Raw genomic sequence first — 58,599 nt, 5'->3', positions numbered from 1 at the left:
CCACCATCAACCTGCCTCCGACCTCAAATACCTCGCCAGCCCGTGGCCCTTTGCACAATGGGGCATCGACCTCCTTGGGCCATTCCCACCAGCAACAGGCGGGAGAAAATTCTTAGTTGTTGCGGTAGATTATTTTACGAAGTGGATAGAAGCCGAACCTCTGGCAACTGTTACGGCCCGAAACATACAGAACTTCTTTTGGAAGAACATAGTATGTCGGTTCGGATTACCTCGGGTTCTAATTTCCGACAACGGCAAACAGTTTGAGGATATCAAGTTCCAAGAGTGGTGCCAGGACATGGGGATTCGGCAAAATTTCACGTCAGTCGCGCACCCACAGGCAAACGGTCAGACAGAAGTAATGAACAGAGCCATCCTGCGCGGACTGAAAGCACATCTGGATTGAGCTAAGGGATTGTGGGCCGAAGAGCTACCAAGTGTCTTATGGGCTCACCGAACGACTGAAAAAGCAGCCACGGGAGAAACCCCCTTCAACCTCACTTACGGCACTGAAGCGGTGATCCCGGCGGAAATCGAAATACCAACGTTGCGATTAGAAACATACGACGATCGGACGAACGGAGACGAGTTACGGACCAACCTCGACCTACTAGACAAGGTAAGGGACCTCGCGCACATCCGAACAGCGGCATACCAGCAGCAGGTAGCTCGCCACTACAATAGCAGAGTAAAGCGACGAAGCTTCCGAGTCGGCGACCTGGTCCTTTGGAAAATTATGGTGCCCGAACCCGGCGTCGGCAAGTTTGGACCTAATTGGGAAGGGCCCTATAAAGTAAAAACAGCTCTCGGGGGCGCATATGAACTCAAAACCTTGGAAGGCAAACGAGTACCCCGAACGTGGAACATCGTGAACTTGAGGCGATACTACCTATAAACCACCTAGCGAAGTGGACGAAATCAGGCCATGTGCCACAAGGCAAGCCGAGGAACTTCAGCACATTATCAGCTCGACAAAAAATCAGTTCACGGCATAAAAGACCCCGAAAATCTAAAAACCCGGCAAAGAAACAGCTCGGGGAAGATGAGCAAGGGGAAAAAGACACTCCATTGCAAGAAAAAGTACACTGGCAAAAAAAAAGAAAATTACATGCCCGGAGCCACTTCTTCGCCATCGGAAGGCACTTCAACAACACCCGAAGGCCCTGCCTATCCTTCAGAGTCCGGCTCGCCATCGGCAGCATTGGCCATCTCCTGAGTTATGCGCGAAGTGGTTATGGCACTTACATCGAGGTCGGGGTATGTATTCCGGATCATCCACCGGCTCAATTTGAACCCCCTCCTGTAAGAGTCCACCATCAGATCGTCAAAACGCGGGGAGGCAATGTAGTCTTCAACTGCCTTCTTTTTGGCGTCTTCAATGCCTTGGGAGAAAATCTGTGTTCTCTCCCTAATGTCCTCCTGAAGATACTCGACTTGATGCTGCAAATCCAACTTCAAGTCCACCATGTGCTTGACAACTACCCCCTTGGCCTCGGCGTCACGCTGAGACCTCGCCTGTCTGGCCATCGCGACGCGAGCAGCCTTTTCAGCAGCGTAAGCAGCCGCCTCAGTAGCCCGGGTATTTGCCTCTGCAGCACGGAAGGCTTCTTCAGCAGTATGAGCAACAACCTCAGGAGATCACGCCTGTCCTCTCCACTTGGGCCGCCAAGGCAAGAATCGAAGAATTCACCTACCAAAAGAAACAAGTGAGCAAAAAGACAACAGAAGCAACAGAATTAAAAAAAAAAAAAAAGACAATCTCACTTACCACCATGGCATGTGTTACGGCGCGGCAAGCGACCTGATTCAAGGGAAGATCGGTCCACACCGCGACCTCCTCGGGGAAAGTAGCATCCCTACTCTTTTGAAGAGCGTAGTTCGGCATCAACACACTCCTAAACTCCCCTTGAGCTCCCGAGCCTGAGGGCCCAGCCTGCGTATGAGCAGACCCGGAGTGAGGAGCACTTGAGTACGCAGGAGCGCCCGTATGAGTGGTTTCAGCGAAAGGCGCCCCGGCAGTCTCGTGCACCGGTGGAGTCACTTTGGGCTCCCTGGGCAGATCCTCTGTCGTATGGTCTGGGGCTTGGGGCTCCTCATCCAGGGGCAGCTCGTTACGAGTTCGCTTGGCGACCCGCTTCCTCCTCTTCATACCTTGGAACAAACGCCCGCCGCGAGTTCTCTCCGCATCCATCACACCTGCAGAACGAGTTCGACATCAGAAAAAATGAAGGAACAGAGCATGCAAGAAACCGCATAGCCAGAAACCTACCCGAACTCAGGCCGGCTGCAAAAAGCTTAGCCTCCGTTAAGTAGTGGTGGCACTTTAAGCCTTGCCGTGCCCACTGCCAGAGACCCTTCACCGTCTCTTTATCAAGAGTTACGCCCGAGTCGGGAGCGGCCTCACCCCACCCAGTCTGAAAGGGCCATCCATGTGCACTTCGCACGCCGAAGTAGTCCCGCTTCCACGACGGGACCTTGTTAGGGAGATCGTGCAGAAGCTTAAAACCCTGGCGAGGAGTAAGGTAATACGCCCGTCTCCCCCCAGGAAGAGGACCCGCCTGTCTCTTGAGCATCAAGATAGAGGAGAATATCTCTAAGTCCAATGGAAAGTTCTGCTCGCAAAAAAGGGATATCGTCCCCACCAGGTTCCGAATAGAGTTCGGATGAAACTGGCCAATGGTGACACCGAAGTGGTTTATGACTTCGACGAGAAGGGGATGGAAAGGAAGTCGCAACCCTGCGGCGAGCTGCTCTCGAAAAGTCACGATCTCGTCGGGACCGTGTTCCCAAGGAAAGCTACCCGAAGGAATGAAATATTTGTACCCCCCAGGAAGATTGTAGGAAAGAAGTATGGATTGAAACCCCTCAGGCGTCATGGTCGAAGGACCAAACCTGTCTAGCATCCGACCTTGGCGAGAGGTAGGCGCCAAACTGCCCGAAGCAACTCGGCCCACTAGTTCATAGTCTTCAAGCTCCACCTCAGGATCACTGAGGCAGTCTGGGGACACGGCTCGGTTGGTGGAACCTACGTCGGCCCTACTCAAAGAATCGTTTGAGTTATCAAAGCTAGACATTGGGGAAAAGATAGATTCAAGAAAGTACTCACCGGAAAGTTTTGAAGAACAAGCTAAAGAACCGCGAAGACTGTATAACCAGCCTTGACGCGAGCTGGAAGAGACTCAGACGCGAGTTGGAAGGTTGGACGCGAACTCGATAGACAACCGCAGAAGTGACAAACCAACCGGGGTCCCCCACTATTTATAGCTATAGTAACCAAGAATCGACCGTGCAGACTGAAGACGATCCGACGGCCCACGTTCTTACCAACCGCGCAACCCTTAAAGTCGAGACTTGATTGGCGCACGTCTTTATGAAAAAAGCAAAATGTCAGCACGTCTTTTTGAAACCGACGTCGCCTCGACACGCGTTTTTTCGAATCTGACGCGCCGCACGTCTCCCTGACAGTCGACGGCGTACGTACAGCAGTGGCGTGCCTTTTTGAAATGACCCGCTGTCACGTCCCAGCAGCGCGAGTTGGTTTGAAATTTAAAACGCACGTTCACAACCACCAGCGTTCTCGAGTAAGGCACGTTTCTAGCCTTCTCAAAAACCGAAAAAACCCTAGCAAAAGCGTCTCATACAGTGAAGGTTTGAAGGACGGGACAAATCTACAACCACCTCGCGAAAACTCCCCGCACCATGGCAAGGCCCTCGGCGCAAGGAGTGGGGGGCAATTGATGAAGGAAGATTTGGCCCGACCTCTTTATTATGAGACACGTGCCAGAAACGACAGCTCGGCAAAAGGGGTCAAGCCTAGGCGGGAACAAGGGGACACACTTCGCCGAACTAACCCACCTTGTAACAGCTCGGGATGGACTTTGCCGAACTGACCACCTTGTAACAGCTCGGGGTAGACTTCGCTGAATTGCTGCTTGTAATAGCTCGGGATAGACTTCGCCGAACTGACCACCTTGTAACAGCTTGGGGTAGACTTCGCCGAATTGCCGCCTTGTAACAGCTCGGGATAGACTTCGCCGAACTGACCACCTTGTAACAGCTCGGGATACATTTCGCCGAACTGGCCCACCTTGTAACAGCTCGGGGTAGACTTCGCCGAACTGCCACCTTGTAACAGCTCGGGACACACATCACCGAACTGACCCACCTTGTTACAGTTCGGGATACCTCCGAGCTCAAGACCGCCTCGCTCAGCACTTCGCATCATCTTCTAGGCACCAAAGCCAAACAAGTCGTACCATGCCTGGCACCAGGGAAGTCCGTGCCCGAGGGCGCCACGCCTGACTGACTTGGGATCTGACGTTTTGGCAGTAACACTCTAAACGGCCACCTGCCACCGCCACTGACGCCGCCATCTCCAGTTAGACGGTTAGGTAGTGACGGTTCTGTCTCAGCAGAAGGGACGACGGCCGAGTTGACAAGCGCAAGGGTAATCATACCCGATCTGACAAGGGCCTCGGGACGAGTACGCGAAGCGACTTTAAGAGCCCCCTGCCCCCTGACAACGGAGGTATGCAAACTTTGTACTATCTGGTATTACCTTGCTTTTGAAAGATTCTAACTTGAGCTTCGGAGCCTCTACACCAGGTTTCCCCCGGAGTTTTCCCATCTCTCCCGTTTCAAGATCTCTGCCACCCCGTTCGAAAGCACGGCAGCGGACAGCTAAGACCAACCGAATCGCGCTCCATCAAAACCCAAGAATTAAAATCTCAACCGTTTCACAACTGTAGCAGTAAATCCGCCCTTACCTATATCCTACCCAAATTCTTTACTGAGATCAATCCAATACACCCGTTTTCTAAATAGCTAGATTTTTCAAAGTGAAACAAACAAGCCTGAAAATTTTCAATTCAATCTTATCACTTTAGAATCCTAATAATTACAGACAGTTTAAGGAACCCAGATCGTTTTTCAATATTATTTTTCTCTACAGCATTTACTGATCCGCCGCGTAGCTTAAGGAGGTGAGCTACCCCTAGTCCAAGCAACCTTATCTCCAACATGAATTTTAGCTAAAAGAGATACACAGATACGGTCTGAACTGTAAATGGGTTGTCCTCACCTGTCGGCGCGATCGAGAAACGTGACTCCTCCATGGATTTCTCTTCTGTGACAAAACAACATGCACAGATAAGTCAGTTACCCAAGTTTAATTTGTCAGATTGGGTGTAGGTAATTCCTTTTGTCTGCGTGACGAATTTCGATTCGTATTGGGTTGCAAACTGAACTGGGAACCAATGGGCGTCAACATTTGTCGCCATCAGGCGACTGGACCCGAATGCTTTCGTGTTTCGGCCAAACTTTATCTCCTTGGTCGCTCGAACTTGAAGAATTTTGGTTGACTGGACAGCACTCACCAAGAAGCGGAAACACAGTTGGCTTCGGAATTCGAGTCAGTCCTTCCACAAGAGAGATGGGACCGATCGACCCTGAGCCTGAGGTCATATACTCATGTGTGGGATTGGAAAATTCGGCTCAGCTAACGATAACATACAGTTATGCGATAAATGGCAAAATCAATAGTTAAGCACAAAAGCAAATTTAAAGCGTTTTTATCCAGGGGTGAAATCAGCGGACCGAACTCTCTATCAAGGGCCTGAATTCACCCTTGGCCCCAAATCGGAAAATAATCCACTAGCCTACCTTGCAAATAGTTTGGGACATACCTCGCCGAACTGACCTGTCTTAACAGTTCGAGATACACCTCGTCGAACTGACCTACCTGGTAACAGCTCGGGGTACACCTCACCGAACTGGCCTGTCTTGAAACAGCCCGAGATACCCCTCACCGAACTGACCTACCTGGTAATAGCTCGGGATACACCGTGCCGAACTGACCTGCCCTATACATACCTCCGAACTCAAGACTTCGCCTCGCTCACCACTCCACACCTTTAGGGCACCAAAACCAAACAAACCATACTATGCTTAACACTGAGGAAGTCTGTTCCCAAGGGCGCCGCACCTGACTGGCTTGGGATCTGACGCTTGACGGCCGCACTCTAAACGGCCACCTGCCACCGCCACCTGACACCGCCATCTCCAGTTAGAGAGATGGTTAGGCAGTGACAGTTCTGTCCCAGCAGAAAGGATGACGGCCGAATTGACAGACATAAGGGTAATCATACCCGACCTGACAAGGGCCTCGGAGCGAGTGCGCGAAGTGATTATAAGAGCCCCCTGCCCCCAACGAACAAGGTATGTGAACTTTGCGCCGTCTGGTCTACACTTTGCCTTTGAGAGATTACTGACTTGAGCTTCGGAGTTATCTCACCGGTTTCCCCCCAGAGTTCTCTCATTTTTCTCGTTTCAGGCTCCCCGACGCTCCAGCTCAGAGGCGAGTTCGTTGACAGCTAAGACCGACCGGATTGCGCTCCATCAATTGGCGCCGTCAATGGGAACCGCTTCTAAAAGCCTCCCTCTAAATCTCTTCTACCTACCCTTCTTTCAAAAACTCCAACACCCACTCCAACACCGAAATGGCCTCCTCCAGCAGTGCCGGATGTGGAACCGAAACATCCACTACCGGAGAGCAACTTCATGCTCCGACGGTGTGCATTGGGCAGTTCACCATCCCCCTTTCAGTGGATGGGATCCCAAGTTTGAATGTACCACATGCGGTGGCACCTCTGAACACTCCCTCGCTGAACATCCCTCTCCCACTCCCCATCGAAATGAACTTCGTGGAACCAACTGCTATCCCACTGTCAGCCCGCCAAAACCAGATAGATGATCTGATGCAATGTATGCGAGCAATGCAGTCCCAAATGCAACAATTCCAGTAGCACCAACTCTAGCAACACCAGGTGTTGCACCACCTCTCCCAACACCATTATCAACAACAATTCCCTCAACTACCCTTGAACCAGCCACTCCCCTTAACAGTCAGGCCTCATCCCCGGGCCGAAAGCAAAGGAAGATCACTTCCGCCTCGCAACCCGCGGGTGGGTCAAGAACCTCGCCAACAAAGTCACCTCAGCGCTCCAAGCCCGAGTTCCCAGTCATGGAGAACCGCTTCAGCGCCTTAGCAACAGGCCAGCAATCCGAGCCCATCGAGCTCGGCAACACAGAGGCAAGCAGCGCCAGCACCAGGCACAATTAAAGAAGGCACCGGCGAAGTTGCCGAACTGCTACCCGCATGCTACCCGAGCTCAGAGGCAAGGAAGAAACGAGCTCGGGTGAGGTAAAAACTGTCCCCATTCTCTCAGTTCCTTCCCCCCTTTCAGCAGAACTTTTGGCAGTCCCCTTGCCTAGAGATTTCAAACTCCCTTCTCTGGACAAGTATGATGGGTCATTTGACCCCAACGACCACGTCGACGCGTTTCAGTCGCAAATGCACCTCGCTAGGGCAAGCGAGTCGTGCATGTGCGTGGCCTTCACCACCACCTTCAGAGGGGTGGTCCGCACCTGGTACTGGAACCTAGCTTCCGGGTCAATAAAAAGTTGGCCCCAGTTCGTGCAGATCTTCACCGTGCACTTTGTTACCAGCAAAAGGTGTCCAAAAACCGAGGAAAGTATCTTCGGGGTGATCTAAAGGGAGGGAGAACCCATCCGGAGCTACATCAAACGGTTCAATGAAGCATGTTTGCTGATCCCTCGGTTAGACCCCGTGGTACAGCTCGCCGCGGCCAAAAGAGGAGTGACTCACAAAGAGTTCAAATGGCACATGGTAGCCAGCCAGCCAACAACCATGGCTGACTTCCTCAAGCTCGCAGACAAGTTTATGAGAACAGAGGAAGAGATCAACCAGAGAAACGAAGGCGAGGTTGAAAAAAGAAAAAGAGAAGGCGAGCCCTCCAACCTCGGCGACAGAAGAGGCCATAACCGAGAGGCGAAACCAAGCCAGCCGTCCCAAGCTCCCTTAACAGTTCAGATGGATTACACGCCATTGAACACAAGGCGGACCGAGATCCTGATGATGATCAAGGACGCCCCTTACGTAAAGTGGCCACCTCGCCTGAAGAGCAACCCAACGAGAGGAACAAAAATTTATATTGTAGTTTTCATAAAGATCACTGTCATAGCACCGAGCAGTGTAATAATCTCCGCGACGAGATAGAAGGACTCATCCGTCGCGGGTACTTAAGAAATTTTGTACATTATGACAATAGTAATAAAGTAGGTCGGCAAGGGGAACACGAGAAGAATGTCCCCGAGCCGAGCAACAGACTGGCCGAAACCTTGCAGCGACCTCCCCCAGAAGAAAGGCCAGTCCGGGGAACCATCCATGTGATAGTGGGCGGTTCGGTGGTGGCAGGATGCACTTCGGCGGCAGCAAGGACGTCAGTTTGCGAAGCAGTCCGAGAGGAGCAGAACCCTCCCAAGAGGCCGAAGAAGGAAGAACCGATCTTTTTCACAGAAGATGACGCGCGAGCTGTTCATTACCCCCACGACGACGCGCTCATCATAAAGCTAAGGATCAGCGACTTCGAAGTTCGGCGCGTACTGGTAGACTCTTGCCGTTCGGCGGACATACTATTCAAATCGGCATTCGACCAGTTGCAGTTGTAGAAAAGCGATTTGAAACCCGTTCACACTCCTCTGGTAGGCTTCAGCGGAGAGGAAGTCAGGCCCTTGGGAAAAATAACAGTACCTGTGGAAGTCGGCACATGGCCGTGTGCGGTAAGACTCAACCACAATTTCTTGGTGGTCGCGACCCCCTCCCCATACAATGCCATAATAGGAAGACCAATTACGCATATTCTGCGTGTAGTGGTCTCCACCTATTATCTGACAATGAAGTTCCCCACGGACTTCGGTGTGGGGGTAGTGCGGGGCAACCAACTTAAGTCCCGCAAATGCTATGTTGCCGCCCTGAAGGGAAAAACCAAGGCAGCCGACGAACTCGAACTAGAGCGACCTGCGGAGCAGGGTGAGGAACGAGCTTCGCCCACTGAGGAAACAGTCGCAGTCCCGGCCTCGGTTATAGATCCGACGCAAACACTACGGATCGGTGCCTCCGTCAACGAGCCTTTGTGAACTGAACTGGTGAGTTTCTTACTCCAAAATTTAACATTTTTGCATGGTTCGCGGCAGATATGCCCGGTATTGACCCCGACCTTATAACTCACAAGCTTAACACTGACCCTGTAGTCAGACCCATTAGACAGAAGAAACACAACTTAGCCCCGGAGCGCTAGAGGGCGGTTGACAAAGAAGTCAAAAAGCTTCTCGTAGTGGACTTCATAAGGGAAGTTCATTACCCGAGCTGGGTAGCCAACCCAGTGCTGGTGAAAAAAGCCAATGGCAAGTGGCGCATGTGCGTCTGGTGGACGCGACCTGAACCGAGCTTGCCCAAAAGACTGCTTCCTCGTGCCCCGAATTGACCGTCTGGTGGACGCGACCTTGGGACACGAGCTACTAAACTTCCTGGACGCCTACTCAGGCTACAACCAGATTAAGATGGACCAGTCCGACCAAGAAAAAACCAGCTTCATTACCGAGTTCGGCCTGTACTGTTACAAGGTCATGCCTTTCGGGCTAAAGAATGCTGGTGCGACCTTTCAAAGACTTGTAAATAATCTTTTTCGGCCTTTAATTGGCACGGAAATCGAATGTTATGTAGACGACATGGTCGTCATAACACAATTTTTGTGAGAATTAATAAAAGAGTTGGATTCTATCTTCCAAATTCTGCGTCAGTATAACATGAGACTAAACCCAAACAAGTGTGTCTTCGATGTCACCTCAGGTAAGTTCCTAGGGTACATTGTCAACCGGTGCGGTATTGAGGCCAACCCGGACAAAATAAAGGCCATCCTTGACATGAGACCACCTCGGAAAGTAAAAGAAGTTCAAAGGCTAAAAGGCCGCATAGCCGCTCTGAGCCGCTTCATGTCCAAGTCGGCAGACTACTGCTTGCCTTTCTTCAAGGCAATCAAAGGCAAAGGGTTCGAATGGACCCGAGATTGCCAGCTCGCGTTCGACGAGCTAAAGACTTACCTCACCACCGTACCAACCTTAGCCAGACCCGAGGAGGGCGAGGTCTTAGAACTGTACCTCTCGGCGAGCGACGAAGTGGTCAGTTCGGTATTAGTAAAACAAGTAGATCGAGTCCAACGATCCGTCTATTATGTTAGTAAAATTCTGTAGGGAGCAGAAACAAGGTACCCGCAGATAGAAAAAAATGCCTACGCATTGGTGGTATCAGCTCAGAAACTCCGCCCGTACTTCCAAGCTCACACCGTCGTTGTCTTAACCGATAAACCCCTAAGACAAGTTTTGCTAAAGCCCGAGGTCTCCGATAGGCTAACGAAATGGGCCATCGAACTCAGCGAGTATGATCTCCAGTACAAACCCCTGACCGCAATTAAGGCCCAAGCTTTGGCAGATTTATTCACCGAGTGCACTTTCAGCCACGAAGCCCTATAGGTCGACCCCGAGGTCCCCAGTTCGGGAGAACCCGGAGCTCCCGAGCCAATAGAGTCTGAACCCCGTGAAGTAGTAGCTAGTGTGACATCTCTCCTGGTCAGGTGAAACGTGAACTGGGATGAAGAGCCCTGGATCCTTCACGTGGATGGTTCTTCGAACCAGCAAGGCAGCGAGGCTAGAATAGTCTTATGCGGCCCGGGCAGCACAAAACTAGAATACGCACTATGCTTTGAGTTCGTGGCATCCAACAATGATGCAGAGTACGAAGCACTGATAGCCGGACTGAACCTAGCGCGAAAGGTAAAGGCAAAGCACTTGGTCATCTGCAGCGATTCCCTGCTCGTGGTCAACCAAGTTACGGGCGAGTATGAAGCACGCGAGCTCTCCATGGTCGCATATTTGGCAAAAGTAAAAGAGGTCCTGCTCAACTTCCAGTCACAATTCATCAGGCAAATCCCGAGGTCAGAGAACATTGAGGCCGACGCTCTGTTCCGGTTAGCCAGCACAAGTCACAACAACATGAGAACCGTGTACATAGAGGATTTACCTCAACCTAGTATTCTCGGGTGGGGCAGAGGAGGCCGCTCCAGTCCTTGAAGCAGAGCCGAGCTGGATCGACCCTCTCGTGAGCTTCTTGATAGACGGAACCCTTCCTGCAAAACGCAACGCGGCCAAGAGGGTGCAGCGCCAGGTAGCCAAATACGTCATAATAGACGAACGGTTATACCGATGGTCCTACACGCTCCCCTGCTTGCGTTGCCTGCGACCTGCCGAAGCCGAGTTCGTACTCCGCGACACTCATGAAGGCCTGTGCGGTGGTCACTTGGGGGGCAGAGCACTCGCCCAAAAAGCACTTCGACAAGGATACTACTGGCCTACGATGAAGGCAGAAGCTGTCGAGCTCGTCAGAAAATGCGACAAGTGTCAGAAACACGTCAATATCCACCATCAGCCTGCTTCCGACCTCAAACACCTCGCCAGTCCATGGCCCTTTGCACAATGGGGCATCGACCTCCTGGGGCCATTCCCGCCAGCAACAGGTGGAAGAAAATTCCTTGTTGTAGTAGATTACTTCACGAAGTGGATAGAAGCCGAACCTCTAGCAACTGTTACGGCCCGAAACATACAGAACTTCTTTTGGAAGAACATAATATGTCATTTCGGATTACCTCGGATACTAATTTCCGACAACGGCAAGCATTTCGAGGATATCAAGTTCCAAGAGTGGTGCTAGAACATGGGGATTCGGCAAAACTTCACATCAGTCGCGCACCCGCAGGAAAATGGTTAGACGGAAGTAATGAATAGAGCCATCCTGTGCGGACTAAAAGCACGTCTGGATCATGCTAAGGGACTATGGGCCGAAGAGCTACCAAGTGTCTTGTGGGCTCACCGAACTACAGAAAAAACCACCACGGGAGAAACCCCCTTCAACCTCACCTACGGCACTGAAGCAGTTATCCCGGCGGAAATCGAAGTACCAACATTGCGACTAGAAACATACGGCGATCGGACAAACGGAGATGAGTTACGTACCAACCTTGACCTATTGGACGAGGTAAGGGACCTCGCGCACATCCGGGCGGTAGCCTACCAACAGCAGGTAGCTCGCTACTACAATGCCAGAGTAAAGCGACGAAGCTTCCGAGTCGACGACCTGGTCCTTCGTAAGATTATGGTGCCCGAACCCGGCGTGGGCAAACTTGGACCAAACTGGGAAGGGCCCTATAAAGTAAAGAGAGCGCTCAGGGGGGCATACGAGCTCGAAACCTTGGAAGGCAAACTAGTACCTCGAGCGTGGAACATCGTGAACTTAAGGCGATACTACCTATAAACCGCCAAGCGAAGTGGACGAAATCGCTATAAGGTCCTATGGGCCACGATGCAGAACCAAGAGGAACCTCAGCGTAAACAAGCAAAGAAAAGTCGGGCATATTATCAGCTTGACAAAAAATCAGTTCGCTGCAAAAGCCTTAGCGGCAAAACAGGTCGCGGAAGTACAACAACCCGGACAAGAAACAATGGCATATTATCAGTTCGACAAAGAATCAGTTCGAGAAAAGGAACACTTGGGCAAAAAGATTATCTATTCCATTGCAAGAAACAGGAGTACATTGGCCATTAGAAGGCACTTAAAAAAAATCTTTACAAGCCCGGAGCTACTTCTTTGCCATCAGAAGGCACTTCAACAACATCCGAAGGCCCTGCCTCTCCTTCAGAGTCTGGCTCGCCATTGGCAGCATTGGCCATTTCCTGAGTTATACGCGAAGTGGATATGGCACTAACATCGAGGTCGGGGTATGTATTCCAGATCATCCACTGGATGATCTTGGCGTCTTCAATACCTTGGGAAAAAATCTGCGTCTTCTCCCTGATGTCCTCCTGAAGATATTCGACCTGAAGCTGCAAGTCCAGCTTCAAATCCGCCATGTGTTTCACGACTACCCCCATGGCCTCGGCATCACGCTGATACATCGCCTGCCTGGCCATGGCAACGCGAGTAGTTTCTTCGGTAGCATAAGCGGCCGCCTCAGCGGCTTGGGTATTCACCTTGGCGGCACGGAAAGCCTCTTCAGTAGCATGGGCGGCAGCCTCAGTAGCTCGCGCCTGTCGCGAGCTCCCCTCCACTTGGGCCGCTAAGGCATGAATTGAAGAATTCACCTACCAAAAGAAACAAGTGAGCAACAGCAGCAAAAGCGATAGAAAGTGAAGGCAGACGAAATATGACTTACCACCATAGTGTGTGTTACGACGTGGCAGGCGACCTAATTCAAAGGAAGACCGGTCCACACCGCGATCTCCTCGGGGAAAGTAGTCTCCCTACTCTTCTGAAGAGCATAGTTCGGCGTCAACACGCTCCTAAACTCCCCTTGAGCTCCCGAGCCCGAGGGCCCAGCTCGCATATGAGCGGACCCAGAGTGAGCAGGAGCACTGGAGTATGCAGGAGCACCCGTATGAGTAGTCTCAGCGTAAGGCGCCCCGGTAGTTTCATACATCGGCGGAGTCACCTCGGGCTCCCTCGGCAGATCCTCCGGCGTGTGGCTTGGAACTTGAGGCTCCTCCTCTTCATTCCTTGGAATAGGCGCCCCCCACGAGTTCTCTCCACATCCATCACAACTGTAGAAACGAGTTCGACATTAGAAAAAATGAAGGAAAAAAGCAAGCAAGAAATCGCAGAACTAGAAACCTACCCGAACTTAGGCTGGCCGCAATAAGCTTGGCCTCCGTCAAATACTCATGACACATTAAACCTTGCCGTGCCCATTGCCGGAGGCCCTTCACCGTCTCTTTGTCGAGAGTGACACCAGAATCAGGAGTGACCTCACCCCACCCGGTCTGAAAGGGCCATCCTTGTGCACTTCACACACCAAAGTAGTCCCGCTTCCATGCTGGGACCTTATTAGGAAGATCGTGCAGAAGCTTAAAGCCCAGGCAAGGAGAAAGGTAATACGCCCGTCTTCCCCGAGGAGGAGAACCCGCTTGTCTCTTAAGCATCAAGATGGAGGAGAATATCTCCAAGTCTAAAGGGAAATTCTGCTCGCAGAAAAGGGAGACTGTCCCCACTAGGTTTCGAATAGAGTTCGGGTGAAGCTGGCCAATGGTAACGCCAAAGTGGTTTATGACTTTGACTAAAAGGGGGTGGAAAGGAAGTCGCAGCCCCGTGGCGAGCTGCTCTCGAAAAATCACGATCTCATCAGGACCGTGTTTCCAAGGAAAACTACCCGAGGGAATGAAATGTGTATACCCCTCTAGCAGATTGTAAGACATGAGTATAGATTGGAGCCCCTCGGGCGTCATGGTTGAGGGACCAAACCTATCTAGCATCCGACCTCGGCGAGAGGTAGACGCCAAACTGCCCGAAGCGGCTCGGCCTACGGGTTCATAGTCATCCTCAATTTCCACCTTGGGATCACTAAGGCAGTCGGGGGATATGGCTCGGTTTGTAGAACCTACATCAGTCCTACTTGTAGAGTCGTCTTAGCTATTAAAGCTAGACATCGAGGAAAATAGGTGGATTCAGGAAGGTACTCACTGGAAGAAAGTTTTGAAGGCTCCGGAGACGGGAACAAGCCAAAAAACCTTGGAGGCTAAGTAACCAGCCTAGACGCGAGCTGAAAAAAAAAACTTGGACGCGAGCTCAATAGGCAAACCGCAGAAGTGACAAATCGACTGGGGTCCCCCACTATTTATAGCTACAGTAACCAAGAACCGACTGTGCAGATCAAAGATGATCTGACAGCCCACATTCGTGCTGACAGCACATCCCCCAAGGCCAAGATGTGACTGGCGCATGTATTTCCGAAAAGAGCGAAATGTCAGCGCACGTCTTTTGAAACCGGCGTCGCACCGGCGCACGTCTTTCTAAAACTGACCGCGCCGCATATCCGTCTGCAAGTGACAAAAACTGCTAGCGCACGTCCCTTCAGAACGACAGAGGCGCGCTTTCTTCAAATTTAAATGACCCACTGTCACGTCCCAGCGGCGCGAATTTTTGAAATTTAAAACGCGCACTGTCACGACCATCAACATTCATGAGCAGTAGGCACGTTTCCCGCCTTCTTGGAACCGAAGAACCCTAGCAAATGCAACTCGCGCAGTCTAGATTCGAAGGACGGGACAAATCCACTTACCACCTTGCAAAACTTCCCGCACCAGGGCAAGACCCTTGGCGCGAGGAGTGGGGGGCAACTGATGAAGGATGATTTGGCCCGACCTCACAGCTATGCGACACGTGGCAAAAGCAACAGCTCGGCACAAAAGCAAGCCTAAGGCGTTTTCACCAAGGGGTGAAACTAGTGGACCAAACTCCCTACCTGGGGCCCAAACTCACCCTTGGCCCCAAACCGAAAAGTAATCGACTGGCCTTCCTTGCAAACAGTTCGGGACATACCTCGCCGAACTGACCTGCCTTAACAGTTCGGGATACACCTCGCCGAACTGACCTACCTGGTAACAGCTCGGGATACACCTCGCCGAACTGGCCTGCCTTGAAACAGCCCAGGATACCCCTCGCCGAAATGACCTACCTGGTAACAGCTCGGGATACACCGCGCCAAACTGACCTGCCCTATACATACCTCCAAACTCAAGACTTTGCCTCGCTCACCACTCCACACCTTCAGGGCACCAAAACCAAACAAATCGTACTATGCCTGACACTGAGGAAGTCCGTTCCCAAGGGCGCCGCACCTGATTGGCTTGGGATCTGACGCTTGACGGTCGCACTCTAAACGGCCACCTGCCACCGCCACCTGACACCGCCATCTCCAGTTAGAGAGACGGCTAGGCAGTGACGGTTCTATCCCAGCAGAAAGGACGACGACCGAATTGACAGACGTAAGGGTAATCATACCCGACCTGACAAGGGCCTCGGAGCGAGTGCGCGAAGTGATTATAAGAGCCCCCTGCCCCCAACGAACAAGGTATGTGAACTTTGCGTCGTCTGGTCTACACTTTGCCTTTGAGAGATTACTGACTTGAGCTTCGGAGTTATCACACCGGGTTCCCCCCGGAGTTCTCTCATTTTTCCCGTTTTAGGCTCCCCGACGCTCCAGCTCAGAGGTGAGTTCGTTGATAGCTAAGACTGACCAGATTGCGCTCCATCACCTACAAAAAGAGCAATTTGTCAAATAAGACGCGATTTGTAGTATAAACTACAAAGAGGACAAGTGTAAAAACAAACAAACTTATGACAGAAACGAGAAAGAATATGGTCAGAACTCAGTAGGGTGAATTATGCTAAACACTCTATATGTAGAGAGAGGGAAAGAAAGTTTGGAGCTCAAAAAAGATTATTTTAATGTAAATGATTTAATTCCTTCATCGTCTTTAACTTAAAAAAAGGTACAACTTTTCTTTTTTTCTGGATGTGTTGAATGTTATTCTAAATTTTGAATTCAGAATTTTGAAAATTGTCTAATGTTCATTTTAATCCTATATATAAGAACTTTTGTCTATTTTTTAGGAGTATTATTAGAAAACAAAAATTTGTAGAATTTTACTTTAAGAAATAAAATTTTTAAAATACGAATACTTATTTTTCTAATAAAGTTATAAGATTCTTCTTAAGAGATAAGAATTAAGAGGAAACAAACAGACTCTGAGTTTTTACATGTTCATACATTTTTTTTTGGTCAGTTGGTCTAGACCTTTACTCCTTATGGTCGTTTCACCTATACTTCAGCCTATAAAGTTCTTCAAGGCACCGTCAACTCTTCATCACATCATATGGCTTTTTATAGTCATATGGGAAAAATTCTTAGAAACTCAAGGAACTCCCACCACGGATTCACCTTTTCCTTTGGAGATGTTTGAATGATTTACTTCCACTACTATCTACACTTGCCAAGTATTCTAGAAAGACAGAGACCCTGTGCTCTATGTGCCAAGAGGAAGAGGAAGACTATGAACATCTTTTCCTTAAATGCCCAACTACAAAAGTGGTGTAGTTCGGATCTTGCCTCTCATTGAGAGTTGATGATTTTGAGAGGTGGAGTCTACCTTAATGGTTGGAATTTTGGTGGAACAAGAGTTGTTGGGATGATACATAGACTTTAAGTTTGTTTAGTATTTGTGCAATTATAATGTGGCATTTTTGAGAGGACTGATGCCAAGACAAGCCAAACTATCTAGCAACCCATTATCAAAATTTTGAAGTGACTAAGCTCAAGCTTGAACGAATGATTCTCCAGCCTCTACCTGATCTTCCTACCTCTTCTGCTATAGATGGCAACCCCTAACTAAAAACATTAAGGTCCCGTTTGCTTCTCGATAAGTTACTTACCCAAGTAAATGTAGTTACCTGGGTAAGATTTTCTTGAGGAACACTTACCCAGGTAAGTGCATTTACCCATGTTCTTTTATTTCTCATGTAAATAAGGCAATGACCATTTTAGCCATAAAAATCCATTATTAAAAGGGGCATTTTTGTCCCATTCAAGTGTTGGAAACTTCCCCCTAGGTGGGAAAGTTATTTACCTACCTAGGAAATGGGTATCACTTACTCGGGTAAGTGATACCGAGAAAAATAAACTTTCCCTGGTCCCGAGATAAATCTAAAAAAAGAACATGGGATCTTGGTCAATGGGAACCAAAATCCCATTGACCAACTGTCCCCCGTCTCAAAATCCGAAAAAAGAATGCCCCCTAAAGTTAATGTAGATGGGGTGGTCAGCCTTAACTCTTCTAGGATTGGCATTATTTTCCAAGACCATAGAGGAGAGTTTATGTTTGCTCGATCTGTTCGGTGCTGGCATGGAACATCTGAAGAAACTGAAGCTAAAGCCTTTAGAGAGGCTTTGCGTATGGCATTGAATTTGAAGATCACTCACTTAGTTCTCGAGGGGGATGCACAAAAGATCACAAACCTCTTGTTAGACCCTCAAATTGAGGATCCGTTGCGAATTCACACAATTATCACCAATTGTAGGACCCCCCCCCCCTATTTCATCATCTCTCATGCTCCTAAAATATATATATATATATATATATATATATATATATATTATTTATTTTTTCTTTTTCTGAATTTTTTATTTTTTTTAATCTATATCATTTTTTAAACAACCAATGAGATGCACTTTCCAAATAACCTAAATAATCTCTTCTAATAAACTACCCCCCACTATCTCCCACTTTCTCCTAAATTATCTCTAATTCCTATTTATCTCCAAAATTTTTCTAATTTAATAGAGTGTTTCTCTCCTAAATTATTGATAATTCCTATTTATCTTCTACCCCACTTTTTATCTATATCTTTCTAATGAAAGTCTGGGTTAAAAAATTAAGAACAATTTAAATATTTGAACAAAATTATATAATAATTTTAAAATATTTATTAGAAAGCAATAAAAAAATTATATTTTTACAAAATATATCACGAAATTATGTACTAATAATTTAAATTCTATTTTTCCAGATTATCAATTTAAATGTTATTCAAATAATTAAATTTTAAAATTGAAAAATAAAATATTATTCAAATATTTGAATGAATAAAAATCTTAAATAACAAAATATTTAATAATATGTAATAGTTTTAAATCAATAAAATTCAAATAGAAAAAATAAATATTTTACATATTATTTAAATATTTAAATAACTAAATATTTGACAGAATTAGATTTTCAATAGTTAAAATAATGAAATTAAGTAATAAATTGAAAAAAATCTTAAAGTAGAAAATAATTATAACATAATATTGAAAATAATCATAATTTAATATCTTAAAAAATTAATAATGAAATTATATATTAATAGTATCAATTATAATTTTATGGATTATTAAATTCAGTAAATAACAAAAACTTTTAAATATTTTGCATATTATTTAAATATTTAAACAACTAAATATTTAACATAAATAGATTTTAAATAGTTAAAATAACGAAATTATATGATAGATTAAAAACAAAAACTTAAAAGTAGAAAAATAATTTTGACATAATATTGAAAATAATAATAATTTAATATCTTACCAAATTAACAGAAATTGTGTAATAATAGTATAAATTATAATTTTATATATTATTAAAATCAATAAATAATTAATATTTTAAATTTTAAATATTTTACATATTATTTAATTATATAAATAACTAAATATTTTAAATATTTTAACATAACTAGATTTTAAATAACTAAGATAAAGAAATTATGTAATAAATTAAAAAAAAAATCTGAAAAGTAGAAAAGTAATGATAATATAATATTGAAATTAATAACAATTTAATGTTTTACAAAATTAATAATGGACTAACTTTAATAATAATTTAATATTTTTACATAATATTGTAAATAACTAATTTCACTTATATCAATTAATAATTCGAGAAAATAGCTTTCAAAATCATTAATATTTATTAATAATAATTTTAAACTATTAATCCATATTTATTTTATAATTATATACTAAGATTAATATTTATTGTATTTTAGTAATTATTTATTGTTTTTTGTGATAAATGTATTTACAATAATTATGTATAAATTTATTTTTGTTTTGTTATTTAAAAAAGCTTTTAATAATTATTAGAGATTAAACTACTATTCTTGAAATTTTTAAATTTTGTTTATTGTACTTAGTGAATTTATTGTATTTTTTATACTTATTTATTAATATATATTAGAGATTAAACTATTACTTACAACCACATTATTGGTTGACTAATTTAATATATTTTTAGTACTTATTGTATTTTTTCCTTACCAATATACTTTCAATAGTTATGTATTTTTGCTATAAATTTTCAATAATTGTTGGAGATTAAACTATTGCTATTTATCAAAGATGAGACTATTAATTTAGTTGAAATTATAAGTGTTCATGAGTCTATTTGGTTCGATCATAGGCTGTTTGGCCAACCAAATTGACTTGGTCATGTTGCGAAGTTGGTCAGTTGAAACCGACTTGACCATTTGTGAAAATCAACCCACTCAAGTTGTATCGGTTTGGGTTGATTTTTTAGTTTAGTTGGTCGATTAAAAGATTTAAACTTAAAAATAAAATTTATGATATAAAAAATTTTAGATTAAGAAATCTGGGAAATTTCTCACTTTTCCATATTAAAAATTATATTTAAAATATAAAATATTAATGTATAATTATATATCCGTGGTTAGGTTACTCGATTTTGGTCGGTTTACAAATGGCCAAAGCGAAACTGATCCAACTTGGTCGAGTTGGGAAATTTTTTAACCAAAGTAGACCTAAAATACTAGAAAACCAACTAACTCGGGTCGAGTTGATTAGGTTGGTTGGTTTCATCAATTAGATGAATAAACCTAACTGAAATTAATTATTGTTATTTTTTATTATAAAAGTTTTTTAAAAGTAGTATATAAAACATGAATAATTATTAATTATTTAAAAATTTGAAAATATAAAACAATTGTACACTCTTATGTATTTCTATTAGGGTTATTAACTACAACACACCTTATAGTTTTACATATTTACTTAAACCTACTTTATAGTTTTCATTTTACTAAATATAGTCAACAATCTAAACTTCCAGGTCAAATGGGTCAATCTATGATGTCTAACTAAGTAATAAATATTAAAAAATATATAAAAAAACTCAAATAAAAATATAAGATTTGTATAAAGCATTTTGATACATTTCTAATGTTATATATTCATCATATTAAACAAAAATAAATATGAAAATAAGAATTACTTTTATTAACGAGGGAAATAGAATACATGATTTAAAATCAATTGAAAAGGCAAAATGGTTCTTCCATCCAGGTGGGTAGGTCAATGGTTCAACTATCCATGTCAAAAGGGTCAACACATGATGCCATAATTAAATAATAAAATACATAAAGTTCTAGAAAATATAGAAATTAGGAAAAAAATAAATGTTCAATGATTTAATTAGCTATGTCATCATAAGCAAGTGGTTTGGTGGTAAATGAACCTACAATCCTAAATTGGGTGTTGGATTGATCAATCTAATCAATCAATTTAACCATAATGTTAAAAACCAATATTCAAACAATATATGAATTGCATTTATTCCTAGTAAATAAAGTAATTTTTATTATGTAAAAATTAAATAATAAAAAATATATAAGTTTTATAGAAAAAATTGAACATGCAATTAATATTATATGTTCTTCATATTAAACAAAAATATGTCTAAAAATGAGAATTATTGTTAGTAAAGATAGAAAAAGTTAAAATTACAAAAAAAAAAAATCTTAACCATAGCCCGTTGACCTGGTCAAATAGGTGATGTGTGGTTCAACCAGTAAGGCCATTTGATTGTTGACCAAATCAATGTTTTTTTTCTTTTTTTTGCAACAAAGTGGTTTAGGTTAAAACATACACAAAAAAATATGTCTAAGTAACAAATTAATATATCCAACTCTGCGGTTCAACCATATATTGAAAACATTGATAAAAACTATAAGAACATTTGAAGTTAGATCTTTGAATTGAAAGGCAATATATCCACCAAGTACAACATGGTTTGATCACTTTTCTTTGTTCCATAAATTCTTATAAAAACATAAATATTACTATCATCATCATTTGAAATTGCCACATGTGCAAATTTACTAGTGTTTGGTATAAAAAAAAATTAGAGAGCTTAATCGACTATTAGTTGGTCATGTTTTGGGCCGTCCGTTTTAGCCTCTTTAGATTGCTTTAAGTAGAGCGCCTAAAATCAGCTGAACGTTGCATGTTTAACTCAACCCTCTCAAATAGGCATTAAAAGAGGCTGAAGCAAACAATCCTCGAAATGATTGGCTGAGCCCATTTAGGATCTTCAGATTTCTTATCAAATATAGATTATAAGATGTTTGTGTGGGTCCCACCTTGGAAAGTTATTCACCACTGCACTTCATGTACCCCAAAAAAGGAAGCTAATGCACTTTAGTCCTCCCAAATAGAAACTAGATTTAAAAATAAAATAAAATAAAATGAAGACTCGTGGAGTAGGTTTGGTTCAAGGAATCCAATCCTAAATGTTCCCTTAACTAAAGCCTTAGGCCATGTTTGGTGGGGCTTAAAGTAATTGCTTCTAGCGCTTATTGCCTTTTGGAAGCCAAACTCCACCAGTAATGGACCAGGTATTCTTTATTCTTTTATAGAACCAAGAGGACGGGTGGCTAGGCTACACAAGATGGGGGTGGCACGTCCCCACAAATCACTAAAACAAGTGAAATCTAAAGACCACGGGGGCTTACAAAGATTAAAAGAGATAGTACCATACTAGGATCTAAGAACTTCATTTCAATCCAATCAGATGCTTGGTTGGCTTCCCTAAAGACGTGTCTGTACCACACTCCATTCTTGAACCGGTCCTTCATCTCTAAGCAGTCTTGGATAATATTCTTTAATCTCCAGGGGGGGTATCATATTGTATCTTTGAAAAATAGATACGGGATATGCATGGAAAATGAACGTTTCATCTTTTTTCATGCATATCGGTAGTGTATCAATGAAAAAGATATGGCCAAAAACAAAAAAATATTAAAGGGAGAAAGCAAGTTTCTTTTTCTCGAAATAAGCTTTCTTTCACCCCCAAATGACTCTAAAACTCTGAACTTCATTTTTGGAATGCTACATTTGCAAAAGTTTGCAAGAAACAAGTGTGAATCGTTAATTTTTTTAAAGATTTTTCAATTTTTGAAAAAGTATGGCAAAATAGGTAAATTTTTTCAATTTTTATAATATGTTGTGATTTCTTTTTTCTTTCTTGAATGTTTAAATTTATGTTGATCTACATTTTTTTACATTCAAAATCATAATTTTTTTGTGTGTTATTAGTAGATTTATGGAAATTCCATGAAGATATTTGGGGAAAGTATAAATGAACAAAAAATTTGAAAATGTAACTTTTTCTCTACCTATAAAGACTAAATATGTTTTAGATCTATGGATTTATTTATCATACCCATAGAGCAATTGAAATTTCTTCTTTAATATTTTTTTATTTTTTATATTTTTAGAATTAAAAATAAATAATAATTAATTATATTTTATCATTTGATCACAAAAACTGAATATATTATAATTTTATGGATGATCTATCATATTCACAGACCAATTGAAATTTCTTCTTTAATAATGATTTTTCTGAATATATAATATAATGTTTATTTATTTTTTATAATTTTTGAAAATGAATTATAAATATTAATTATTTAAATAATAAATAATTATTAATTATATTTTCACATAGAAGTTGTGCCAATGCATGTTTTATGGTTGTATAAGAGAGTTGGGGTTTACCCATCCCATAAAACATTAAAACTTAAGAATTATAATTAAGCATATGATTTTTAATGAATTTATAATTAACTACAATATATTTATTCATAAAACCATTAAAATATATTAATTTAATGTATATACACTTCATTGAGGTGATGTATTTTTATGATTTATTAAGTATTTATAGCGTTTCCAAGTGTATGTATGCATATATTAGTTTTTCTCTGATACGCATGCGTATCCATGGCATATCCTAATACGTTTCTTAAGATTACCTTTCCGATACACTTGGCGTTTCTGATACTTTGAACCTTGACTTGACCCTTGATGCATGAAATAACAAGGTAAGAGTCACCCTCAATGGTAATGGGAAACTATGAAAACTTGACTACCAAATTATGCACTTTCCAAGCAGCCCAAACTTCAGCCGCATTGATGGTGGAGAAACCTAAGGAGTAACCTTTGTAATCAACTATTTTACCTAAGTGCTTTCTAGCTATTGCCACGACAGAGCATAAATCATTTTTTGAACATGAAGAATCAAAAGTTATCTTTATGGCTCCAGGGTCAGGGGAAATCCACTTGATATGTTTCCACTTCTTATTATCCTTTGCCTTCTTAAGGCCTTCTTTGTTATCACAATATTCTTTAAAAACTTTAGTTGCTCTATCCAAAATTTCTTGAGGAGGGAACGAGTTGTTATTAAAGGTTTTTTTATTTCTATTCTTCCAATACCACAAAATGAAAACAAACTTTTCCTTTAGGCTTAGTTTGGGAGGAGTACAAATGCAAATATACAGAGTGCAAAATCTTATATTTTGTATGTATTTACACCGTACATACTTGCATCTGTACTCTTTCCAAACTGAGCCTTATGTTTTTTCTTTCCATAACATCCCTCTTGTGAATGCTAGTCCACCAATTTAGAAAAGAAAAGTTGAGTTCATGGGGACCATCAATGTTAAGATTGGCCAATAACCAGGTTTGTTTGGTTATGTCACAGTTTTTAAAGATATGACTTAAATCTTATTCCTCACCATAGAAGCTATATAAAATATCAAGATTAAAATCACTTTTCTTTAGAAGGGTTTTCGATGGAAGCTTGTTTGTAGTAAGGAGAAACACAAAAACTCTGAGTTTTGGAGGGTAATTCAGCTTCCAAACTTTTGAGAGCCAACTAAAATCATTGTCTTTGTTTAAATTCAAACTACATTTTAGTTTGTAAGCTGATTTCATCGTGGAAACCCCTTTGGGATTAACTCTCCAAGTCACCATGTCTTCTTTTGGCCTTGATGGGATAAAAATAAATTTGATCCTAGACTAGGTATCAGTTGGAACTAAGTTTCTCAGTTTGTTCTTAATCCAAACCTTTTGTATCATGATCAATCAAACCACTCACAAGAAGGTTTTCATCCTCAATTTGATGTGGGGAGATAACTTCAGCTAGAGTGGAGTCACTCCACCATCTATCCCTCCAAAAATTTGCATCCTTGCCATTTCCAATCTCCCAACCAATACCTTTTTAATGAACTCTGTAGCATCAAGAATTCCTCTCTAAGCCCAAGAGATACCTTTTTATTTTCCTTGGCACTCCAAAAACTTTCTTTTGAAAGGTATTCACTCCTAACCACTTTGACTCAAAGATTATCTTCCCCATTTAAAATTTTCCATCCTAACTTTGTAAGGCTTCATGTTTTCGAGACCCAAACCATCCCAACTCTTTGGTTTACAAACTATCTCCCAACTTAACAAATGGAGGGGCTTTTTTTCACTAGAGTTAAATCAAAGGAAGTTTCTTTGGGATTAATCTAAATCTTCTATGACATTTTGGAAGAGCTTAAAAGACCTCATTAAGTATTGAGGCATCATATTAGTAGTGGAATTAAGGAGAGTAATTCTTCTAGCTAAGGAGAGAGTTTTTTTTTTTTTTTTTTCTTTTCTTTCCAATTGTTAAGTTTGTTACTGACTCTATTCTTGACAAACATGAAAGTCTTTTTGGTAACTTTGGAGTTAATTAAGGGTGCTCCCAAGTAAAGGTTTGATTTTGTCTAGATTGGAATTTTCATAATTTTTGCCAGAATTTTTTGAAATCAATTAGGGGTATTCTTTGAGAATTGGATTGCAGATTACTTAAAATTAGGACTTTGACCTGAAGCGCTTTCAAAATTTGAGAGGATTTCTTTAATTTTCAAACAAGATGGAATTGTAGTCTTGGTTAAAATAATACAGTCATCTGCATATTTCAGAATTGGGATTTTCAGGCTATCCTTTGACACCTTGCAACCAATGGGACTACCAAAGAGTAGAGATTCCTTAACAAGTTTCTTGGCAAGAGCTTCACCACACACCACAAAGATATATGGAGAGAGTGGATCACCTTCCTGATACGTCTGGTAGGAAATAATTCTCTAAGCGGGATACCATTAACCAAAATTTGAAATGAGGCAGTCTTAATGCATTCCATGACACAACCAATCCATTTATCATGGAATTCTAATTTCCTCAGGACTGCTTCTATAAAATCCCATTCAAGCCTATCAAACGCTTTTTCCATGTCAATTTTGCAAGCCATAATCCCAATCTTAACTTTTTTCCCCTTCATGGTGTGAATCATCTCATGAATAGGGGTGTCAATTGGACTGAATTTGGTCCAACCCGATCAAATCCAATGTGAGTCCATTTACAGATGGATTGGACCCAATCCAATCCAATCCATTAAAATGTAAATGGATTGGACTGGATCCAATCCAAATTAAATGAAATATCAAAAACTATATAAAAAATTACAAAAATATATTAAAATGAAAAAAAAATCTAAAACATTAAAATCAAAGCTTCTTCACATTTTTTTTTATTTGTTCTTTCTATAAATTAATCTTCTTCACCATAGACTATCAATCTTCTTGATCTCAGAAAGCTCTTTTCTACAAAATTTCACCTACATATGCTCTGTCAACTAATACCTGAAAAATACAAAAAAATAGCTTGTCAAAATCCCACCGTCGTCCAACTCTGAGTTAACTAAATATTGGGTAAAGCCTACAGAGCTTTCAATGGTAAGGTTGACATCCCATTTTTTAACAGTAAATCAACCAAAAGCTTCCATTATTAGAAGAACTTATTTCCCTAATGTCATGAGCCAATTTCATTGGCCTTGTAGCCTCGTCCTTAGTTCACCAAGTGGTATTAATAACCTCCACAGCTATTGGTCTTATTACATTTTCATTGGAATTTTCTAATCTTGACAATAAGGCTCTTCATTAGATTTGTTTTTTCCTATGGGACTGCTCTATATGAAAACTACCAAGTAATGTTGCCAACTCCATTCTGGGCTTCTACTTGGCAGATCTTAAGGTCCATATGCACAAGATTTTCATTCTGGATCTTGGAACTCTTCAGTAATGCCATTCATGCATAGAGCTAAAAAAGTGAAGAAACATTCATCTTGAAGTAGAGAATTTTGAGAAATCATACAACCATTTCCTCTTATAAATTTAAGATTTACCATATTCACTTTAAAGTCATTATATTGGTCCTTTCGGCTGTAAATTTTTATGTTTTGAAATAAAAATGTTTTGTTAAAAAGGGCAGTATTCTATTTGTTGAACTACATTTGTTTGTTCTCATAAGATTCTTGGAGTCTAATCCCAAAATTGGAGAAAGTAATGATACAAGTCTTGGTTTGTTAAACCAAAGAGCTCTTAAGAGCTTAGGTCCATTCCTGCAACTAATTCAATCTAACTATTTACCATTCATGGACCCTATAGAAGATAAATCAATGTCTATCCTTGTGAAAACACAGAGGATAAGTGTGCCTTCTTATTTAATGGGTTTTAAAAATGGGATTTACTAAATCAAAACTCAGACTTAAAGATATATCAAAACTCAGATTTAATGGATTTATTGAACCCATTATAGCTAAAGCATCTTTTTCAGTACTTCACATCAATGGTTGGTTCCCTGATCTCTAAAGTTGTAATTAATAATCTTCAATAACTTCAAAAGGAGCATTCTTCATTTAAATTGCAACACAAAGGGAATCTCTTACAATTAATAATCTTATAAATCGGAGAGGTGAGAATCATTAGCCACCTTTTGCTTGTATAGATTCACTATAAGGATGTGATTTTGTTTTCTTTGTGGGTTCAATGGGTTGCCCAGAAACTATGTTTTGGGTTGGCAAGTTTGATCATGTTAGAGGAACTTTAGTAGTCTATCTATACATCCCATAACTTCAAGCTAAAGAAGGCTAGAAATTATAGATCTCAAGTCTAAAATAAAATTGTGCCATTCTTAAATAGCATCCTACCCCAAGCAAAGCATTCAGCTATGTATTGAATACTCTATCTTCAATACCCAAAGCTCTATGAGAAGTGGGTCTGGAGCAATTATTTCAGTAGTTAAACCTACTTTCAATAGAATAAACAAAGGGTACCTTAAGATGAGAGCAGCTTCAACTTGCACTTCATGTCAAAAAAAAAAAAAAAAAACTTAAATCCTAAAAAATCATTAAATCATCAGTCAATGAATTGTGAAACAAGGAAGTCCTGAAGCAAAATAGCATGCTTGAGTACTTATTTCTTCAAATCCTGCATTTCTTAACAAGCCTGGCATATTACAGGATTTACTTATGAATATCAAAGTCAAATAACCATGACTTTTTTTTTTCAAGACCATCATCATCTAACCATGTCCTATTTATAAGGGGTTGGCTACATGAGTCCTGTGAGCTCATAGTTAAAAGGCAACAAAACACATCCATTTTCACACAAGAGAGAATAAAGTTAAGACTATAACTGACTAGAACCCCACTCCCACAGCCTCTCATAAACTTACCCAAGTAGAAAGGAATTGAAATTCTGTCACTAGTTAGAAGAGAGGAGATGCATCATGGGCAGAAGCCCTAGAAGTTGCTAATTTCTAGGCAGCTCCTCTCACAAGGCACCAGTCACATGAGGGAGGCTAAATGTAGGTTGTTTTCTACAATCATCCGTTTCTATATATTTTGACATTTTACTAAAAATAGTAAATGGGAATGATAGTGAGTGACAGGGTTGAAGAGTTGCAAGAGATGACTAAAGGGCTCATAGTTTAACATTTGGAAGTAAAAAAATCTATTGTTTTCCTAAATAACCATTCTAGTTCATTGAATTCTGGTTTCCTGATCAAAACAACTTTCTAGTCCAAATAATAACCATTCTAGTTTCCTAAATTCTAGTTCATTGAATTCCAGTTACTTACAATGGGTTATTCAACCTGGACCAGATTGGATTGGTCCAATTCACTGTCTTATTGGACTGCTCAACCTGGATTGGTCCAACCCTCTATCTTATTGGACTGTTCAACTTGGACCGGATTGGATTGGTCCAACTCAATGTCTTATTGGACTGTCCAACTTGTTCAAGTTGGTTTAAATTCAGATTGTGTCCAACCCAAACCTGGTCCATTGACAGCTCCACTCTTATCTTTTGTCAATAGACTAGATATTGGTTCAGCTCAACCCAATCCAATGTAAACCATTATAAATGGACTAGGTCCAGTCCAATCTGAATTTTATAAGCAAATATTTTATAAAAAAATTATAAGAAAAAAATATTTAGATAAAAATTCCGCAAATCCACATACAAAAGGTATTTATTTGTCTACATTCAACTGTCTTATTACAATGTCCAACCTGTTCAACCTGGACTGGATTGAACTGGTCCAATTCATTGTTTTTTTACTCAAAAGTGTAATGGGTTAAGATAAGCTTGTAAAAAAGCTATTAAACTATTTAGGAAACCTCATCTCAATAAATGTATTGATTGATAATGAAAAGCACAACCATGCACGAGCAAGAGACGGCCAAAATGATAAAAGAGACCAATTTCATGCTTAACAACAATATCACCCCTAGACCACAAATAGAGATCGAAGCAAGTTCTCTATCCAAATCCAAAGATTTAATTCGTCCCATCTCCTCCACAATCAACCATTGCTCTGGATAGTTGAAAAAGAAAACTCAAAAATCAAGAGGTAACATATTAGCATCCATATATTAGTGGGTTCAAACTTTGAATACAATAAAAGAAAGAAACAAATGAAAAAGAAAACAAAGAGGTGAATGTTAACCCATCCCACCCCACCCCACCACCATGAACAATATATAATTTAAAAAGACAAAAAAAGAAAGGAATATATATTTTTCCTTAGTTTCACTACTCCCCTATACACACCTACCATCATTTTTCCCCTCCAAAACCGAGCTCTGATTAACAGATGACGGTCAACCCACTGGTATAACAGTCAAGGAAAAGTTCACTTCTGCCATAAACCAGAAGTGAACTTCTTCTCCTGGAGCCCACAAGAAAAATCAAACAGGAAGATGCCAATGCTGCAACGAAAATCAAACAATTACCTCTTAAGCAAACTATTTCCACTTGATAGGAAAGAGCTGCCGAAAATGAGAAATCGTATTCTAGATAGAACGTACGCCGAAGAGAAGAGCTACCGGAGGGAAGGGTTGCCGGAGAGGTAGAGAACCCTGGCTCCAGTCTTCTAGATTTCCAAAGTTATAGAGAGGAGTTGCTTCGAATGCTCGAACGAGTTTTTCAACCTTCAAACCTCGAACGGGGGTTTCAATCTTTGAGCCATTGAAGGTTTCTTTCAAATGGCTTCAATTTCGAATGGTTACAAATTGGTAGGGTTTGGCATCATGATCAAACTATTGGGGATTTGGTTTCGGTCTGACTCAAACGGTAATTAAATTGATTCATAAGGTTTGAATCAATTTAGATCCAATCCAAAACCGGTCAATGCCACCCCTACTCATGAGCAATTAAAATGTTGTCATTAATTTGTCTCTTTGGAATGAAGAAATTAAATTTTCCACAAAAGGTTTTCCCTGTTTACCAAGATTTTTGTGATGACTTTATAAATCAAATTGCAAAGGTTAATGAGAGTACTGAAAGTTTTGTTTACAATCTAACATAGTTTTGCTGAATGAAAGAAGGCCTTAATTCATCTTTTAAGAAGATGAATTAAACTATCTGGGCTAGGCGATTTCATGTCTTTTATTGACTGAAGTGCGTCTAAAATTTCTTTATTAGTGACCTCCTTAATTATGGTTTTATTTTGTTCCTCAGTAATTCCTTTTTCAATGTCATCCATAAACTCCACAATTCCATTAGTTCCCTCATATTGGAATCTCAACTCAAATTCATCATAAAAGTGATTGGAGATACCAATCTGATCCTCTATTTTTCTCTTGCCCTATTTTTAACATATAATATTTTATTTCTAGCTTTCCTAATAGTAGTAGAAGTATGGAAAAATCTATTGTTTTTGTCACCTAAGTTTAACCAATCAATCCTAGATTTTTTTATCCCAATAGTTTTCTTCTCTCAATAGAATGCTATTTAATTATTTTTGATGGGCACATTCCCTGTTAACAAGGGTTCTGTTGTTTTCATTTTCTTCAGCTAAACAATTTTGGATTTCCTCAAGAGTCATTAGAATCTCTTGTTTTTTCTTGAAAATATTTCCAAAATATTCTTTATTCCATTTCTTTAGGTTAGCAACAACAATATTTCTTTTCTTTTCTTTATGAATTGGATAGCCCTAGACCCAAAAACTTCTTGATTCTAGGACTTGTTAACAACATCATTTACTTTTGCATCAAGACACCACATAGCCTCAAATCTAAATGGCTTTGTGGGGCATCAATGGAGAGGACAAGGGTAGAGTGATCAAAAACCAAGAAGGAGAGGTTTAGAAGAGAAGCATTTGGAAACTCTCTCCTCCAAACATCATTTGTTAAAACCCAATCAATCATCTCCCATACATTCTTGTTCTTCCTCCTTTCATTTCAAGGTCCAAAATACCACTCACTGAAATCTCTAGTGTGGTAAGAGAGAACCTCCCTTCCACCTCTTTTGTTCTCAGCCCATCTAAAGGCATTGAAATTCCCTAATAAAAGCCAAGCTTCATTTGTATTAGCCGAAATATCTCTTAACCAGTTCCAGACTTGAAGTTGACTAGTTTTATTAGGAGGGGCATAGACAAATGTATAGAAAAAAGATTTATTTGAAGCAAATCCTGTTATTAAAGCATGAACTAATCTTTCATTTGATAGGATAACCTACAAGTTACATATGTTTTGTTCCACAAAATCCACAGTCCACCAGAAAACCCCACAGGATCAACAAGCAAAAAATTCCCCAAAACTAAAAGATTTAACGATTTTCCTAGCACGATCTAGGTTTACCCTTGTTTCCATCAAAAAATAAATTCCTAATTTGTGGACTCGGCTGAGTTAGTTCCACAACTTGTCTTTGAAAGCTAGGTCTACCAGCCCCACACACATTCCAACTAAGTATTTGCATTGGTTACAAAACACTATATCGGACCCATATTGTCCCTTTGATGCTTCAATTATCCTGAGTAACTCAGTTCTTCCTCGTACTGCTTATTATTGGGTTCATCCCTCTTTGCAAAATCCTCTCCACCAATTGGTTGATGTTCGTTCCACTCCTCTGCCATTTCATCATCTTCACCTTCTTCATCACGTATATTTTCTTCCACTCCAAAGTCCCCTTTCCCACATACTCCTGCACATTAAAGAGATTAGGAATAATATTCTTTCCAAACAACTCGGGTGCTGAAACCATGTTAGAATTGTTAAGTTGAGGCTCTTCAACAGTCTGCTTAAGATCCAGTGATCCACCACCTTTTCCTTCGGAATCCACATCTTTTGGATGGAGTTTTGACTTAATGGTTCTAAAGTGGCATGACCAGGATTTAGGAACCTGGCTTTCGCAGTTCTTCTTGTTGGATCAAAACCGACAGTCTTTGCCTGAATCCAATGAAGGCACCTTTGGAGGCCCAATTTATTTCTACGTACTAATTGTTTCTTTTTGTTGACATTCATCAGACGACTGCTCCTTCCTTGCTTTTGGACAGTCATGGAACTTATGCTCACAATTGGTGCACAGATTGAAGATATTTTCGTAAAAAAACTTTAATTTTGTCCTGCGTTCCTTCATTTGTGAGAGGAATTTCCAGGATGAAAGGCCTAGTGAGATCCACTCTCACACACACTCTAAGATACAAGGTTCTGGCCATTTTAATGGTATCATCATTAAGTTTTAGAACTTCACCAACGTCTCTCAAGATTATTTCAAGGTCATCTCTGAACCAACATTCAATAGGGAGCCTAATCCAGAGATTCAGCTGTTTCAAGCTTGGCTCTAAGCGGATTAAAGCCAAGCTTCCAAGGAAGCAAAACCAGATCTAAGCGGATCATCTGTTTCAAGCAATGGACCGGGTGTGATTCATATATTTTCTCATTGGAAAAACTCCCGATTAGTACCCTTTTTCCTTTCCTTTTACCCCATTCCCCTTTCTCTTCAATCTGGGTTGAAGGAAAGACAGGAGAGGTAGCGTTAACTGACCGACCATTCTTCATTGGGAGCACGTGCAGGTGGTAAGAAGGTATCAAGGACAAGCTGTGCCTTTCTCGACCGAGGTTGAAGTATTAATAGTAGTCTTCTCCGGCGCAACCAACAAGCATTCAAGAGTATTAAGGATAAGCTGTGCGAAAAGCTAATCTGATACTCTGAGCTTCGTGCTCTTCCGACCGACCTTGGTGATAAATGATAATTGGGCCTGATGGAAAGACTATCAAATCCAGCGTTGTCGAACTGGTTGAAGATCATGGTATTCTAGCTTACGGAGATAGAGAGGGCAAAACGGGAAGCTCAAACTCTGGATTCAATTTTGGTCTCTGGTGATCAAGACTTTATGACCGGAAAAGGTGACGCAAAGGTAGTAAAATGATCCTTTATATTAGTGGTTTTGTTCCCAACTCTGTCTCTTGTATAGAATTAATTACTTGGTGATTTGCTCCTTCAGGTTCAGGTGTCCAAACTTGTTGGGAAGAACATTCTCCTCTACTTCTCGGCACGGCACATTGGCGCCTCCCTTGTCGTGCATTCCTACCAAATCTTATCGAGGCATACCATGAAACCAAAGCCAAAGATGATGCATTTGAAGTAATTTTCATATCTAGTGGTCGTGACTAGAAGTTGTTCGACGATTTCTATTCCGGCATGCCGTGGTTGGCACTCTCTTGTGGTGATGAAAGAAAGCAGTCTCTATCTCGCTGGTTTAAGATCAAGGGTATTCCTACTATCATGGACATCGGCCCCAGTGGTCGGACTGTCACCATGGACGCGAGAGCTCTTCTGACGACTCACGACGCAGCTGCCTATCAAATGCGAGCAAAGTACCCAGTACTAGAACCAGTTTCGCCACTTAGAGAGTTACAAACTTGAAATCCCTGAAAACAGTCAGTCACAGTTCTCTGCCTCCTTCCTCAAGACATCCAGAACGGAATCCATAAGCTCTGCAAGCACCCTTCATCTCTCTCTCTCTCTTCCACCCGTCTTATCTCTCTTCAACATCTGATTGATTGTCGTATTTTAAAGTTGTGAGACCAAAATGGCATTTTAAAGTTGATGAATTTTCCCTCTCATTTTATTCGTACAAGAGCATAGATTGATTGAACCCCATTGCCGTGCCGTTAGAACCGAACCCATATGTAGCTACCCAAATATGAATTTTAATTTACACACATTAAGTTAACACTGGTATAGAACCACATTGTGTTACAAAGTTATAATCTTATTCTTTTTAATGTTAAAACCTAGCTTTACATTGTCTTTAATACCATAATAATTTATAAAAAGACTTAAATTATTTCAACTAAATGTGGTTTGGGGTCAATTGAACTGTGTAGAGCTGGTTTGAAAATATCCATCAACTTGGCACTTTATTGGCAGTAAACAAATTGACGTTTAATGGGGCATAAAATGGGGTTTATGCATGTTTTTTATGTTTGTTTATACACAATAAAAGATAATATTATTTTTGGGAAAATCTATGATGCAAAAAAGATATGATATAGAAAGAGTTTTGACATGAATTTTGATAAATAACACCTTATTTGCTATAATGCCTGTGATTTCAGTTTATTGGTCGATTGTTTTTCCGATAACATATCATAGTCAAACCCTTCATTTTTATATTGGAAAAAAACCCGTTTTGAACCAAGCAATGTTGTCAAATGAATGCTTTTTTCATTAGAAAAAACACCTCAAAAAAGCACTTTACCAAGCAGATTTTAACAAGCACTCATCGAAAAGGCACATCTAAAAAAGCCCATTTAGAGACAAAAAGCCCTGCCAAATGCAGCCCTAAACCCTAGTGGCCTCATCTTGATTTGTTATCAGCTTAGAGGCGAAGACTGACCCACCTAAATAATATAATTTATAAACGATGGTAACTGTTTGTATTTATACTGCTTCCAAACTGAGCCCTTGGCCCCATGCAGCCTACTTGTATAAAAGCGGTGAAGGAGGTGAGATGGTGGATTTGCTGATCACAAAACACTGACCACATCAAAGCACACATAATATACTGTCACACATTGGGAATATCTCTCCGTAAATGAAAACAAATTGTGCTAAGTATGTGTGGCTCTAGATGTTATAAACACACGTTTTGTGATCAGAACTCAGCAGATCTGGGTTCGAGATGGACAAGCTAGTAGAGAATAATTGGATATGGGCCATATAGCAAATTGAATGGATGGAAGACAGCTCAGGTTGGCCCATTTCAACAAGTAGAAAATCAAAATTAATAGCCCAATTTTGGTAGTTTAAAAAAACAAAAAAGCAATGACAGCTGTGGGATTTGAACCCACGCCCTTTCGGACCAGAGCCTAAATCTGGCGCCTTAGACCACTCGGCCAAACTGTCACTGACAACTTGTGTTTACAGATTTATATATATATATAATCTACATCATTGAAATGACTGCTCACCAGTACAGACCACAATCACGAAACCACCCACTTAGCTTGCCAGCCCAACCTAAAAAGTGTAGCCTTAACCAACTAGCTTCATTAGACAACTTACATTTGATTCATCATAATTTTCTTGGAAATGTAGAAGCAGTAAAGCCTAGAATGTTTTTGAGTATTTGCTCCAATGAAGGATATTTCCTCATCCAGGCTTCCAGCATACATGCTTAAGTGTTGGGTCAGAGTCCAGACTGGCAGCTTGCACTAAAACCTTTTATCAAACTCTAATGAACAAAGATCCTGCTTTGTCTTATCTCATTAAAATCAACTGGAATCCCAAGATTGTGGTTGCAACTTCTCCTCAAAGGCTCAAACCATGCACCATTTTCAGACTTTAGAGCAACCATTTGATGAGAAAGCTCCAACTGTGCAACCCGTGAGGGCTTTACAATGTTTATCATTTATTCGTTGAAAAACATTTTCAAATCTTGAAGACAGTGAGAGAAACACATGGTCTCTTTATCTTGAGATCAACATGTCTTTGTGGTCATCACTGTCATCACTCTTCTTTTTCCTTGCAGTTGCAGGATGCTTTAAAGCCAGAAGCCGAGATGGGAGGCCAAGTTGTTGCCACCTTTCATCAAACAGTGCCATAATGAAGCCTAGACTGGCCTTCAGCCTCTGGACCTCGGTGGGTCATTATTTGTGGTCTAAACTCTTGACCCACTTTGAGACTGGGTTGGACTGTTGGGTTTACCAGCTGGTTTGTCCAGACCGAACCAACAACCCAACATCCAGAATCAGGATGGGAGGTATCCCAACTCGATAGAGGAATGGATCCATATGATTCAAAGTATCGATACACCTGATACACAAAAGTGCATATCTCATGGTATATCCTTGAAAATTGCAGCATTCCTTAAACCATCAACCATTCAAGCATTCAACGTCTTAGTATAAAAAGTTCACCAAAAAATTGTCTCAGTATAAATAGTCCAGAATTACCAAAAAAATCTAACCCTTCAATCCTCTTTTGATGAATATGGCGGGGTGTGGATTGGGGACTCTAGTCTAGAGTGGTACTGTTGGGCTGAACAACCAAGTTCCAAGATTTGCCGGTTCGACCAGAGTGGATGGTTGGCCCATGTTCCAAAGGAAAGATGAAACAAACGTGCAAGCAACAAGGATAATTCAAAGGATTCACACGGATTTTCCCAAAAAACTGGAGTGTCTGGTTGCTTTTGTATAACTATGGACAACACTCAGAAAACGAAATTCTTTTCTTTATTAGGTAAGATACATCAAATGATTTCACATGATTCCTGATGCATCTGCCTTTGCATTTGGTTTGGTGTCGGTGTATCAAAGGTTCGATTTTCTTTTTGATAAGTAAGCAGGGGTTTGATACTTTCCACGCACAAACTCATGTAATTGCTAAAGACGTGTCTTCCTCAGATCACTGAGCTGGGGAGTGAAGTCCCCATCTTACGTGGGCAATGTCTTCAGCTTTCATGTGCTGCTCAGACCATTAAAACGTCAACAAAGTGAACATAAATCATAGTTCATGGTTGGTTAATTAGTCGTACAGATAGCATCAAAATTCATAGGTTGTTTGTTCATTCTTTAGTACTTGGCTGAAACTTTCTCCATGCGCTCATTCTCTTCTCTGTTCCCACCCTCCTATTGGATCTCACCTGGACTGGAGTCGGTACTCTTGAGAAGAAACTCATAGTTGGGTTTGTCTTATTGCTTTCTGGTAAGACATCCTTCTTGGGGTTAAAGAATGCAGGCAAGATGTTTGATTTCTCTCTAGCTGTTACTATTGTTTATAGTCTGGAATGCTGTTTTTTTTTTGGTTCTGGGTGTTGTTAAATTTCTCAGATACAAATAGAATTTGGTATGGAAATGGAGTTAGTCTCAATAGGCTGAAGTGCTATGGTGTTTCTACTATGACTGCTTCATCAAACAGCATGCCAGTTTTTTAATGGGTTGATGCTGTTTTGATGGTTATAGTATGACTTGTGAAAAAGAGCATCTCCTTGGATTGCTTAGTGTTTTTTCTGACAGTGTCTATCTTTCAACTTTTGTTTTAGCTTCCAAAGTTGTTGAATGGAGAGAGTCATCTTTATTAATTCTTGTTACTTATGAAACAACAGGTATTCATTTTGAAGCAGTAATCAGTTGATCCAATGACTCATTCCTGACTTGTAAATAAGCTGTGGGTCGTTTGTTTCTTTATGTTTTTCATTACTGTATGGAATTCAGTTTAGTTGCCTCACCTTGGAACCATGCCAAGTAACTGTTTTCACTTAAGCATTTTGAAATTTTGATTGGAATTCTGTTAGTGTATCTGTAATAAATAGACATATGGGTCTAACTTCCTAGGAATACTAGAATGAAATGTTTCTGATAAACCAACTGATGGTGGCTCTGTTAGGTTCTCTGGCTGGTTGTAGCCGAGACTCGGGATCAAATCCTGCTACCACCAGGGTTGGGGGGTTATGGGGATGGGGATGGGCTACCCCTGGTTTTGTTGTAGCCCCATGAACCAAAAAAAAATAAGAGAGAAAAAAATAGAAACAAAAAGAAATAAGAAAAGAGATATGCTTCCAATTCATAAAGGAGCAGGTGGAGAGTGGTATGGTGGAAAGGCAGAGATACAAGTGAAGTATTTCAGATTGACAACCTCCTCGGTTCTCACTCCATATAGACAGCATGCCCATTAAGTGTCATTATAATGTATAAATTTAAATGGAAAGATCATATTCTTCTCAGTTCCTGTCCCATTATAGTGTATTAAGCACTGAAAATCAGGACACTAAATAAATGATACTGATTAAAAAATATTCATAAGCGATGCTGAAACTGGCTGGAATGCTGTCCGATTTCCTTGGAGAATTTGTTTCTTCTTTTATGTTTTAACCCAGTTCTGTCGATATTGCAGAGGGCATTGAGCAGTCAATAGCTCAGTGTGGATTAATTGATGCTGATGCATGTTTTTCTATGTAATCATCTGGCATCCTCTGAATTCTCTACTTCCACAACATTCTGTAGAAATTAATGGGAAATGCTGGGGTCTTAGCATTCTACATCACAATATGTTGTGTGGCTTTTGTCATCTCTAAAATTATAATATCAGTCCTCCTTTACAAGCGATGGCAAAGGAAAAACATTGTTTTTCAAGATAGCATTTCAGGTAATACTCTTTACTTCATTGGAGTAACAATTAGTTAAATTTTTTGAACCAGCAGCTAAAAAAGGATGTGCAATTTCTAACACATCCAGACATAATAACAGGTGGAAAGATGGTAATGTTCAGGTCTCCAAAGATGCAAGCACTTACTTCAAAAGCATTCTTAAAGAAGACAATGAGGTTGACTAACAAAGATATCATTGGATCTGGGGGCTATGGAACAGTGTACAGACTGATAATAAATGATTCATTGGCCTTTGCTGTAAAAAGGCTAAACAGGGGTAGTGCAGACCGTGACCGAGGATTTGAGAGGGAGCTGAAGGCAATGGGGGATATAAAGCATCGGAATATTGTCACTCTTCATGGATATTATAGTGCCCCTCAGTTTAATCTTCTTATATATGATCTAATGCCTAATGGAAGTTTGGATACACTGCTTCATGGTATAAAATTTATAGCTTTGTCTGCATAAATTTTAATCTGATCCTCTCTGTCATTGACTGGTTTCTGCTACTTCTTGGGTTTCTCCAACTTAAAGAAGATACTGTTGCAGGTAGATCAGGTGACAAGAAACCTTTAGACTGGCCTTCAAGATACAAAATAGCTCTGGGTGCTGCAAGAGGCATTTCATACCTTCATCATGACTGTATTCCTCACATTATCCACAGAGATATTAAATCGAGTAATATATTGTTGGACCAAAACATGGAAGCTCGAGTATCTGATTTTGGATTGGCTACATTGATGGAACCAGATAATACTCATGTTTCAACATTTGTTGCTGGGACTTTCGGTTACTTAGCCCCTGGTACAGATAACATAACCAGACCCCAGGACTCATTTTCTCCCTGTCAGAGTGACACATTTTTGTGAAAGTCCTGTTTAATGGTGTATTAATGCTGTTTTACAGAATATTTTGATACTGGGAAAGCAACAGCAAAAGGGGATGTTTACAGTTTTGGTGTTGTCTTGCTTGAGCTTCTTACTGGAAAAAGACCAATGGATGAAGCATTTATTGAAGAAGGAACCAAACTAGTGACTTGGGTAAGTTCTCCTCCTAATTAAGTACTAGTGTACAATTCCAATTTTTCCAAGACTTGGCCTTGGTGCATCAGTGCATCTCAATTTACAATATCCTAGTTAAGTTTAAATGGAGTTTTTCTGCTCCAAGTTCCCTGGTTTAGCTGTCACTTCATTTTTATTGCTTTCATAAATATGAATAATAATGTAGAAATATGAAGAACGTATCATTTTTATTATTCCAAATAATTTTTTATGCAGCATGTGTCATAAGTACATCTCCTATATTTATTCTTCAATGGATACAATCAACCAATTAATATTGTGTCTGTTCCATCTTTGGTTTATTTTTTATTATCTCAAGAAGTCTGAAGTTCCCCCACTTAATTTTTCTGGTTTTGCACCTTTCTTCAGATGTTGGTTGCAAGATTCATGGACATTTGCTTTCAGGTCTCCTGAAAATTCGACTCAGCCCCCTATAATTTTCCTTGTTGCTTTCTCTGAGAGAATAGTCAGTTTGGTCATGAGTATACACACTCATAATGCCATTAGCAGACCAACATGTTTCAGTTGTCCAACTGAATAATGTATTTACATCTTTTATTTGCAACTAATCCTCAAATCAGATTCATTCTATATATTAAACAAATAACATCAAGAAACCATATGAACTTGTATTCTCTTAAATTGTCTCAGTTATTTAGAATGTGAAAATTTAATTTTCATTTTTTTCATTGTCAAGTTAGATACAGTCAACTGCCCTTAATAACGCACACTTCCTTTCTATAGGTGACATTTAATTGTTAAATACATGATAAATTGTTCTAGTTGTATTCTTCATTAGGCAAGAATATTTTAGCTATACTAATTTCATGATGATACATCAACTACTTCATATTGTGTCCTGAATTGGTTGACCCTTTTCATGCTACTAATTTCTCCCTGAACTTCATTTCATCATTCGAAGTATTTTAAGTATATTGAGCTGAGTGTTATGACAGGTGAAAGCAGTGATTTATGAGAAGAAGGAAGAGCATGTAATTGATAGTAACCTAGTGTGTTGTCCAATGGATGAAGTTAACATTGTATTCCGTATCGCACTGATGTGTCTTGAGTCAGATGCCTCCAAGAGACCGACCATGAATGAGGTTGTCAAGATGCTTGAACAGATAAAGTCAGATAAACTTTTGCTGGATTGTTAATGTACTGTTAATTGTTCTTGTATTTTCCAAGTAAAAAGTACTAATAAGTCCTGTTGTTCACATAATCTTGAAGTTTTGTAGCCAAAATGTCCATCTTGGTCAGTCATTGTTGGCCAGGTATCTAACCACCAACTCAGTACCTAGATGAAAGTTCTAGTAATGTACAGTTTTCAGCATTTATGAAGAGATCTCCCTTTCATCAAGATCCATGAGGTTTTCGCTTCAATATGTTGGTCTTAGCACTATATTCCTTACATTGTTTCACTAAGGGAGAATAGACTAAGATGGTTCGGTCACGTGCATAGAAGACTATCAAGAGCACATAAGAAGTAATTTGTTGCATGTTAAAGGGGATATAAGGAATAGGGGTAGACCAAAAAGGAAATGGATAGAAGTAGTAAAAAATTACTTAACCAGCAATATTTAACAATCAATATGCCATTAAACAGAAAGGAATGCTGAAACAAGGTTCATGTAGTGGACCCCATATAGTTGGAATAAGGATCAGATGATGATGATAATCATGATTCACTAAACTCTTTGGGTCCTTGCCTCCAATCAATGAAAGGAAAAAACACTAAAGCTGTGCTTGGTTAGAAGGAAAAAGTAGGGAAAAGAAGGGAAAGGCAAGGAAACCTATACAAGGTTTGTAAAGATTTCCCTACATTCCCCTTTCTTTCCCTACCTTTTCCTTCAAACCAAACATAGACTAAAGGTTGTAGTTCTTGACCTTACATCTATTCTTTCTTCCTTTGTTTCTTTCCTTCTATATGGGTTTGAGTTGACAGATCAGAAGGCAATCTTTACAACATTCAGCTAAATTAAGGTTGCAAAATAAAGAATTATTCATTTAGTGACCCTCAGCTAAATGTAAAATATGAATCACAATTTCCTAGACAGATCCTTGTGTAGAAGAACTATTATACTGGTTAATTTTTAATCATCAACTGAAGAACAGGTAAACATAGATACAGAGGTAGAAAATTTAAAATTTTATTAATGACAGGAGTAGATATTTTCATAAAATTGGAGATCAAATCAATATACAGATAGCCAATAAAGACAGTTGTGTAAGATTTCTCAATTTGCAGAAGTGTATGGAAGAGATAGATGATACATTAAACAAAAAAGAGCTTTAGGGATAATTCAACAACCTTCATTATAATAAAAGGATAAGGCCTAGCATTGATCTGTAATGATATAACTATAAACCTATTGTCCATCCAAACTGCCAAAACAACAGTAAAATCCATTAAATCTTCATACAGCATAAATTGGCCCCATTTCATCTAGGGGTTTTGGGTTCACTACATGTAAGTATCTTTTTTTACAAATATCTACTGACCAACAGTAGAAAAGTAAAAAAGTACATTTTTTATTGATGATGAGTAACTTGTCTGATAAATTATCTTTTGATTACACACCATAAACCAACTGACAAACCAAATGCCACCTTAAAGTCTAATATGTTTCCCTAGCTCTTATCCTTGACTTTTAATGATGGAAATCACATATGATCTCCACAATTCAGTACAACATAAACAGAGAATTTTGTGGTCTTTTACCATTTTCCACGTTTAGAGAAAGCTAGTGCAGCTTTTAATATCCCTGAAGGTCAAACACTTTTACCAAAAAAAAGGTAAACACTTTGCTTGTGGGCCTGTTTGGCATTTGTTTTGAACAGCATTGAAGGCATTATACATTCAGCCCATATACTAGGTTTCAATTTGTTCATGTGTGGGATTTAAGCTCAGTGGATTTAACATAACCTATGGAATTTTAGAAATGAGATATGTGATAAAAATGGAATAAGAAATTAGCACAATATTAAAATTGGAGAAAGGAACATACTACAGCAACCCGGAAAAGTTCTTCAATTCTTTCTTTTCAGTCTCAACCAAAACCTTTGATCAAAGTTACAGTAGCCTCCTTGCATTTCTAATCTTTCCTTGTTACCAACATACTATAGTATCAAATAACAATAAACCATTATATTTTGTCCTTGCCCCCTTGCAATTTACAATAACTAACCAATAACAGAAAGGAACCAGCTAACAAATAGCAGAAATGAAATAAGCACTTATAGTTTTTTTTATTGGAAATGGTAACTTTCATTCATTAATTCATAATGATAAACAGTATCAAGCACCCCAAAAACGAAGTGCTAAATCTCACAGTTACAGTGCTGCCCAAAAAAATTCAGCCCTGGTTGACCCTTATTTAGCTAAGCCATCAGCCAGACCATTAGTGATATTCTTACCCAATTAAATTTTACATTAATCTCCCTTTCCAACCTCCGTATTTCTCTCCTTGCTTGTCTGTAGGTCCATACCCCTAAACTGCCTTCATGCATCCATCCAATTACCAATTTCGAATCCCCTTCTGCTTCAATCTGGTTGAGGGGGAGGGCTATCACCTCCGCTCTTAATGAATCTCCCACCCCTGTTGGTCCCAAAAGGAGGGCTAAGAATCTTCCTTCTGTGTCCCGTAGGACTCCTCATATCCCATATGACCCCAGGTTTCCAAGTGATCTCCCATTCAAAGTTTAGCTTAATTCTTTGCTGTGTAGAGGGTGTGCATTCTTCTTGTACCAAAGGCTTGTACCTTGAAGAATTTGCTACTATGTTTCAGCCCTTAATTATATTATCAACCAAAAAACTCCTTAAATATATCATTGACTTTAACCCAATGTGCTACCTTAATGGTAATGTTGTCAATCGATTCTTTCTTAGAATTTTCTTTCCCTTGAAAAATTCAGTTGTTCCTTTCTTCCCAAATCACCCATAATACTTGCTCTTACAGCTCTCCATAGAAATCTTCCCCTTTTCTTTGGTTATCTATGGTAGTTTGCTTCAAAGAGCCCTTCCACATCAGCAGGAGGGGCCCACCTGCAGACAAAGAGAGACCAAAACCACTCCTAAATATAGAGACAAAAGTGCAAGAGATTAGTAGGTGTTCAACAGACTCACCAGAACCAAAGTAGAGGATGCAAATATGAGATAGGCACCAATTTGGCCTTCTTTATTGAAGCACATCACAAGTGTTGATCATTTTGTGAGCCACTTCCCAACAAAAAGCCCTCACTTTTGGAGGCATTGGACTGCACCAAACCTATTTGGCTGGAAAAGACCCTGACAAAACCTAAGAAATGCAACAGTACACTGAAAAACAAAGAGCAAGAAAAAGAACAGGGGAAAACAACCAAATTCTACTATCCTCACAAGAGTTGTCAAAAAAGACCAAGTTCAGAAGAGAAAAAAGATCATCAATTTCCTCCATTTCAGACTCTCTTACCCCCTCCTTAACCCCAAATCCCAAGAATTCTCATTACCTCTAATATCAGAAATTGCTTTCCTTTTACTCAAAGATACGGAATAAATGGATGGGAATCTGTCCTTGAGAGCCAAATCCCCAAGCCACACATCTGCCTAGGAAAGGACTTTATTACCATAAGGTCCAGAACAAACATAATACCTGAAAATAAGCACTTAATATCATAAATAACCCAATTCTCAATATTAACATCCAACTTCAGGAGGAACCTCCTGCTATAAGAGCACACATGGATCATCTTCCATGCCCTAGCCCAGACCTTCCATTAAACTTTTACAGCTTATTCAGTAACAATAGAAGCTATTGTTAACTAGTCCTAACAAGCCTCCTTCCCAATAGTAACTACCTAGCCTCATTTACCATAATATCCTAGAACCTCTCTTCTACATTGACTACTGTACTGACCTTGTTATCTGTCTCCACCATTGTAGTTCACCATGCATAATTGGCCTATAACATTGAGGATTAAAATCAAAGTTGGAATAAATAAGTGTTTTAGGTATGGGCCAAAAAGAAGTAGCTTTAGAGGTTAATTGAGGGTATCAAATAGATTATAGAACGATCTATTGAAGCTGCCAGGCAGGGCCAAGTAAGCTACTAGTATTTAGAAACTTTAGTGGTGACAATATATGAATGGATTGGTTTTACAGAGTTTAAGTTTCTATAAAATAGAAATTAAGATAAATATTCATTCAGAATTTATAATACAAAAATTAAGGTCAGGTCATGGAACAATATGCCACTTCAAAGTAGATGAAGGGTCTGATGGAATCACATCGATGAAGAAGACCCTCCTCCAATTAGACCTTACATGATGGCTTAACATCAATGCTACCATAAAAGGGTCAGTCTGTTGTTCATAGAATTCTTAGTTGCCATGGGCATCACATAACAGAGCTCCCATGTACTTGGAGAGAGGGGGTCCAGACACAGTAAGTTGGTGGTTCCAGTACTTAAGCACTTTTAATTGTAACTACTTAACTAACTAAAACTCAGTCAATGGTTAATACTTCCTAACAAAAAAAAAGAAAGAAATCTCACAGAACAACAAAGTTATTGATTGAAACCTCATAACTGAAGATCCACCAAGGCAAAATAATACGAAACAAAAATTCGAACAAAAAAGGTCTACCTGTTTCTGCATTGCCATCCAATAGTCACCTGCTACTGCAAATATTGGCATATTATCCCTTTCTTTTTAATGCACCGTATATGCTTAGTAATAGTTGAGAGATGTCTTACACTCTTCTTCTCTGAACAAATTCTATGGTATAAATGTGGAAGGGAAAAAACTGAGTAAACTCAAGGCCAAAGAAACAGATGAACTAACTAGTCCTTTGGACAACAAAAGTAAACCAACTTGCAGTGACATCTATTTCAGAACCTTTTCTAACCCATTGGAGACTGAGGCTTTCAGGGAAGGAGATACTGGAGTATTTCCAAGGAAAACATCAAAAAGGGCCAATGTGACATTTGTTGATTCAATTGTAGCATCCACGTTAGAAGGCATTCCATCAGATGAGACACAAACCTGCATATAACAGTACATACATCTCTTATCAAGTAGTAAATGAACCCCATGAAAACAGAAAAAAAGGGGGGAAAACATCTAAACAACCAATTTTTCTATGAACATAACAGGGTAGTTAGTCAATACAGATCACAACTTCCAAGGAAATGAATTTCCTGGAGGTTAATGCCAGCATCTGCAGTGATGAAACTACTTGATGATAAAGTAGGTAACTAGGTATTTTCCAGTTAAGTGATACAAATAACATTAATGTTTGATAGTTGTCCATATACATGCATGAGGACACCCATATATGTAATAATGCATGTCTATGCATTTATAGTCATTCAAATGTAGAAGCATGGTTATTTATCAAAAAAAAAAAAAAAGAAATGTAGAAGCATAAGCATGGTTTCATGCATGTGATCTTGTTGTCATCTACCCAAGATACACTTACTTGCATTTTAGATGGACCCAGCCAAGTCAAGAAAATAAAAGTTCCTTTCTTAAGAGGACGCCCTTGAAAGATGTCTCGGAATTTGGAAAGTGTTGATTCATCAACCAGAGTGGGTTCTTTGATTCTTGGTGAGATAGCTTCATCTAATGCACCCCAAAAGGTCTTACCATTAACATCTCTGACCAGTACTATCTGTAATGATTTCTCCAATGAAGCTGCAGGATAAAGATTATATTGATAACACTCTGATGGAATTACTGTTATTTTCAAGGAAGTATCAAAGTTATATCACTGTTACCTTGAAACATTGAGTTAAACAATGATGAATCCTGTTGAATCTCAGCAGCCGATCGTCCTTTCCAAGCATTTAATGTTCCTATAATCGACGGATTTGCATATAGCCCTGCAGCATAAACTTTGACTCCAACAATTGCAAAAACCTTTTCTCGATATCCTGCAATCATGCCCATCCAAGAACACAGATGGGAGAACATATTAAGATAAAATTACCCAATGTTGATCCTGAATATATGAGATCTTGGGAGGGGCCAGCTAGATATAGACCTAACCTTTGGCATTTTATTACACAAAAGAAATAGTATTAAGATGCACACAACAAATATGGAACAGAACTAGCAGCTGCAAATCAGTTTCATATGTGTGCATGGTTGATAGCATGACGCTGGTAATCAAGCCAGTCTGCTATGGCTACCTTAATCGTGATGGCATGTTGACTAGCAGCTATAGGATCTAAAACCTTTGAATTATCTCCACTAGAAGTCTCAAATAATTAGTGGGAACAGAACAAGGATGAGGTTCAGATTAAAATCAAAGGAGGTGACTTGGTTAGTGATGTGGTAGTTTTGTTAGAGTGATTCAAAAATTTAGTAAGGTTAAATTGTTCTTTAAGACCTTTTGTCTTTTGCACTTAATTGCACGTGCCCACACTTGTATTTTCATACCCACACAAACTCTATTTTGAGTTTTAGCCAAATCTCAAACTTCCCTCCACTTGTTTCTCCTAGTGTTTTGTTTGAATCCCACATAGGATAAGTACAAAAAAGTTTTGAAATTATTACTAGGAGTTGGCCTTTGCCTTATGGGGACCCAAATGGGGTGTGTCTATATACATTCTCTTGGCTTGGATGGTGCTTGGGAATCCTTTATCACGCATGTGCTGAGCCGAGACGGGTCGGGTGTCGAGTGTCAGGTGTGGGTGTGGCTTATCTGCCTGCATATCTACCTTACTGTCTCTTAATGGTGTCTCTCAAAAGAGTTGTCACCTTTCTCACTTGGGATAATGGGTCTATTTATACCCATGCTCAAGTGAGCCACTGCACTCAATCATTCTCGCATCACACATTTAGACTCATAGCTGAGTTGAAGTCGCCGTTCATGTGACTCAGTATTTCGAGTGCATGGTTATTGAGTTCCTTTCAAGGCTGTTGAATCCTAGAGCAAAACACCAGTCTTCCTATACTGCACCGGACTTGATCCAGAGGAGGCAAAATTCTACTTAAGGACAGTGTTTAAACACACCTCAGCCGATAAGTCCTCTAATTCCTGCATTTATTATTTTCCCTTTGGAACTTCACAGTAGCATCCATTTTTTTTATCAATAACATAATCAATTTATTAATGGACAATAATAATACAACAATCTGGCAAGAGGATAGGAGGCTTAACTCTCCCAAAAAAGAGAAAAGAAAAGAAAATTACAATACAGACCAAAACATCTGCTCCCTTCCCACCCCTTGTTTCACCAACGTATCTGCAAAAGCATTTGTGTCCTCTTCACCCATTGAAACTGAACCTCCAACCCTCTAGTTATCCATTTAGCCTCCCTTCTATCATTTGCATATTTCCACAGTCCATTGTCCTGTAACCAGCTTAAAGTCTCCTTCCACAATTAGTCTATAAATACTCAGGTCCTTTGTCTTCCTTAAACCTTCCATTAAGGCACATATCTCAGCTCTTAGAGAGTCACCATTCCCAATGGGGCCTGAAAACAAAGCAATCACCTTACCATTCTCATCTCTGAACACCCCACCAACACCTGAGGGCTCAGGATTACCTTCACTACTGCCATTAAAATTCAATTTTACACACCCTGGGCCTGGTGGAGTCCAAAAGGAAGAGGCAACTGAAGAGAAAGGAACTGAACTTTCCACTTCCATCTAGCTATTTAGAAACGTAGCTGTAGAGACATCAGCAAACATATCCAGAGACTTCAGCCAATGCACCACCCTAACCATTATTACCTCAATGATACCTTCTTTTCTCCTTTCCTTATCAGAAAAGGTCCTGGAGTTCCTTTCTTCCCATATAGTCCAGCAAATGGCAGCCCTCACACACCTCCACATAACCCCACCCCTTTTCTTAGGCCATCTAAGGAAAGAAGTGGCAAACAAGCTTCGTATATCTAGAGGAGGGGTCCACTTACAAACAAATAAAGAAATAAACCATTCCCATATATCAGAAACAAAAGGACATGAAATTAGTAAGTGGTAGGAGCTTTCACCATTAGCCTTGCAGAGGGTGCACCAATTTGGGGATAGCAGAGGTTATAACAAACTTCCTTAAGGAGTTGTATACAAAGAACAGTAGCAAATTTTTTTCTTTGAGCAGCTAGGTAGGCTCTATTCTATCAAAGGAAAAGAACATTTTGTTAGAAAGAGACTTTCATGAGCAGGAAATGAAGGAGGTTGTTTTTAGTATGGATGGAGACAGGGCATTTGGACTAGATAGATTTCCCTTGCTTTTCTATCAAATCTGTTGGGAAACAATCAAATCAGATTTATTGGAAGTGTCCAAAGATTTTCTTCAATTCAGCCATTGTAAATAAAGGCAGTAATTTGACTTTTATCACCTTAATTCCAAAGAAAGAGGGTGTTTTGGAAGTCAAGGATTTTAGGCCAACTAGCCTAGTAGGAAGAAATTATAAAATTTTGGCTAAAGTTTTGGTGGGTAGGTTGAGGAAAGTGACAAGGGACTTAATTTCCAAAAACCAATTTGCCTTTGTCAAAGGAAGGCAGACCATAGATAGAATTCTATTGGCCAATGAATGTGTCGAAGATAGAAGATAAAGAGTAAATCAGGAGTGGTGATTAAATTGGATTTGGAGAAAGCTTATGATAAAGTTTATTGGGAGTGTTTACTAAAATTATTGGATTGAAGAAGATTTGGAAGAAGATGGGTAAGATGAATGAAAGGTTGTATTAGCTATGCTTGGTTCTCAGCAATGCTAAATGGAGAGCCTAAAGGTTACTTACGGGCCAGCAAGGGTCCTAGGCAAGGCTGCCCCCTTCCCCATTCCTTTTCACTTTGGTAGATAATGTCCTAATCTACTTTATTGAGAAGGAAAAAAGTCTTAACTTGTTGAGAGGTCCTGAAGTTGGAAGGGAAACCAATCCTGTATCTCATTTTCTTTTGTTGATGACACCATTTTATTCCTAGAGTCTGAGTTGGAAAGTATCAACACTTTAACTAAAGTAATCAGTTGCTTTGAGATGGTCACGGGTCTCCAAGTAAATTTTTCCAAGAGTGGCACTACAGAAATAAATTGAAGTGAAAACTCAGTGAATAGTGTTAAGGAGGTGCTAGGTTGCAAAGTAGAAATTTTCCTATTTCTTATTTGGGGATGCCCCTTGGAGGAAATCTGAGAAGCCTTTGCTTTTGGGAACCAATGGTGGAGAAATGTAAAAAAAAAAAGGTTGCCACTTGGAAGAAAAGTTATCTCTCAAAAAGAGGAAGGCTTACTTTAATCAAGGCCTCTCTAGATAATTTACCTATTTATTTTCTTTTGGTCTTCCAAATCCTAGTAAAGGTCAAAAACAAAATTGAAAAACTCCAATGGCATTTCTTATGGGATGGGGGTGGAGATAAGAAAAATCACCTAGTCAGTTGGGATCAAGTGTTCAAACCAAAGGAAGCTAGGGGTCTTGGTTTAGGACACTAAGGAGAGGAATGTAACTCTTTTAGGGAAATGGTTGTGGCAATATCCTCTTTGAGCTTCTGTCATCAGCAGCAAATATGGAAAGGATGCCAATGGTTGGGATAGCAAGGTTAACTTGAATCAAGTGTAAACAGAAACCCTTGAAAAGATATATCTTCTGTCTACACTGCTTTTATTTCTTCTATTAGATACAAAGTAGGAAATGGGGATAAAATCAAATTCTCGACTTGGTGGGGAGAAAACACTTTAGCCAACTCCTACCCCCATTTATTTAACCTTTCCCCAACTCTAGATGCCACTATTGTCTCTTGTTTCCTTGATTCCCAACCTGATATAGCTTGGAGCCTAAGTTTAATAAGACCTTTAAGGGATGTAGAGACAGCTAAACTTGCAGATTTGCTGTATTCCTTAAGAGAGGTCTATCTGTCCCCCTTAATCTCAGACCAAAGAATCCGGAAGCATCACCTACTGGTAAGTAAACAAAGTCTTCCTTTAGGGCCGTAGTGTTGGAAGTCTCTAAATCTAGGTTCCCCTTCAAGAATATTTGGATCTCCCACATCCCTCCTAGAGTCTCTTTTTTTGCGTGGAGGCTTGTTTGAAAAAGATAAACACTTGCAATTAGCTACAGAAGAAAAACAAAGGTAGGAAGTGCATCTTCCCCCATGTCTGCATTCTTTGTCTCAGCAATGGTGAAACAGCTGAGCACCTCCTTTTACCTTGTTCAGAAACAAGGAACATTTGGGTCTATTTCTTAAACCTTGTTTGATACAGTTGGGTCACTCCTGAATACATTGAAGACTTCCTTCAGCAATGGCAAGGAAGAAGACTACGAAAAGGGGGGAAAGTTTACTGGTGCAAATTGGTTCAAGCGGTAATGTGTGGGGTGTGGGAAGAAAGAAACAACCGGATTTTTGACAATAAAGCTAGATCTATGGGTGATTTGATCCTTCACATTTCCTACTTGTGCAATCTGTGGGTGTTGAACTCAGAGGTGTTTAAAGGTTGTTTATCTTTGAATGGTCTTCAGCAAAGTGTGGTGGAAATCTTGTTTTCTTCTCCCATTTCTCTAAAAGTAACAAGCATTCCTCTTTCGAGTGAAAAGGAAGAGGTGACCCTGAACTTTGATGGAAGTGCCCTTAGAAATCCTGGAGTAGCAGGCATAGGAGGTCTGTTTAAGAGAAGGGATGGAAATCTGTGGTGGGCTTTAGTGGATAAATTAGGATTGCAGACTCAAAAATGGTAAAGTTACAAGCTGTACTAACTGAACTGCGTATTTCACGAGAGCAAGGTCGATCTTCACTACTCATTAAAGGTAATTCTAGTAATACTATAAAGTGGATTGGAGAGAAGGAAGGTGGGCCATGGAGGCGCATTACCTGGATGAGGCAAGAGATTTACTGGATTCTTTGAATGTTACATTGTTGCATTTCTTCTATTTTTTGTGTATGTGACTCAAATGTTTTATGACAAATCAAACTAAAAAAAAAATGTATATCTAGACATACGGTATGGATATAGAAGAATGATATAAGCATAATATATGGATACCTATACTTATATCATGCAAAGAGTTCAAGGAAACAAAGCTGTATCCCTGTTTCCCATATCTGTGCCTATATAAATATCCATGTTTGGGTCTCATAGGGTGCAAGTGGTTTGTATTTGAATCATGGTTGTCGGATTCACCACCTTCCAGTGGATGCGCACAACTACTTAGTTCTACTCCCAAGTCCCGAATAACTCGGAATAAATTCAAACTTGGGAAGTTTAAAAAAAAAAACATTAATCTACTTTCTATAATCAAGTGCCTAGTTTTGGTCTTTCTTATTCACATATTCTACATACCAAATTTCATGAATCTAGAAATTTGACCTTCAATATCTTCAATGGATTAAACTCACAAATTGAACATTTAATGTTCAATCAAGTATGATCAAACGACGCAAATAATAAGTCAAACATGAAGTGGTTCAGATTGTGAACTTCACAACTACCATTAGACACCCTCAAATCCCCAAAATGCATTGAAGATTAATCTGAATATGCTGTAACACTGCATAGGAAGTTGAGCTGCTCTCATCAAGGTACTCAAGCTGAAACTTAAGTCATTTATGGCACTAAACTGAATCATTTAACCTTAGTCAGTCAAGCAATTTTATCGTCCCTAAACAAATGCATGTATGCCCTCAAAATTGTCATAGTCCGTCTTTCTTTATGCACATTAAGAGCTATTTCGCAACTTAACATTGACGAAAAATACACAAACTTATGACGTTTTCTTACATTTGCAGTTAATGGCTATTTTAAGATGAGGGCCAAAAGTAAAGCAAGTTACCTGTCCCAAGCAAAGCCAACTCACTAGAGCAACCAGGCAGGCTTAGTGACGTCTGGAATTTCACATTGGTTGCAGGTTCCGCAGCATATTCTGCACTTTCAACTGCAATCAAGGGCTCACAAAGCAAGAAACGTTATAACATATCTATGATGGACAATTAAATAAGTTTTTCAAAGCATGCAGGATTCCATGGAAATTTTGAATAGATGTACCTCCAGCATGGAATCCATGAATGTTTCATACCGATGCCCCATATGAGCAGATGACATCCACATGTAGACCCAGACAAAGCATGGGTGGCATAATACATGTTTGGGCCTCTTTTACAAAGCCAATCTTCAACTAAACAACAATTTGGTAAATGATAAAACTTGGAGAAAAATTATACTGATTAATTATATCCCTAATTTCTGTGGATTTACTTCTTAATCCTAGCAAAACAAAAAACATATAAAGCTGCCTGCATGTTCTAGCATTCATCCGAAATGCCTAACATGTCCTTCATGTTCTCTACCACGCTTTCAAGAAACACACATAAACCGAGCAAGACCCACGATCCCAAGCTCTGCATTGTCATATAAAGAAGACCTTCCGGCCAAAATTGACTGAAATTCTTATATCACAACCCTATTGCAGAAATCAATTGAATCACATCATTTTCCGGCATTTCGGATGCCCAATGGCGTGATCCATATAAGAACCTAGTCGTGGTCACCACTGAACCGAATCTAGTCTAATAGGAGATCCAGCATTCCAAATAAGAACATAATCCTGGCCATCACTGAAGCAATTCAAACCTGAGCGGTATAGACAGCATTTTACCTGAAAAAGCTTTGACAGTGAAATGAGACCTGAATCTGGTGCGCTTCAGCGCCAAAGCAGCAGGTACTGTAGATAAAGAGAGAGAGAGATTTCTTGAATGAATATGATTCTGATTGAACAATTGATTTGGTTGTCCTCCTCTAGAACTGGAGATTTCGTGGTTGGAGATTATCGATGATGACAGCAGAGAAGAAGTGGAAATCGCTCCAACCATTTCTCTCTCTCTCTCTAGTCTCAAATCTCTTTCTAAGTTTCTAACTATGCTAGATTACTGATTGTTTGTTTCCTTATCCAGCCGATGTCCTGACAGTTGATGTCGAGCCAACTGTCATCTTAAGTGTAGAGCAATGCTAAGCGTAATATTTTTCTTGTCGTACAGCTTACAAGTGTATCACGGTCCACGCATATAGAATATTGTGAGTTTATTGGGCCATCTGTCTGCCAAGGTGGATAAATCTCCTGGAACCGGAAGCAAAAAACACTACGAACATCTAAGCAGTCGCACATTGGAACATCTCAGATACATGTACGTCAGATATTCCCGATGTGCGGCTGGGTTTCGTGCTATCAGAATTTTTGCTTTCGTCAGACCCAGGCACTGTAACCTTGAATCTTGATATGAAAGCAAGGTTTTTAAAATCGAACCGCACAATGAATCTGTCAGGTTCCGGTTCCCAGGTCGAAGGGTCCAACCGTTCGACTGAATAGATGGCCCGTTCTAACAAAAAATAAAAAATTAAAAAAATAAAAATCAGCCAAACCATTGAATGGTTCGGCTGTCTGGGTTAGCGGTTTGTTGATCAAATCAACGGTTTTGGGAAAATAACGTTTCTAGGGTAGAACGGAATCAGTCACCTGACCGGTTCTCAATTTTTCTGGTCATCCATAGATAGCAAGGGATGAGACAAGGGATGAGACAAGAAATGCTGATGAGTGCAATTTTGAAAGGAACAAACCGAAAGGTCATCCCTAGATAGCAAGTTATTTACCCCCCAAAATGAGTGCAAATTTTGCTTCAAAAAATTGAAGTAAATGTTTGCTCTCATTGTCTATTGAAGTAAACAGCTAGGATATTTTCTCTCTTCAACCAAAGCTAAGTTTTTTTTTTTTTTTTGATAAATGAGTGAAATTTTATTAAACCAGCAAATAAGAGTTACATGAAACCTGTGGAAAGGCACGAGATGTGACCTTTCTTTTAAAGCTAATTACAGAATTATAAATACAAAAGAAATTACACTGAAACCCAAAATAAAGTATCCTGGGAAATCCCTTGTTTTGCAAGTGAATCAGCCAATGAGTTTGCTTATCTGCCTACCCAACTAGCAAGCAAGTTCCTTTTTGCATATATTAACCAATGTTTTGAAAAACGACCTGGAACCGAAACCGTTCTAGCCACTAGTTTCCGGGTTGACGATTCGACTTTCTTGTCCGAACGGATGGTTTGTTCTGACAAAATAAATTAAAAATAAAAAATAATTAAATTTTAAAAATGGCCAAAAACCATTGAACGAGTAGAACAGATCAACGGTTCGACTGCCCAAATCAACAGATCATTGACCGGTTCAACAGTTTTTTGGTCAGGCATCAAGTTTGGGGTAAAATGGAATCGATTGCCTAGATGGTTCCCAGGCCAAACAGTACAACCGTCTGAGCCAACAACAGTTAAGAACCATTATATTAACCATTATTTTCAAGTCCATCGATCTTCATCTTCTTGTTTCTAGAACAATCTTGGGACAATTGAGTTTCCATTTTTCTTGTAGGTGTGACTAAGTGTGTAGATCCACAAGTTTAGTTGTTCTTCACAGCCAATCTAAAATGAGAAGTCTATTTCAGATGTAAAGAGGGGGGAAATGTATTGCTTCTTACTTTTCTTGCAATAGGAAGTTGTATAGATAGATTGTTTTGATGGGGAAAACTGATTTAGGGGTGGCTCAGTTGGTACATTAACTGGCTTGTTCCCATAAGATGCTGCACTACCACCTATATTAGGGAGGGGTTTATTAGTGTGGTGCTGTACTAGTCAACAGCCCTTATCCATTGATAGCCCCTGTCACACAAAGATAATCCAAAAGTGCAAAAAACACTTGTTTGATCCTTTAGGCTGTGTTTGGATGGAGTATAAATCCAAATTTATAGAGTGTAAGACCTTATAATTTATATTATTTTGTATGCATTTACACTGTACATATTTGCCTCTTTTCAAAGTGAGGCTTAGTAAAACACCAAATAACTCAATAATGACCCAGAATAGCAGACGTCCAAAGATGGCTTGTTTCTAAAGACTGACAGTTCTGTATTCTGTATTCATAACAAGAGGCCCTATTTATAGGTGTGGGCTTTCTTTAACGTTAAGAAAAATATTACTATTAGGAGAATCCCAATAGTTACAAAGTCAACTTGGTTTTAGCATCAGTTGGACCTATTCTGCCTGTTGGATCAATCACAAGTGTCCACTGGATAGGATTAGGTGCCGGAAGATTTTCAACTACCTAGCCAACCTATTGACCTTGCCAAGCAAACTATGCTGACATGGCAATAGTTTGTTCAACAGTAAAACAAACAATCACAATTAAGAATAATACTGCATTAAGCATGAAGACACTTTTACCCATCGCAAGATGTAAAGTTGTAAACAAAATTCCAAGGATAATCCGATTTACCCATTAGAATGTCAATAATCATCATGTTGTCACTTTCAACCTCAATCTCTTTATTGCCTCTTTGCAAACAAAGGCTTAGACCCTCATACAAAGATAAAAATTCTGCTTGAATAGAGGTAAATTGATCATAGAGAGTTCCAAAAGAGTTTGTAAGTAAACCCCCACCTCCTCGTTCACCAGGATTGCCACGACAAGCCCCATCCATTTGTACTAAGGATGAAGAACCCTTACCTTCATATATACGTTTACATCTTTCTTTCCACATGGTCCAAAGGATTATAGACGAAGTGATGCAAATAACTTGATCCACTTGAGTATCTCTTTTACAAACATTCCACTAATGAAGAACTTGATCCACTACATGCTGAGTAGTAGGATAGGCGAGAATGTTAAAGATATTACTAAAGTAAGACCAAACTTTTGAAGCCATAACTCCGGTGGAAAATAAATGATTAAATGATTCTACCTCATGACTACCATAACAACAACACTTGGAAGCTATATAAACACCTCTTACTCTTCCTCTTCGTGAGAAGATCTCATCATCATCATCAACTATAACAACACCATGCATAAATCTCCACATAAAAATGGTTATTTTAATTGGGAGATTAACCTTCCAAACATATTTAAACCAGTAGATGTGTTGCGAAATGATTCCTAATCATATTCCAAGCAGATTTTGTAGTGAAAGAGCCACTTTGACTAAACTTCCAAATTAACCTATCATCTTCAATGCTTAAACAACAATTTGAGTCCATAGCTCTCTGTCGAATGGCTTGAGAAATAGTGTTCCAACATCATGAAAAGCCCATAATTCCTCTTGCTTCAAAATCTTATTTAAACTAAAACCCCCAATTTCAACTTCACTTTCATCAATTTGACAAATCAAAGGCCCAGAACCCAACCAAACCAGTTATCATATCAAAAGGAAATTCCACCTTTCCCTATTATCCATTGACGAGAATTAATAACAGTATATTGATCTTCATCATCTCTTTCCAAAAACTAGTAATAGAGGAAGGAGTAGTGAGCAAAATTAGAGGTGTGGAATTTATATATTTTGAATTCATAAACTTTGCCCACATGTCCTCTTTTTTAATGATTTTAAACCAAGCTTTTAACCTGAAATCCTTAATAATATCAAACATGAATCGCACTCCCAAACCCCTTCATCAATAGGTTACAAATTTTTGTCCATCCAATCCAATGTTTTTTGTTTCCAAAATTTGAGGCAAACATTCTATGGACCATGTGGATCACCGTTTTGGGAGGAAAAGCAGCTCCAAGGACATGGATTAAATTGACTTTGGAGGACATGTTTAATTAAAATCAAACACCCTCCACTACTTAAAATCTTGGCCCTCCAACCATCCAATCCAATGTTTTTTGTTTGTAAAATAGGTTCAAAGTTCTTAATTCGAAGACATTTTTTCTAATAGAAGCACCCATGTAAATAAAAGGAATATGCTTTTGAGAAAAATCTGTTACACGTATCTGTTTGTACTCTTATAAAATGCATTATGAATGATTATATACATACATACATACAATGCCACTTGCATGATGAACTGGGATAATTGAGTGCAGCTCTAATGGATGATCCAGAGCCTCAGCCTGTAAGAAGGCAAATAAATGGATCCAAGGCACACAGTCCACATGAGCAAAATGCAAAAAGGAGCTATCTAATCCGAATTGGATCAAAACAATGAGAGGTTACTTGTCCTTTCCAAGCTTGTTTTCTCATGCTGTGTCTAGCTGGATGAGTTGCCATTATATAATGGCTTAACCCAATGTTTCTCTCCCTATTTTTAGGAAAGAGATAAAAGTATAAAACAATTTTGCAAATTGGGAGCTAGACAACTGAATAGAGACTAAGTTAATCTCCTTTTGATTGAGACATGCATCTCACTAACCAACATTTAAATGGTTTTCCATTGACCTAGTAATTAAGAGCTGCAAATTTGTTTTTTCATGTTTGCAGACTGAATGCCATTATATAATGGCTTTCTCTCCTACCTTTAGGAAAGAGATATAAGTATAAAACAGGTTTGCAAGTGGAGAACTAAACAACTTAGTAGACCAAGTTAATCCCCTCTAGATTGACTAACCAATTGATCTCCTCACTTTATCATCCAGCCTATACCAAGTCAAATGAAAAATCCAATGTAATCCAATAATAGTATTTCTCTGTACTTAAAAAAAAAAAACATTTTCAAGGAGACAAACAACAAAATATAATTTATTTTTATAGAAAATAGATAATAATAATAAGAACAATATAAGAAAAAATTTGGTCATGTATGTGTTGGATTTTAATCTCATTAGAGATTAAATCCAATGGGGTTTGATTGATCAATTACATGACAAAACACACCTGCACACGTCTTGAAAAGTAGCTTTTTCTCTTATTAAAACCAGTCTTTAGTTTGTCCCACATTGGAAAATTATAACTTGTTTTAAGTATTTTAAATAGGAGATTATTTACACTCCTTAGACATAAAGAAGAAAGTATGGAGGCTTGCTTTCACGCAACGTGCATGTGTGTGCAGTGCTTTAGAGGCACACTTTGTGCGCACCTGTGTGGCTCGCGAAAAGTGGCTTTGACTTTTGGTGCAAGGCTGACCGTTGATGTTTTCAATGGCCATGATTCGATTAGGTGTGATCAAGAGTCACAATTCAAAGTTAATAGTCATTAACTGTTAACAACATTTTTAACAATCACAATGTTTGAAATTATGACTGTTAGATGAGCCTTTTTTGAACCAACACCTTTCTCTTCTCCATAACTCTTCAGAAATTATTTAAGGAGCGCGAATCAAGCATTCATACACACAAGTTTCAAAAATCAATCTTGTCTCTCTCAGTCTGACCTGCTACTATCTCATAGAAAGTTTATTCGGAGACTCTTCAACTTTGTTGGTTGCATATTCTCGCCCAAAGCTCTATTGTATCTTGGGAACGGATTTGCCTATAACCCAACAGCAAACTTAGTGAAACTGAGTGAGGGCAAATAATGTTCTAAAGACAGTGTTTTCAGACGCGCCTCAAAGCTTCTCCTCCAAGTTTCAATGACCCCAAATCCCAACGGTATGAAAGTGTAGAATAGAGATAACCAATATTACATCAACACGTGCCTTATCACATGGC

The 58,599-nt window shown here is 39.7% G+C and overlaps 2 protein-coding genes, 1 long non-coding RNA gene and 1 other non-coding gene across 11 annotated transcripts; 1 reads left to right on the top strand and 3 right to left on the bottom strand.

The window, feature by feature from the left end:
- Positions 1-28,728: 28,728 nt before the first annotated feature.
- LOC148866961 (uncharacterized) lies at positions 28,729-29,976 on the bottom strand. The gene is made up of 2 exons (XR_016109010.1): positions 29,515-29,976; positions 28,729-29,096 (listed from the first exon to the last, which is right to left on the bottom strand). It is a non-coding gene; the product is annotated as an uncharacterized LOC148866961 (long non-coding RNA).
- A 4,859-nt stretch (positions 29,977-34,835) lies between these two features.
- Positions 34,836-34,915, bottom strand: TRNAL-UAG (transfer RNA leucine (anticodon UAG)). The gene has a single exon. It is a non-coding gene; the product is annotated as a tRNA-Leu (tRNA).
- A 1,217-nt stretch (positions 34,916-36,132) lies between these two features.
- Positions 36,133-52,062, top strand: LOC148866959 (receptor-like serine/threonine-protein kinase At1g78530). 8 transcript variants are annotated; one of them, XM_088980652.1, is made up of 6 exons: positions 36,133-36,250; positions 37,904-38,155; positions 38,257-38,595; positions 38,691-38,960; positions 39,063-39,196; positions 40,174-40,577. In XM_088980652.1, exons 2-6 carry the CDS (start codon positions 38,020-38,022, stop codon positions 40,372-40,374), a joined length of 1,080 nt encoding a protein of 359 aa, XP_088836778.1. In that variant the 5' UTR covers positions 36,133-36,250; positions 37,904-38,019; the 3' UTR covers positions 40,375-40,577. The 8 variants fall into 8 exon arrangements, with proteins under 8 accessions (XP_088836778.1, XP_088836781.1, XP_088836785.1 ...); XM_088980655.1 differs by lacking the exon at positions 36,133-36,250 and adding an exon at positions 36,254-36,715 and having other exon boundaries at positions 38,706-38,960; XM_088980659.1 differs by lacking the exons at positions 36,133-36,250; positions 40,174-40,577 and adding exons at positions 36,275-36,715; positions 51,921-52,062 and having other exon boundaries at positions 38,706-38,960.
- FAP3 (Chalcone-flavanone isomerase family protein) lies at positions 44,820-53,099 on the bottom strand. Its single transcript, XM_088980660.1, has 5 exons — positions 52,787-53,099; positions 51,965-52,066; positions 45,973-46,128; positions 45,675-45,889; positions 44,820-45,238 (listed from the first exon to the last, which is right to left on the bottom strand). The coding sequence occupies exons 1-5, from the start codon at positions 52,998-53,000 to the stop codon at positions 45,080-45,082; spliced, it is 846 nt and encodes a 281-aa protein (XP_088836786.1). The 5' UTR covers positions 53,001-53,099; the 3' UTR covers positions 44,820-45,079.
- Positions 53,100-58,599: the final 5,500 nt, after the last annotated feature.

This window comes from Nelumbo lutea, chromosome 3 (genome assembly GCF_056320005.1).
Source record: "Nelumbo lutea isolate HS-2025 chromosome 3, American lotus-T2T, whole genome shotgun sequence".
Lineage (NCBI taxonomy): Eukaryota > Viridiplantae > Streptophyta > Magnoliopsida > Proteales > Nelumbonaceae > Nelumbo > Nelumbo lutea.
This window is presented reverse-complemented; position numbering and strand designations above follow the sequence as displayed.

Coding starts and splice junctions, on each gene's coding strand:
- FAP3 (XM_088980660.1), bottom strand. CDS start 53,000: ATGGTTGGAGCGATTTCCACTTCTTCTCTGCTGTCATCATCGATAATC. Junction 46,129..51,964: donor GTTGGCTTTGCTTGGGACAG/GTAACTTGCTTT, acceptor GCATGATTGCAG/GATATCGAGAAAAGGTTTTT. Junction 45,239..45,674: donor TGGGTCCATCTAAAATGCAA/GTAAGTGTATCT, acceptor TGTTATATGCAG/GTTTGTGTCTCATCTGATGG.
- LOC148866959 (XM_088980652.1), top strand. CDS start 38,020: ATGGGAAATGCTGGGGTCTTAGCATTCTACATCACAATATGTTGTGTG. Junction 38,156..38,256: donor TTTTCAAGATAGCATTTCAG/GTAATACTCTTT, acceptor ACATAATAACAG/GTGGAAAGATGGTAATGTTC. Junction 38,596..38,690: donor TTTGGATACACTGCTTCATG/GTATAAAATTTA, acceptor TCCAACTTAAAG/AAGATACTGTTGCAGGTAGA.